General features: G+C 42.8%; 1 protein-coding gene across 1 annotated transcript; it reads left to right on the top strand.

Annotated features, from left to right (window-relative positions):
* Nucleotides 1-24,355: 24,355 nt before the first annotated feature.
* On the top strand, nucleotides 24,356-58,168 carry RAP2A (RAP2A, member of RAS oncogene family). Its single transcript, XM_060233599.1, has 2 exons — nucleotides 24,356-24,882; nucleotides 53,907-58,168. Exons 1-2 carry the CDS (start codon nucleotides 24,569-24,571, stop codon nucleotides 54,142-54,144), a joined length of 552 nt encoding a protein of 183 aa, XP_060089582.1. The 5' UTR covers nucleotides 24,356-24,568; the 3' UTR covers nucleotides 54,145-58,168.
* Nucleotides 58,169-72,089: the final 13,921 nt, after the last annotated feature.

Here is a 72,089-nt window from a genome sequence, read left to right as displayed (position 1 = left end):
CTACCAGTATCCGTGAACCCTGCCAGCTAGAAGCACCAACCTTTTTTAAGGCTGGCTAACATAAAATTCCTTTACATGGAAGTTTTTTTTTTTTAAAGGGCTTCCCATAGCAGCCAGCCCCATGCTGCTAATTATATGTGGGTAAAAAATATTTAAGGATTGCAGCATGAAAGATCAAATTGAACCAACACACTGTTAGCTGTAATAGCATACAAATAAAAAACAATTTTCATTAATGTCAGTAACGACAGAATCTTGTTATATTTTTACACGATATTATTGCCTCTTAACATGGAGCATTAAGGCCCCTCCCCTCGCAGAGCCCGCAGGGTACATAAAGTCCAATAAACAAATTAATTTACAAAGTCCATTATAAATTCACACTTATTAGTTCTCAAATCTCAAGTCCATGAGAAGTCCAATACACAGTCCTAGTCCACACAGGGATTCTAGATAACCCCTCGTTCTGATGACGTCTTCCTCAATGAGCCCCAGATAGTAATGGCATGTACCGAACTATGCCATCATAGTGGTTTTAATGTCCACCCTGTATATTTTGTGGGTCCAATTAATTAATTGCGTGATTAAGACTGACTTACTGCCATCGGACAAGACTTCCATCCTCCAAAGTACTTTGATCCTAATTTTAATGAAATGTGCAGTTTTTTGTAATTCCACGGAAGCCAAATTTAGCTGGAAGTCAGGAAGAAAAAAGTATCAGTTCAGTAAAACGATAATTAACGCATTTATGGGTGCATAGAGAAAATCAAACAATTCAATACAAGGCCAATTGCGTGAAGGCCAATTGCGTGACGTATTTATCTAGATAAATACCTAAAAACCAGCATCTCTTTACCTTCTGTCGCCAAACATTTTCCCCGTTTCCTAATAACATAGCTTCCCTAATAGCAACCATTATTTAGTGAGTGTGATGGCAGCCAAAGTTTGAGTCCAGGCCCATCTTTAAGACCAACAAAATTTAATTCTGGGTAGGGCTTTGTTTTGTAGCAGGAACTTCTTTGCATATTAGGCCACACATCCCTCATGTAGCCAATCCTCCAAGAGCTTACAATTGGCACTGTAATAAGGGGTGTGTGGCCTAATATGCAAAGGAGTTCCTGCTACAAAAAAAGCCTGGGTGTAAGCTTTTGTGTGCACGCACACTTCTTAAGATAATTCTCAATATAAGCACACTTCTTCAGATAATTCTGCATGCACATGAAAGCTTATCCCAGAATTAAACTTCATTGGTCTTAAAGGTCCCACTGGACTCAAACGTTGTTCTGCTTTCTCCTCAGAGGTATGGAAATGAAGCCTTGAAATATGTTCATGGAACACCCAAGTAATATAGCTTGCTGGCATGCAAATTATTTGGGATGAAGCCCAAATAACAGAAGGAAAAGGTAACGTTTGGATCAACCTGAAAGTTTTGGCAAAGGCGCCGACTGTGTGCGGAGGTTAATCATCATCTGAGCTACTTTTCAAATCCAAATTTCTTCTGGAATTATAATTATAGCTCCTTCAAACAAAGGAGCCTGACAGAGCTATTCATCGGCTCCTCCTAAACGCTGCACACCACCCAAGTGTCTTAGAAAATTACGTTCCTTTCTTGTACCAAACGTAAGGCAACTGAAGTTCTAAAATCAATTATTTTATATTCAGCTATAGCCTGTGGGGAAATTTCTGAGAACATCACAATGAAATTTATTTGGCTAGCTTTAAAAAAAAAAAAAAGTTAATCCACATTCAGGTAGACATTGCAAATCTGCTCAGGAGTGAAGCCAGTTCTGATCCTGTGTTTCCATACTCTCGAATGAAGCTGCTTGGGTCTCATTCAGTAGTTGAGGAAGGTGTCTGTACCCATTGTATGGATACAGTAAAAGTAATGGAATGCCAGAATGATGGGTTGCTTTTTCTCTGGCTTTTTTAGCTTCGTGCTTCTCCAGTAACTTCCACTGGCATCATCTCTTTCTCTCTCAGACCCATTTAAGTAAAACTAGCTACACTGATGGCACAATCCTCAGCAGAGTATACACCTTCCTAAGCCTATTGAATTGTAAGCAGTCGAAGCTCTGCTCACGACCTGAGTTCGATCCCGGTAGAAGCTGGGTTCAGGTAGCCGGCTCAAGGTTGACTCAGCCTTCCATCCTTCTAAGGTTGGTAAAATGAGTACCCAGCTTGCTGGGGGTAAAATGTAGATGACTGGGGAAGGCAATGGCACACCACCCTGTAAATAAGTCTGCCAAGGAAACGTCATGATGTGACATCACCCCATAGGTCGGTAACGACTTAGTGCTTGCACAGGGGACTACCTTTAAGTCCATTGAAGTCAATGGAGCTCATTAGCATATGCTGGCCCCCCCACCAGCCAAAAGCAATCCAACACAAGAAAGGAGAGCCTCAGGCAAGCGAGGCCTGCTTGAGCTGGCTAGATGTCCAGCCAGCCCAAGCAGGCCTCGCTTACCTGGGACTCTCCTTGACCGCCCCCCTTGCCCCCAGTCAAAAGGCCAGCAAGCCACCTGCCACCCAAAATCACATAAGAAGTAGATAAAGGGTGGTTAATGAGGGCTGCTGGGGGCGTGGCTGGCTGGCTGCCTGCTTTCCTAATCCAGGGATCGTTATGCACCTGCACCTACCATTCAATAGACAAGGTAGGTAGGAGGGGAGGAGGGGGAACCATCAGAATGGTTCAGGAGCTGTGCTCATGTGAGCTCCTGCTGAATTCAAGGCCTGGTTGTAAGTATGAAAAGTGACAACAAAGAAGCACAACTTGTTAGGTTTGTATATAAAGTGAGTTATGTACTCAGATCATCTCTCCATCCCCACCTCCCCACCCTTATGCAATACTTCTAAAGGGCCTTCTGTTGGGGGGAGACAACCCTAGATTTGTTTTTCACTGCAAATGTTTTAAGCTATGTTGTTGTCAAGGAGCAAAAACCCTCCATGGGAATTCAAAGAAAGAAAATGAAAAATATGATTCACAGCATCCTAAAGAGTGCACTGTACACTCGCAAATTGCTGAAAGGGTGCAATACGTGGGGTGTGTGTGAGAGCGTGTGTTAAATCTGCAGCACTTAACAAGAAAGAACATTGTGCGGTCAATTTTAGCATATTCAGCTGCTGTGATTACCAGGTAAACGCTGATTCTGAACCTGCACAAACCACTTAAACTGAAAATGTCAGTTCCTTGCTGCGGATTCTCTTGCTGACAAAACACATTCTGTTCACCAGCAGGAGAGAAAGAAGGGTGGGATCTAAATATGTATTGTCCATCTGGCTGCTGTGTTGCGCTCCCATTGTCTGCAAAAAAAAAGGGCTGAATTGATGCAAACGAATGATTTTAACAGCCATTTTGCAACGCGGACAGCTCAGTCCCTGGACACCTGCATGTAAGTGGTGGCGGAGTAGTTCACCAGGGTCTAATGCTCCTTCAGTAAAGAAATATGCAAAGAGATGCAATTCGCAGCAGTTGAAGGTACAACAACTGCACTGGAGACCAAAGCAAGAAGATCACTGACACCCACCAATCACAGAGCACGGCATGTCAGCCAGATATGGAAACAGCCAATAAGTGCACACAAATGTCTGTCTCCCTGTTATCATCACCCTGTTCTCACCCACATGAAGTACACAATGAGGGAAGTAATGAAGGCCACACAGCATGCTCCATTGTAGGAATGGCCATGAGGTGCCCAAAAGGAGTCTTCTAACCACGGGTGGAATTCTAGCAGGAGCTCCTTTGCATATTAGGCCATGCCTCCCAGATGTAGCCAATCCTCCAAGAGCTTACAAAAAAGAGCCTTGTAAGCTCTTGAAGGATTGGCTACATCAGGGGGTGTGGCCTAATATACAAAGGAGCTGCTGCTAGAATTCCACCCCTGACTTAACTATCATCCGGACATCTCCGCTGGTCACTCCACAGAGGAAAGCCTCATGGGAAGGACAGGGCCTCTGCCAGGCATGGGCTCAGGTCCTAGGGAAGGGGGGGGGTGTCCCCTGAGGAGCAGCTTTTTGCAAGATGAGAAGGAACAATATTAGGACACGGGAATGTACAACATAACATTACTAGAAGCCCTTCCTGTCACTCGACATGCTTTCCTAGGGAAAAGTACCAATATGAAAAACACATGTTTTGTTGTTTTTGTTCAGTCACACAGCTGAGTCTGACTCTTTGCAACCCCAGGACTGACTGATTTGATCTTCTTGCAATACAAGGGGAAAACACAAGGGAGTGGGGTATTGGGGAATAGGACAAAGTAAATCTAACCTTTTGGCCACAATAAGCCAATTAGTACCAAAAATAAGGAGTGGGCAGGACCAGAATTCATATGATGCAGACTATTCTTCTAATCACATACCCCACAGAGGGGGGGAAACAGTCCCTGTGGGATTTGGAATTCTCCATTGGCTCTACTATCAAAACCAACCTTAAAAACAAGGGTAGGAAAGATTGTGGAGAAAGGCCTGATGCCTAGCATGGCTGAGGTCTAAGGTTGCCAAGTCCCCTGCTTCCCGGAGTGGGGGACTTGCGCGTGTGGCGCGATGATGTGACCCAGAAGTGATATCATCAAAATGGTGGCACCCGTGCATGCTCCTCTAGGCGTTTCTGGGAAAACTCTATGGTTTTCCCGGACACTCTAGCCATTGGGAAGGTAAAAACTTTATGGTACCTATAGATTCCCTGCCCAGACCGGGGGCTTGGCAGCCCTGCTAAGGTCACTGATTTAACACTGTCACCATGCTATGAAAAAACCTCTTGCCATTTATATTTTGGGATATATTTTTGCCCTAATCCAAATTCCAAGGTATCTTGGAATAAATTGTTGGTGGTAGGAATGGCAATGTCAATGAGAACACAGCAGGGAATCATCCCCACATGGAGGCTGCCCTAACCAGCCTTTCTACTTCTCTTACTCAAGGGCGTGGGAGGAAGGCATGCACTTTGGGTGTGGCGTTTGCTTGTGTGGTGCCAGGCTTAATTTAAACTGCATTTCATTGCCAATAAAATTCTAATAAGGGTCTCCACCAGAACAGGTTCAAATTAGTTTGTGCAATGCAAAGTATGTCGAGACACCCCTGGAGAACCAGTTCCTTAATTGTAAACGGGACTGACTGCCACGAGGAGAGTGAAGCTGCCTAGGAGCTTCCCTTTCCGTGTGTCATTTTGCTTAAGGGAGCAGAAAGCTATTTGCGAATTATCCAAAGACAGGATAACTTTCCAAACCAATTAACAAAACTTGTTCCAGCATGTTGCCTGAAACACGCAACATTCCTTGTGAGCACAGCAGTTTCCCATGGTTTTGCATGTACATGTACATTGTACGGAAGTCCTGACTATGACCAATGCTTCAACAACTTAGCTAGTACTGATCCAGACATTTTAGTTAGTTAGACGTTATACAGATCACGAACGCAGCATGACTATGCTACTGTAACTAAAAAGGGCAAGGGAGAAAGGAGGGGATGGGGGAAATGATACACAAATAAAGATAGTTAAGTCGTAGCAGAGGAGACTGAAAAAAGGGGCTTCTTTGGCTACAGGAAGACTGACCCCTAAGAAGGAGGCAGAGACCATCAGATTGTTGTTGTTGTTCAGTCGCACAGTCAAGTCCGACTCTTTGCAACCCCATGGACCAAGTCACACCAGGCCCTCCTGTCGTCCACCATCCTCCAAAGTCTGCTCAAATTCATGTTTGTTACATCAGTAATGCTGTCCAGCCATCTCATCTTTTGCCGTCTCCTTCTTTTGCCTTCTGTCTTTCCCAGCATCAGGGTCTTCTCCAGGGACTGCTCCTGTCTCATTTGGTGGCCAAAGTATTTGAGCTTCAGCTTCAGCATCTGACCTTCCAGGGAACAGCCGCCCTGAGCCTGCCTCGGTGGGGTAGAGCGGGATATAAATCAAATAAAATTAAAAATATATATATTAAAACAGTCAGGGTTGATTTCCCTTAGGACTGACTGATTTGATCCTCTTGCAGCCCAAGGGACTCTCCAGATTCTTCTCCAGCACCACAGCTCGAAAGCATCTGTTCTTCTGTGCTTTGCCTTCCAAATGGTCCAACTCTCACAACCATACATTACCACTGGGAATACCATCGCTTTGACCATACAGACTTTTTTTGGCAGGGTGTCTCTACTTTTTATTATACGGCCTAGGCTTGCCATAGCTGTCCTCCCAAACGTCTTTTAATTTCATGGCTGCAGTCTGTCAGTGTGCGTGGAAGTTCTGCAGGTATGAGTGCCCTGATAAGTGCAGCCACCAGTAAAAGTTCTATGAAGACAAAAACTCCAGCAAGCCAGTTGAAACAGTTGTATTTGGGGTAAGGCAAAAGAGTAGTAATAGGCAGGCAGATAGTCAATACACAGTAAGTTCAGTCCATCCAAGTTAGCAGTACACAGTCACAGTCCAAGAGAGTAGTCTTACACATACCAGGTCATCATCATCATCAGTCAGTCCGACAGAGTAACAGCCTCTGATCACAAATAGCTCTCCACACCTCTGCACGTCCTCCGTATTCATCAACCCACAGAGAATGAGAGTTAGGCTCTCTGTTGATATAGTGCAGCCAGCCAATCATGTTACCCAATTCTTAACTAGCTGCACATGATTCTCACATGCCTTTCATTAGCTGGTATAGTAGGAGTTACATAACAGTGCATCAGCACTTTTCTCCTTAAAGTGCCCAATGCTGACATCCTCCCCCTATGTAACGACATGGGCTATACATTGCATGTAACTTTAACATCCATAGTTAAAATATTTCTACAGCATGACATTACTGCTTTTCACATTTAAGACCTAATGATAGACAGCTTTCTTTATGCTTCACATGTGTTTGAACCTTTGTAAACAAGTCTGCAACATTGTCATTGGTTTCACAGTATTCAAGCACGATTAGTCTATCCTCCAAGCATTGCTTAACGTTATGGAAACGTACATCAGTATGTTTGGACCTGCTCTTGACACCAAGAGTTGTTGCTAACTGTATAGCAGCCTGATTGTCTTCCCTCACAATTATGGGATTGACATGACGTATTCCAAAGTCTAACAACAATTGCTTGAACCATATGAGTTCAGTACATATAGCGCTCAAGGCCGCGTATTCTGCCTCGCACGTAGACAGAGCCACGTGTTTTTGCTTCAGTGACCGCCACCCAACCAGGGCGCCACCCAGAAAAATAGCCATTCCTGTAGTAGATTGCCTAGTATCAGGATTGTTGGCGAAACTAGCATCTGCATAAGCAAGCATGGTAAGTTCTCCAGTAGGAGTTATGAATAGACTTAAATCTATGGTCTGCTTTAAGTATCTTAAGATATGCTTAGCTGCTAGCCAATGTTTTTTCCTTGGCTCTTTCATTGCTCTTGCCAATACATTAGTGGCCATGGCTATGTCCGGTCTGGACCAATTAGCTAGATATGACAAGCTGCCAATCAGGGATTGATATATCCCCTGATCGAACAGTGGACTCTGTTCGCTGTCTGACTCATTACATGGGAACATAGGACTTTGCACCCCTTTGCACTGGTCCATTTTAAACTGTTTTAGCAAATGGGATATTTTTGCCCTTTGTGATACTCTGTATCCACCATCTACTTTTTCTATCTCTAGGCCAACATATTGCTTGATCTCTCCTAGATCTCTCACAGTAAATTTGGACCTTAGAGCATCAATAGTATCATTCATTACTTTGGCAGATTTACATATTATGGCCAAATCATCCACGAAGATTAGGATGGTGCATTGTTGCTCCCCCTTCTGTTTAGTGAACACACAGGGATCTGCAACTCCTTGCTTATAACCTAACATTTTAAGGTTATCTACCAAATGCTGATTCCATTCGAATCCAGCCTGCTTTAACCCATACAAGGATTTCTTAAGCAACCAACAAGCATTATCATTGTCATTGTCACCAGAGGCACCTGGTGGTTTCTTCATATACACACAGTGTCTCAATGGGGCATGCAAGTAGGCTGTTTTAACATCAAGATGCCTAATCATACAGTGCTGTTTTGCTGCGATAGTGAGAGCACAGTAGAGTGAAGTGGCTTTAAGGGTTGGAGCAAAAGTTTCATCGTAATCTTGCCCCCCTTGCAAGAATCCCTGGGCTACAAGTCTGGCCTTGTACTGGGTAGTACCATCTGTGTCAGGCTTGAGTTTATACACCCATTTACACCCTATGAGTCTCTGACCGGGCGGTAGAGTGGTTTCTTCATAGACGTGCAGGTTACGCAGGGACTCTAGCTCAGAGCTCATTGCAGCGTGCCATCCAGCCTGTTCCTCCTGTGATAAATGCTGAATACTCTCAAAGTTAGAGGGCTCTGCAATCACAGTACATGCCTGTCCTGGACTGTAGCGATCCGGTGGCCTCGTCTCACGTGACGACCTCTGAAGCACCGGTTCTGCAGATTCATCAGACACTGTCTGTTGTGCTGCCATCTGCTGCCGTGAAACACCAGCTCCTGGAGATGCAGGGGTTAACGGCTCCTCCTTGACTCCTCCGTTGCTGGGCGACGGGTTCCTCCTCCCCTTCCTAGGAACGGGTGGTGTCTCTTGTTTCTCTGCTGTCGGCAGGATTAGAGTCGAGGATGTTCGCTGCCAGCCAACAGATCTCTCAAGGAAAGTTGCCGACGCGCTGGTCGTTATCTTCTTCTCTCCAGCATGGCAGAACCTGAAAGCTCGATGATTGTTAGAATAACCAACAAACAACAACTTTTTTGCCTTGTCTTTTCCCTTCCTTCTGAGCTCCTTTGGGATGTGGACGTATGCAGGGATCCCAAAGATTTTTACATGCTCTATGGAGGGCTTCTTGCCATACCAGGCTTCTGCAGGAATCTTTCCTATAGCAGATGACCAAGACAAATTTAGTACATGAGAAGCACACATCATGCTCTCCCCCCAGTAGCTCAAGGGTAAATCACTGTCTTTTAACATAGCCATACACATATTGTACAGGGATTGGTTCCTTCTTTCGCAGAAGGCATTGTGCTGGGGTCTATAAGGAGCGGTACATTTTCGTTCAATGCCATATATCCTGCACAAAGAAATCATTCTCTCATTGCAGAATTCAGACCTATTATCACTGAGAATAGACTTAGGAACTTTGCCTGTCTTCCGTTGCACAAAGCGAAGCCAGTTGTAGAATGCCTGGAATGTTTCCGCCTTAGACCTAAGAAGGAAGCAGAAACCATACCGGGAAAAATGGTCTTCTATGCATAAACAGAACCTTGCCCCGCTCAAACTCCTCGTAGGGAATGGGCCAATCAGGTCGAGGAACACTAAGTCAAGTATCTCATTAGTCTGAAACTTGCTAGGAGACATAGTTGCTGCTGCTTTGGACTTGACAGCCTTGCATACTTCACATTCTATGAAACATCCGCATGGTTTGGGGGTAATTCCAGCAGCTTGAAGAGTCTTCTTCACCGCCTGGAAATTGATATGCCCCAGTCTGCGATGCCAGAGATGTATGCAATTATCATGTGGTGGTTTATTTGTACTCACATGCTGCACTGAACGCTCCTTCTCAAGGAAATATAGGTCGCCTTTCCTCTTGGCTTTAGCAGATATACCATCTGCACATATGTTGCAGTCTGTAGCTGTAAAACAAACTTTAAAGTGCTGTTCAGTCAAGGCTGATACTGAAAGCAAATTATAGTTCAGGCTTGGAACATTAAGCATGTGTAACTTTCTCCCAAGGCTAGGGATGTTGATAAGACCACTCCCTGCTACATTGGCAGACAGCCCGCTTGCGAGCTTCACACACTGACCTTGTGTAGGAGTGAATGTCTCAAAAAGCCTTCTATCCTTCCGTCGCACCACTGTCAATCATAAATTGCTGGCTACTGCAGGAGGAATCATTAATGATAACATTACACCCACCTCCTTTAGTAACAGCAGGAGAATGTTTCCTTTTGTTCAAGCCGCACTGGCGTTGTAGGTGCTTGTGACTTCCACACAAGTAGCACTTACGTACAGCATATGCCTTTGCTGCAGCTGCTTTGCATTCCGCCCCTTTAAGAACCTCCCGGGCAGGAACATTTGTTGAATGGGCTGGAGCCGCATGGAATTGAGCTGCGTCTCTCCTCCTCATCGCCTCATTCAGCAGTTGGTGGGAAATGCTGGACACGGTGAGCTCAGCTTGTGGAACAACATCAAGGTTAGCCACAAATTGATCATAGCTCTGGTCCAGGGAACAGAGGATTATGTACACCTGCTGCAGGGAAGAAAAAGTTACCTCCTTTTCCTGCAGTTGGCGTAAAGTGCGCTTCATGTATTCCAGGTGAGTCATCATGTCTCCACCTGTCTCCAAACGTGCACTCAAGAGCTTCTTCATTAGGAAAATGTGGGACCCGACGCTCTCTCTCACATATAGAGCCTTCAGTGCATCCCAACACGACTTGGCAGTAGTAGACCCTTTAACATGGATGAGCTGTGAATCTTCCAAGGTTAAGCCAATTAACGAGCATGCCTTATCATCATTACTCCGATGCTTGGCTATTACATCCGCATCATCAGCAGCATGTAACACTGTTAAGTCTGGTGGAGTTGCCACATACTCCCACAACCCTTGATACTTCAACAGCATGGTGACTTTCTCTGACCATGTGACGTAGTTGTCTCCATTAAGCCTCGTAATGAGGAAGCCAGAGACATGTACGCTGGACTCCATGGTTTGCCTTATACACATACAAAGTGCCACGCCCAAAAGCTGTTCGTCTTACTCACAAGTAGAACGCTGGAAAATGCTGCAGCAGACAGAGCTTACTCCCCCGTAGACCACGCTGGGCCCATAACCGATGTCAGTGTGCGTGGAAGTTCTGCAGGTATGAGTGCCCTGATAAGTGCAGCCACCAGTAAAAGTTCTATGAAGACAAAAACTCCAGCAAGCCAGTTGAAACAGTTGTATTTGGGGTAAGGCAAAAGAGTAGTAATAGGCAGGCAGATAGTCAATACACAGTAAGTTCAATCCATCCAAGTTAGCAGTACACAGTCACAGTCCAAGAGAGTAGTCTTACACATACCAGGTCATCATCATCATCAGTCAGTCCGACAGAGTAACAGCCTCTGATCACAAATAGCTCTCCACACCTCTGCACGTCCTCCGTATTCATCAACCCACAGAGAATGAGAGTTAGGCTCTCTGTTGATATAGTGCAGCCAGCCAATCATGTTACCCAATTCTTAACTAGCTGCACATGATTCTCACATGCCTTTCATTAGCTGGTATAGTAGGAGTTACATAACAGTGCATCAGCACTTTTCTCCTTAAAGTGCCCAATGCTGACACAGTCACCATCTGCACTGATCTTGGATCCCAGGAATGTGATCCAGATTATGACTATGCAAATTTTATCTTAGAGTTTCTACCATACACATACCAGCTTGGTTCCCATATTTTTAGTTTGTACATGTATAAATAAAGTGTCTTACGAAAAGGATCCAAAGTCTCCAGTATGCTCTCTTCACAGGGAAACTGACCTTGATAAATACTGTCCCAGAACTTCCTATTGATCGGAGACCCCATGCCAGTGGTAGTGGTTCTGCATCAAGCTGGGTTCTTTGGGCATAAAGCCCAGCTGCCTGATTTGTAAGTCACCAGGAAGCGGGCCACTTAAAACAAAATTAAAAACCCTTTAAATGGAGTTGTGCAGGGCCCAATTCTGATCAGCACAGCCCTGGGGAATAGGGTTTAACGGTCCCCCCTAAGCCATTCCACAATCGGAACCTTCCCACCCTGGGTGCTTGTTTGCCCTGCAGAAGAAAAATATTTAGGTAGGGCATCTAATTTTTCTCCCTCTGGAGGAGAACTAACATTCCCAAAGATGCCTATTCAGATTAAGAAAAGACGTTGCAAATGTTCCTTCCTCCACAAAGTAGCTCCATTCTGAAGCTTAAAGGGTAAATAGTGGTGGAGGAACGCAGGGATTTCCCCGTTGTGCACAGTTTGGCCTTTAGAAAGAGAGGGAAGTGCAGGTGTGAGTTCTTTACCATCCCCACCGCACGTGACCTTGGGGGAATTGGAGCACTCAAACCAGCAGGGCATCTAGTGGCAGGAACAGGCATCCAGGCCCACTTGGGCTTCTAGAGCTGCTGACTCTGGCTTGGCTCCTCAGTCTGAATGTCGTTGTTCTGACTAGATTTCCCCAAGCCCTTGCCTAAACTTTACTGAAACACTGGCTTGCCATGCTACCTGCCTCTAGACTGCCAGACCTGACAAGTGGGATAATGCGGCACTTACTCCCAGGGGTGGAACTCTAGCAGGAGCTTCTTTGCATATTTGGTCACACCCATCTGATGTAGCCAATCCTCCAAGAGCTTACAAAAAAAGAGCCTGGTAAGCTCTTGAAGGATTGGCTATATTAAGGGTGTGTGGCCTAATATGCAAAGGAGCTCCTGCTAGAATTCCACCCCTGCTTATTACTGTGTACAGCCTGTATATGTGCATATACAGATGTACCAGTGCCACCTCTGTCCAGTCCATGCATCTGATGAAGTGGGCTCTGATCACAATAAACACAGGTGCCCTTTACATTCCTTAGCTCACACTGGTCTTTGTGTCATGCTGTGAGGTATGGGTTCTTACTTTTTCCATTCAGTTGTCAGTGCAGAGGACGACAATATGTAAATAGCTGAAACAGAGGTCAACTTTGAAATAATGGACTTTTCTGCATTCTCATTTACCTTGCTTGTAAGTTTGGGGAGTGGGTCTGTTCCACGTGTATCTTCCTTTTCCTAGTGGTCAATTTGATACCACACCGGCTTTTGTCTGGCATAACTCCCTGCAGATTTTAACTATAGGTTTTTATGCCGTACAGAAACCAGTGCAACATCAAATTGACCAATAGAGGGAGCAAAACACTTGCAGAATGGGGCAGGGAACTCCGAAAAAACAGGAACTTAAAAGTGAGGAAAGTGAGAATATGAAAAAGCCAAAAGATAGGTCGCTGGACACATTCAGCAGTCCTGTCTGTTCCCATTCTCCAGACCCAGCCTCAGTCCTCTCTGACACTACCAACATCCAGCCTGTTAAACTTTAAAAGGAAAAGCAAATAAAGATTGCATTGAACAATCAGGCATGCCAACTGTTTGGAGAAAACATCCTGTCCCTTTAGAAAAGGTTTACATGGAACATGTTATGTTCCAGATGATGCTATTTATCTCCAGGGCCTTTTTGGTAGAAAAAGGTCCAGCAGGAACTCATTTGCATATTAGGTCACATCCCCTGACACCAAGCCAACCGGAACTGCGTTTCTGTGCATTCCTGCTAAAAACAAAAAAAGGCCCTGGTCTAAGTCCTTTAGGCTTGAACGGGTGCAATGTTTACTTCCATGTCATGAAGAGCTTTAGCCGCCCATTTTCATAGGCTAGCTTCCGTTACAGGAATAGGATTTTTCTCCATGCTTGCTGGCAACAATATTTATTTGATTTGATTTATAGCCCACCCTTCCCATAGAACAGGCTCAAGGTGGGTTACATCATAAAAGAAGACAATCAACAATTAAAACCAAATTAAAATATATAAAATCTAAAATTACAGACTAAACATTGGAAGCTAAAATGACAAATTCAGCCTCACAGGCACGGCCTATTGTCCAGGTCCAGCAGGTTCTACAACACTGAGGCGGAATGGAAGGGAGGAGGCTGATAACTAGTGACATCCGCTGCCTCAGTTGAAAGCCTGGTGAAAGAGCTCTGTTTTACAAGTCCTGAGGAACTGAAGTAGAAGCAGGGCCCGGATCTCCAGGGGGAGTTCATCGCACCAAGCAGGGGCCAGAGATGAAAAGGCTCTGACCCTCATCAAGGCCAGTTGGAGGTCTTTGGGGCCGGATACCACCAAAAGGTGTTGGGTTGCTGACTGTAAAAACCTATGGGACTCATACAGGGAGAGGCAATCCCACATTTTTATTCCCTATACTTCTCCATTTCCAATATTTTTTTAAAAAAAGTGTAATGGAAGCAGCTTGTAAACTATTATTTGCAGGCAATGCCCTCTGTTGCTTTTGGATCTGCCCATGTCTGTCCACTTTGTTAAGAAACACCAAAGTGACAGCTATTCTGTCAGGTTGCTAAACTAAGACAATTTAACAAATACACCTACAATGTGAAAAGTGCCCAGATTATGGAGGAAAACATCAAGAGACTTCCTGAAAGCTGAGAATGCAAGCTTGATTGCTACCTTTTAGTATTCTTGGAACTGATATTGCCCGCAACTCAGTCTCTTACACAGTGGGAAGAAATGGTTTTCAAATATTTGGAAAGCCTATATCAGTTGAGACAATAACGTTTTTATTTCAGTCTTTTGGGGGGAAAGCACGCCTTCAGCAGTTGTGCCCCTTCAACAGCAACAAAAAGAACCACACACATGCATATAAATATGTATGGTAAATGAGGACTCTCAAATTAGACATGCAATTAATTTATACACGGGCAGTGGTATAATGGAGTATGCAACTGATTTAGTCCTCACTGACCTAGCACACAAGTTCTGTTCCCCTATTAAAAAATACAGAATCTGGAGACTCATCTTTTTCAGCTAATCTATGACTAAGTTGCCTTGGTTTTAACTACATCATTCTACACTTCCAGATTGTAATTATTATTAGAATAAAGCTTTTTGGGGCAGAGTCTGATCTTTTCTGAATAGCATCTTGTATTCAGTACTCAATAAAGAACATTGTTAACTTATACTCAACACTCAGACAAAGCTGTTCAGCCAAGTGATTATTTGTATCTCAAAATGCCAGCCTTCTGCTCTTGTGTCCCCATTCTAACTCATAAGAAGTCTTTCTTCAAATAACCCTCACAAGAACCTTATGAAGTCTATTATGCTGAGGGAGGGACTCTACAACCCTGTGGGTTTCATGGTAAATTGGGAATCTGAATCCACTTCACAGCATTCATGAGTGTTCCTCTTGATAGTTGGGGTAATATAGATTTAAATTTACAAATCACGAAACTGGGGACGTGTAAGATGCTCAACAAAGGCGTTATGGAGAACATCCTGTAGAACAGACTAGGATTCAAATCTTCATTCTGCTACCTTGCTCTCTAGGTGATTGTGGGCCAGTAACAATCTCTTATCATAAGAACATAAGAGAAGCCATGTTGGATCAGGCCAATGGCCCATCCAGTCACACAGTGGCCATACACACACACACACACTGTGGCTAATAGCCACTGATGGACCTCTGCTCCATATTTTTATCCAATCCTCTCTTGAAGCCGTCTGTGCTTATAGCCGCCACCACCTCCTGTGGTAGTGAATTCCACATGTTAATCACCCTTTGGGTGAAGAAGTACTTCCTTTTATCCATTCTAACCCTACTGCTCAGCAATTTCATTAAATACCGAGAAGTTCTTGTATTGTGAGAAAGGGCGAAAAGTACTTCTTTCTCTACTTTCTCCATCCCATGCATAATCTTGTAAACCTGTATCATCCTATTATCCTAACCTACCTCATTTGGTTGTGAAGCAAAAAAGGAGAAAACTCCTTGGAGGATGGATGAGATGAAAGTGCAATAGATAAAACACCTTTTTCTTGATTATTTTTCTATTTATGTATGTCCTACATTTCATGCCCCCTTGACCCTGCTGTTCGTTTTTCTCAAACCTTCTATGTTAAATTGACCCAGTGATGATCAATTAATTACATCTGTTGGGGTCTAGCCCATGATAATTCATGCTGTACAAATTGCACTCATCTTTTCATAGCCCTGCATAATTCACTGCCTAGGGAAGATGCCATTTGTTGCATCTGAAGAAGTGTGCTCAGTCTAGTCCATGAAAGCCTATGCAGGAATAAAACCTTGTTACTCTTCAAGGTGCTACAAGATTCCTGCAGGTAGACAGATTTGCACAGGGGTTGGAGTTGCATGTCCAACTACTTTGGTGAAAGCTGTGGTACTCCCTCCTCTTTGCCATATAATTTTTAATTAAGTTCCATTTTCTCCTGTTCTCCTCCAAGGAACTTTGTATGGCATATGTTTTTCACCCCTTTCCCATTACAGTCTTACAACAATTCAAGGTAGATGAGGCTGAGCCAGTGTGACTGGCCCAAGATCACCTAGTGTGCATATCTGAACCTGAATCTCTCAAGTTTCCTGCAGGCTTGTTCATTGTCTGGAGAGAAAAAGAAGAAAAGCTGGATTTATACCATGCCCTTCACTTGAAGTCTTAGAGTGGCTTACAATCTCCTTCCCTTCATCTCCCCACAAGACACCCTGTGAGGCAGGTGGGGTTGAGAGCTCTTTCAAGAACTGCTCCTGAGAGAACTGCTCTGAGAGAAGTGTGACTGAGCCAAGGTCACCCTGCTGGCTGCATGTGGAAGAGTGGGGAATCAAACCCAGTTCTCCAGATTAGCATCCGCGGCTCTTAACCACTACACCAAATTGGACCTCAGTTATCTTCCTTTAACAGGCTTTTAATGGAATGACATTTACCAAGGGATATTGACCCCCTCTGCTGTGAGCACATGGTCTCTGTATTAAGCACCCCCAAGTTGCTTCCAACTATGGCTATCCTATGAAATAATGACCTCCAGAACATCCTCTCATTAACAGCCTCTCTCAGGTCTTTCCAACTTGGAAATGGCTTCCTAGATTGAGTCAATCCATCTCATGTTGAGTCTTTCACTTTACCTAGCATTATTGGCTTTTCCAGAGACTTTTGTCTTCTCATAATGTGATTAAGTATAACAGTGACTGTGAAATATCTGATTCCCAAACAAGAGGTTCTTCATTCAAGTAATACTGAGCCAGCGAAAAATTTCTAAGACAACTTTATTGTGTGTTGGCTGAAGAATTCTTCCTAACTGCCAAAGTAATAAAACATTCTTCTAACTCCTGCATAAAAGTTTACGTTTATATTCCAGTTTATATCATCTTTGCAACTTTAATTCTACCAATTACATAGTATGACGACTCAACATAGCCAGTCATCTCCAGAACATTGCTGGCCTAGTTAGCAGTACACTGCTTATGTATAAGAATATTTTCCCACATTCTTGGGGTCTTTATCTACTGATGATAAGCTGTGCTCGGCCTGCTGAAACTGCTTCTGAAGCTTCCAGCTGACGTGCCAGCTCCTAGGGTACAAAGAGTTCACTCCCAGGCAAGCAGAGCAAGCAGCATAACAAAATGGCATTCGTCTTCATTAGCTTCAGTTTTGTCATTTTTTTTTGTTCATTGGCTTGTTTTGTCATTCTAGCTTCTAGGGAGAGTTCAGGCTAGGCAGCACCCACATCTTTCTTGCAGTCCACAGGGCCAGCTCTGCCACTAAGCAAGCTAGGCAATTGTCTAGGGTGCCAGTCTTCTGGGGGCACTGAATTGGGCGCCCCCCATGTGACTCGGTTATGTTATCAGTGGGGGGGGGGGCACCAGAAGTTAGCCTTGCCTAGGGTGCCAGACAGTCTAGGGCTGGCCCTGGGTCCACAGGATCCATAAAAGTCTCCCCCAACTCCACATTTATGAGCCCCTTACTCACCGATAGGCCCCGTGGCACAGAGTGGTAAAGCAGCAGTACTGCAGTACTGAGGTCTTAACTCTCTGCTCATGACCTGAGTTCGATTCTGGCGGAAGCTGGGTTCAGGTAGCCGGCTCCAGGTTGACTCAGCCTTCCATCCTTCCGAGGTTGGCCAAATGAGTACCCAGCTTGGGACTTCTGGGGTTGGAAAATGCCGAGCTGAACTGCTTCTCAGAAGGGGAGCAGGCTGGAACTTCTGTTCGGGGTAGTGGAAGGCAATCTAATGCCTACTTTTCTCGGTGAGAGATCAGTCCAAAATACGCACAGGAAACTTTGAGGAGATTTACCTTGGCTAAAAGGGAGTCCCTGGGCGGGGGGCTCCTTTGAGGCTTTGCGGGATCTCCGAAAACGAGTTGCATTTTCATCATCTGCAGAAGTTTCCAGAATCATTTATTTTACATAAGCTCAACAGGATCCTAATCTTCTTTGATACTGCTAAACATCTAAAGCTATATAAGACCAGTGTTGATCTGGATAACTACAGAAAAGGTACAGATTGCTATCTTTCTTTCCGGGACTAATTAAAGTTAAACAAAATAAAATCAGAAGGTGGGAAACTGAAATCTAGAAAGCTTGGAAGAAGAAGGGGAGAAGGGGCGAAATTTGGACTTTGTAAATTTAAAGGACAGTGCTAAAAAGTGGAAAGGAATTTATTGTTTTGTCTACTTGCGGTTTTGGAGAAAAAGCCCCATCATCATAGACTTGCAGCTCCCACAGCCAACACAGGAAATACATCAAGCATCATGAGATCTCTCTACCAGCGAAAACGGGATTTGGTGGCAAGCAAAGCAGGAAGTATCAGATGGAAAAGGGAAATCATTGAAGCAGCCAGCCTACTCTAGGACTATAATATCATAGAAAAACATCGGCGGCCATTGCTAGGAGGCTAAAAATTAAATAATTTTTTTTTAATGTTCGGGACATTAAAAATTGGTGGAGCCGACAGAGGTGACGATTATAAGATAAATACTATTGGACATTACTGTTAATAACTATTTTAGAAGCCTCTAGAGGAAAAAGGAAAAAAAATTAAAGTGAGGCAGAAAGTCGCGACCGCCATTTTGGAAAAAATAAAAACTTTAAAAATTAATATCTGAGCCCAGGAGGCTCTGAGGACAGCGAAATTAGGCTTATTGAAAAGAGCAATCCTCACTCTTTTAAATCTGATAGTTGAAATTTAATTTGGTGAGGTCAAAATTTTCGGTGTTTTTATATGTCAGACCATAAGCAAACCTGTGCAAGGACTGCTTAATTGGAGAAAATGCAGGACCAATTAGATGCAATGGAAGCCAGGATAATGAAAGGGATGAAGGAGATGATAACTGCTTCCAAAAAAGAAATCAGAAAAGATATTGAAGAGCTAAAAAAAGATATAGAGGATCTCAGAAATGAGACTGTGGTGACATCAAAAAAAGTGCAAGAGGTGGAAGAAAGAGTGAAAGTACATGATTCCACCTTATTAAAAATACAAGAAAAAGTGGCAATTCATGACTGCAAATTGATGGAGACCCAGATACGTCTGAGAGGAGTACCTGAGGATAAAGAAACTGATTTGAAAGAATATATAATAAAAATAATTGCAGAATTTTTGGAGGAAGATCCTGAAGGGACTAGAAACATGTATGACTATATGTATAGAGTGACTCACTATATGCAAAAAAAAAAAAATCTACCAAGAGATGTGGTTATAAGATATTTGACAAAAGAAATGGTGAGAAAAATCATGAATAAAAACTTTGAAAAGACATTGATAGTGGGAGGCAGCAGAGTAAGAATTATGAAAGAGTTGCCAAGACAAGTGATAAATGACAGAAGAGTATATAAAAATTGACAGAAAAAGTACAGGACAATGAAATGTATAGATGGATAATACCTGAAGGTTGGAGCTTTGAGCTACAAGGAAAAAGGATTACAATTACAAGCACACAGGAACTGCGTGGATTTTATGAAGAACATAAAGAATTTGCACCATGATGGATTACAAATTATTATCTTGGAATGTAAATGGACTAAATTCACCACAAAAAAGAAAGGCAACGTTTCATTGGATTAAAAAGCAAAATTGTAATATAGTTTGTTTACAAGAAGTACATATCGAACAAAAGGATTACAAATTTTTATAGAATAAACAATTGGGACTAGAATTTCATTCACTGGCTGAACAGAAGAAAAGGGAAGTGATTTTTTATATTAAGCAAGAATTGGACCCAAAACTAGTGTTTAAAGATAAAGATGGAAGATTTGTAGCGGTAGAAATAATATTAAATGCAAAAAAAACATTGTTACTGGGACTGTATGCACCAAATGGAGCAAAGGATGCTTTTATAAAAGACATTCTACAACAATTTGATGAAGTGACATATGATCAAGTTTTGATAATGGGGGACTTTAATGGAACAATTAAGAACACACTGGATAGGTCTGGGGGGAAAAAATAATAAGGAAGGAAAATTGCCAGTCTTTTTTTGAATTGGTCAAACAAGAAAACTTGGAGGATATATGGAGGAAATTTAATCCTGAAGTGCGGGACTACACCTTTTTTTCAGCAAGACATAAAACTTTTTCCAGAATTGACATGTTGTGGGGTACTAAAGATTTAGGCCTTATAACAAAGAAAATAGAGATTTTACCTAAAATAGGGGCTGATCATAACCCAATAATGTGGATTACAAAATTGTCTAAAAAGTCGAGAAGATGGAGATTGAATGAAGATTTACTACAGAATAAAGAAATAGTGACATCTCTAGAAAATGAAACTAAAGCTTTCTTCCAAATAAACGATAAAGAAGATATAGAATTTCAGACGGTGTGGGATGCTTATAAAGCAGTAATGAGAGGAATACTGAATACATTGAATAATAAAGACAAGAGGGCAAAAGAAAAACAGATGCTGGACATACAAAATGAAATAAAGAAAAAAGAAGGGGAACTGAGAAAAAGGCCAGGGAAAAAGAAAATTATGAGGGAGATTATAATATTACAAGCACAAATGAGACATTTGTTAAATAAAGAACTGGGATGGAATCTGAAAAGGTTGCAGCAGAAATCTTTAGAGGGAGTAAATAAACCTGGAAAATATTTGGCCTGGCAATTGAACAAAAAGGTAAAATTATTAATACACAGTCCCGCCAATTCCCCATATTCTTGTATTTTAGCTAACAACAAATATTTTTTAGCTAACAACAAATTTTGGCAATTGAACAAAAAGGTAAAATTATTAATAAAATTGTGGTGGAGGGAAGAGAGGTGGTAGATCAAAAAGGAATAAAAAGAGAATTCTTTAAGTATTATGTCAAATTATTTAAGGGTGTTAAAATAAAGAAAGAAAAGATGGAAGAGTATTTACAAAAGATTAAAATAGCACCCTTAACAGAAAATATGGGAAAAGTCTTGAATGATCCAATTGAAAAAATAGAAATTAAAGCAGCAATTAATGCAATGAAAAATGGAAAAGCACCTGGGCCAGATGGATATACAGCTAATTTTTTTAAAACCTTCAAAGAGGAGTTAATTCCAAAACTTCAGAAATTGATGAACATGATAAGAATAAAAGGGAAAATACCAAATACGTGGAAGGAAGCTGTTATTTCGTTGATTCCAAAGGAAGATAGAGATGTCACGAATGTAAAAAATTATAGACCAATTTCATTATTAAATAATGACTATAAAATATATACAAGAAACTTGGCAGAACAGCTTAAACAATATTTGATAAATTTTATAAAGGAAGATCAAGTGGCATTTCTCCCCAAAAGGCAAATAAGAGACAATATTAGAACTGTTGTAAATATTGTAGAATATTATGAAAGACATCCAGAAAAGGAAGTAGCCTTATTCTTTGCGGATGAAGAGAAAGCATTTGATAATTTAAATTGGGACTTTATGTTTGCAGTAATGGAGAAAATGGAGTTGGGGGGAAACTTTATAAGGATGATGAAAGCAATATATACTGAACAACGTGCAAGGTTATGTATAAATGCAGATCTTACAGAAGACGTGATAATTAGCAAAGGTACAAGACAAGGCTGTCCGCTTTCTCCACTGTTGTTTATGATGACTCTTGAAATCTTACCGATGCAAATCCAAGAAGATAAAGAAATAGAAGGATTAAAAGTAAAAGGATTTACTTACAAATATAGAGCATTTGCAGATGATATGTTTATAAATGAAAATCCCATACAAGTCACAGCTTTGTTGTTAGCTAAAATACAAGAATATGGGGAATTGGCGGGACTGTGTATTAATAAAGAAAAATCAAAACTTCTATGTAAAAATATGCAAGTAAGCAAACAAAAGGAACTGCAGAAGATAACGGGATGTGAAGTTACTTCTAAGGTAAAATATTTGGGTGTGGAGATAACAATGAAGAATATTGACTTGTTTAAAAACAATTATGAGAAGTTATGGCGTAAAATGGATGAAGATATGTTAAAATAGAATAAACTTAATTTGTCATTGCTTGGCAGAATAGCTGCAATTAAGATGAATATTTTGCCAAGAATAACGTATTTGTTTCAAACTATTCCAATTGTGAAAGACAGTAAACAATTTAATAAATGGCAAAGGAAAATTTCAGAGTTTGTGTGGGCTGGGAAGAAACCAGGGATCAAAATGAAAATCTTAATTGATGCAAAAGAGAGAGGAGGATTCCAGTTACCAGATTTAAAATTATATCATGAAGCAGTTTGTCTACTGTGGATAAAAGAATGGGTGATGCTGTTAAAAAAACTTTTAGCATTGGAAGGTCATGGAAATAAATTTGGCTGGCACACTTATATGTACTATGGGAAAAAAATGGATGGTTTTTTCTCTCACTGTTATATAAGAAATAATTTGCTAAATACTTGGATGAAATATAAGAAGTATGGGGATGAGAGAAAACCGTTATGGATAGTGCCAGCAGAAGTAATAAAAATAACAGCTGAGACAGCTGAAGAAAAGTGGTTGTCATACAATCAACTATTAAAAATACAAAGTGGCAAAATAGAATTGAAAACTGCTGAAGAGTTGAATAATAAATACGATTGGTTCCAAATGCAACAAATAAAGAGCTTGGTAGAAAATGATATTAAAACTGAAGGAATAAGAAGAGAGCAAACAGAAATGGGAAAAGTTCTGCTTGGAGACAATGAAAAATTAATTTCAAAATTATATAAATTACTTTTCAAATGGTCTACGGAAGATGAAGTAGTGAAATCTCAAATGATTAAGTGGGCAATTAATGTAAATAAAGAAATACAGATGGAAACTTGGGAATATTTGTGGAAGAATTCTATAAAGCTTTCGACGTGTCATAGTATTAAAGAGAACTGTTTTAAAATGATGTACAGATGGTATATGACTCCTAAAAAATTGGCAAAGATGAACAATAAGATTCCAGATAGATGTTGGAAATATAAAAAACATGAAGGTTCTTTCTACCATATGTGGTGGACTTGTGAAAGAGCAACAGAGTTTTGGCAGATGATTCAACAAGAAATTTGTAAGATCTTGGGATACGAATTCAAGAAAGTTGCAGAGACTTTTCTGTTGGGATTACAAATGGAAAAATTTCCAAAAGAAGATAGTACTATAATCTGGTACTTGCTTTCAGCTGCTAGGACACTGTATGCGCAGTTGTGGAAGCAAGAAAAAATACCAGAAAAATGGGATTGGATTGTAAAAGTTATGACATGGAGTGAAATGGACAAATTAACAAGAATTTTAAGAGACTATCACTTAGAAGTTTTTAAGATGGAGTGGAAAAAGTTCAGAAGGTATGTAGAAACAGAGTGGAAAATAAAAGGACATTGGACAATTTTTGATAATGATTAAGTCTTAGAAAGAAGAATATTAATCTTTGTTTTTATTAGTTAAGGGTACCTTTAAAAATTAGTATTTTAAGTAAATTAACACCGGCGGGGGTCAAGTAAGGGGGGGGGAGAGGGGTGGTTAGAAAGTAATATATGGGATAGATAAAAAGAAGTTATTAGCAATGCAAGAAATAGATATTGTTACCATATGTTACTAAATAAAATTGTTTTAAACTAAATGAGTCCCCAGCTTGCTGGGGGGAAAGTGTAGGTGACTGGGGAAGGCAATGGCAAACGTTATGATGCAAAGTCACCCCAGAGTCGGAAACGACTGGTGCTCACACAGGGGAACTTCACTCCGCGCCTGTTGGCAAGTCTAGTCTTACATCAACACAATTTGACTCACAACAAGGCTTGGGCCGACAGTCGAGCTGTGCTAAGGAAGCCTCCACACTGCCTTGGTGCACGCCCATCACAGGCACGCCCAGAGAAGAGCCCTTCCCTCACAACCTTCCCTCCGCCGCCACCAAGGCTTTCCCGCCCCACCGTTGAACGCCACCTCCCTCACCCTGACTGAGCAGGGACGCTCAGGGCTTAGAACCCCAACCCCGCCCCTCCCTCCCTCAGCGGCGGCAACAGCACCCCTCCGCCTGCCGATTGGGCCGCCGAGGGACGCGCGTGACCGAGAACCAACCCTATTGGTCCATCCCGGCCACGCGCCCCTCCTCAAGGTTCGGCGAAGGGAAGGGAGGGGAAGGCAAAGCAAGGCGGGGCCTGCGGTGTTTCCTAGGCTACCGTGAGAAAGTAACGAAGAGATATCACGTGGTGGAGGAGGAGGCGGGGGAAGAAGTGGGAAGGAGAGGGGAAAAAAAGCTAGCGTGCGTGTCATTCAAGCCCCTCCGGCTACGGCGATTGGCGAACAGGGCTCCGTCCGCACCACGTGATGGAAAGCCGAGGCGCCGCCTGGTTGGAGGTTGCCTTAGTTACGAGGAATGAGGGGGCGGGGCGGCCTGGCGGCCTCGCCTCAGCAGCAGCAACCCCGCCGCCGCATCCGTAGCGGCCCGTGAAGGCGGCCCGGCGACCGGCAGCACCGCCCAGGGGCGCTGCGGCCCATCCCTTCTCCCTCCCTCCCTCCCTGCCAGAGCCATGGCGGCGGAGGCGGTTGGCGCGGCGACGGCCGGGGGGTGAGGCTGAGGCGGCTGAGGAGGCGGCGGCTGAGGAGGCGGCTGCGGGGCAGGAGGGCGGAGGGGGAAGAGGATGCGGGAGTACAAGGTGGTGGTGCTGGGCTCGGGCGGGGTGGGCAAGTCGGCGCTCACCGTGCAGTTCGTCACCGGCACCTTCATCGAGAAGTACGACCCCACCATCGAGGACTTCTACCGCAAGGAGATCGAGGTGGACGCCTCGCCCTCCGTCCTCGAGATCCTCGACACCGCCGGCACCGAGCAGTTCGCCTCCATGCGGGACCTCTACATCAAGAACGGGCAGGGCTTCATCCTCGTCTACAGCCTCGTCAACCAGCAGAGCTTCCAGGACATCCGCCCCATGCGCGACCAGATCATCCGCGTCAAGAGGTGGGGGCCGAGGACCGCACTCCCCCCAATCACGCCCACCTGCCCCCAAATAGGGTTGCCAATCCCCAGGGGATTCCCCCGGTTTGGAGACCTTTGGAGAGGGAAATGTTTGCTGGGCGCTCCATTATTCCCTATGGAAACTTGTTCCCATAGGAAATAATAGAGAATTGATCCGCGGATATGGGGGGGGGGCTGTTTTTTGAGGTAGAAGCACCAAACTTTCAGGATAGCATCCAGTGCCTCTCTTCAAAATACCCGCCAAGTTTCAAAAAGGTTGGACCAGGGGGTCCGATTCTATGAGCCCCCAAAGAAGGTGCCCCTGTCCTTCCTTATTTCCTGTGGAAGGAAGGCATTTAAAAAGGTGTGTGGTCCCTTTAAAGGTGATGGCCAGAACTCCCTTTGGAGTTCAATCATGCTTGTCACACCCTTGCTCCTGGCTCCACCCCCAAAGTCTCCTGGCTCCACCTCCAAAGTCCCCAGATATTTCTTGAATTGGACTTGGCAATCCTACCCCCAAATCCATGCCCTCCCTACACTAGAGCCACCTCCATTTCCTCATCTCTTCCCAGGAAAGCCAGCTTGGCTGCGCCTCATCTGAGTGCAAGTTGGTATGGTGGGAGAGAAAGGGGTGGGTGCCCACAAGGGTTGTCATGGAGCAGTCAGGTTTGTGGGGAGCAGAGGAGATGGTGCAAGCCAATGGGGCTTGGCAGAGGGATGGTGCATGTGCAACCGGTTTTTGGTCTACAGCAGGGGTGGCCAGACTGTGACTCGGGAGCCGCATGTGGCTCTTTCACACATATTGTGTGGCTCTCAAGGCCCCCACTGCCCTTTTGGCCAGCTTGGAGAAGGCATTTGTCTTTTTAAATTTCTTCTCCGAGACTGCTGGCAGCTTGGAGAATGCATTTCAAGTTGAAGTTGCTTTATTTCCACCTCTCCTCCCCCCATCTATTTGCATCCCTCCCTTCCTTCCTTGTGTCTCTCAAACATCTGATGTTCACGTCTTGCAGCTCTCAGACATCTGGCGTTTATTCTATGTGGCTCTTATCTGAAGCAAGTGTGGCCACCCCTGGTCTACAGCAAAAGAGGGAAGCTTGCAGGGCTGGGGAAAGGGGGGGGGGATGCCCACAAAGGTTGTCATGGGGCAGCCAAGTTTGTGGGGAGGGATGTAGGGCACCAGAGAGGTGTAGAAATGCATTCTGGGAGCTGTTACTGGGTTTGACAGAGAGAGTGTATCCACCCTCATCTCTGTCCAGTATTGTCAACCCAGCAAGCTTTCCTCTTTTGCTATAGACCAAAAAACCGGTTGCACATGAACCATCTCTCTGCCAAGCCTCATTGGCTTGCACCATCCAGTTGCCAAGCTCCTTGATTTGCTCCTTTTCCAGATCATCCACTCCTTTTCCTGCAGATTGCCCTCTCTGACTGTTGCAGAGAGACTTGTCTGCCTTCTTGCATGCAGAGTTGCATTTTCTGGGTCTTTTACGCCTAACCATGTGGTCCTGCCTACTCCCCGAACAAGTTCCCTGCTGATTACTGCCCTGATCCTGGCTGTCCCAGGGAACTTGGTGACCCTGTGACAAATCTTGTGGCTATCCCGAAGCACAAACATGCAGTGCCTTACTCTCAGACCTGGTTGTTCTTGATGCCTTTACATTATGCTTTTTGCACCCTCAGCTTTTAGCTGTTTGTGATGCTCAGCGGGGTGTCTCCATTGGCCTGTGCAACTTTTCTGAATTTTGACCCCTTGCAGTTCATTTCCATCTTCATGCACTTTTGCTGTTCAACATACCTTGCACTTCTCTCAATTCATATGCGTACATTTTTAATATCACAACCTTATAATTTCATTTAATCTCCAAAGTATTATGCTTTCTTCATGCAGTTCTCTCAATTCTCAGTTCAAATGTACCCATTTTTTACTATCAGAACCTTGTAATTTCATTTAATCTCTGAATACAAAGTAGTATGCTTTCTTCAAAGGGCAATTTTCCTCTCCTTTTAGAGTCCAGCATTCTGCATGCCTTTATTGACATTGTTGTATGCCTCATTCACATTTCCTAAGTCTGTGTGGGACAGGCTGTTTTGGATTCATCCTTTTGTCCATATATGGGCAGCTTACCTGAGAACGAGTTGCATTCCTATAATGTTGTCTTCACTCCAGTGTGGGAAGAAGCAGTTTGGGGAGGACATTGTTTTCTCGCCCATTGAGATATACTCTTGATTCTTTTCCCTTCTGGTTGCAGATTTCAGATTCTCAAGGTCTTGCCCATCCCATTAAGTATGAGTAGGGACTTGTCTTGCAAGGTTGAATACAGACAAGTGTTACAAAATCTTTGTTCTCTCATTTATATTTGAGTGATTCAGGCAAATGTGTCATCCCACTGAGTGATTATGAAAAAAAAATGTTTCAGGAAGCTGCATTTTTAACAATCTTAAATATTTTGGGAGTTAAGGGTGCAAACCTGTGCACACGTACCTGGGAGTAAGTACCACTGAACATAGTGGGACTTACTTCTGAGTAGATACGTATAGGAAAGATGCAAAAAACTGGTGTTCTTGGCAGTATGTTTTTCGATGATTGTCTAAATAGGCAGATAGTTTTATAGGGCTCTAGTCCTGAGAAGCCTTTAGATTATGGTGGAATCACTCTCTTTCTAAAATCTCACAGATATAGTCATCTTAGTTTGTGCCATTCCTACATCAGTTTTCCATATAACCTATTCCCACTGGTTTTACATAGACTATTAGTAAAATGTGAAAGCTTATAATAATAATAAAGCGCAGCCGATTTATAGCAGTGCCTATTGGGTTTTCAAGACACAGACTGGTAGAGGGGGTAGGCCATTGCCTTCCTATGCATAGCAGCCCTCCTTTTCCTTGGTGGTCTCCTATCCAAGTACTAACTTTGTCTGTCCATGTTTGGTTTCTGAGATATGTCGAGCTTGGGTTAATCAGGTTGCAATAAAACCATATAATTGCAAAATAAAAAAACCAGTAGCTGATGAAAGTATCATCAGAAAATGAGAAAAGCTAATTAGAAGAATAAAAGGGTTCAAGCCCTCACAATTCACCAATGGTCTGGCTGTAAAGAAAGCATTTGGAGGCACGTAAGAAGAAGACTGCAGATTTATACCCCGCCCTTCTCTCTGAATCAGAGACTCAGAGAGGCTTACAATCTCCTATATCTTCTCCTCCCCCCCCTCCACAACAGACACCTTGTGAGGAGGGTGGGGCTGAGAGGGCTCTCACAGCAGCTGCCCTTTCAAGGACAACTCTTGCAAGAGCTATGGCTGACCCAAGGCCATTCCAGCAGCTGCAAGTGGAGGAGTGGGGAATCAAACTCGGTTCTCCCAGATAAGAGTCCGCAAACTTAATCACTACACCAACTGGCTTTCCACCAAGATCAATGCTTGGTGGTCTTTTCTGAGGAGGTAGTTTCTGTAGTTGTAGTACAGCCCCAGAGAAAGCCCTGTTTCATACACCCACAGCTCTGATCTTATGTGGACGTGGGATGCAAAGAAGGCCCTTGAGGAGAGCATAGCGAGCACAGAGAGGTTATGATCCAGTTTGTAGTGGTGCATGACTCAAGTCGAAGCGCCTGTTAGCTAAGGAGTACCCTGAGTAAACCAGCTTGGCTCATTCTGTTATTGAGGGGAGGAGCTGCCGTCTCCATCAAAATCTGAATTCCATCTGCTTCAGGAGAATATTATTCCCTAACATTAAACATAGTGGAGAATTAGACTTTCAGTTTGCCGAACTTCTCCCTATCTAAGCTTCCTTGAAATATTCTTAGCTCCATAGTTGGCATGAAAACGTTAGATTTTAAAATACAGAAAACCCAAGGTCTCCCCCCCCCCCCCCAAAGTGGAACATGTAATTTCAGCTACAAAGGAAAAATTGCTTTAATCACTGGTCAGTTATTGCCTTGCTTAGAATATCCTTTGGTGAGTAAGACTCATCCAGGACAATCCTAAGAACACTTTCTTATGAGTAGATCCCAGTGAATAGAGCACAGTAGAATTTTGTTTATGCCTGCTTAGAATTGATCTCTTAGTGCAGAAGAGAAAAACCTCAATTACTTTTTTAAAGTTTTCTTCAATATATGTTTCTTGGTTGGAGTCAGCCATTATGCCAGCCCACTCTGAAAAGTAACAGGCTTCTCAGCTCCTGCAGTTCCTATAGTGTTGCTGTTCTGGAATTGACTAGTCTTGCCCCAGAATGCTTTGCAGTTTCTGGTCCTCTGAGATTTGCTTACTGTCCTGTTTCCCTTATCTGTCCTTTTTTAAAAAATCAACACTGGTGTTCCGTTGATGGAAATGCTGATGGTGTTTGGCATAGCTTTAACAGTCACACACAAGATTCTAATAGCTTGGAATATTTAAGGTTGCTAAGATAATGTTGCAGTCTTGTACCTCAGAGGACCTCAGGGGGCTGCAAGTGAATTGTAAATATTGTCACAAATCTTTCCAAGTCTTTGTTAAAGCTTGTGGGAGTTTATTAACAAATATATTATGAACAAATCTTTATCCCGCCAAAGACCAAACGTGTAGATTTCCCTTAAGGTGTTTTGTTCTCGGTATTCACTAATGGGCTATGCAGTCTGATTGGAAGCATCCCATTATCAGGGACAGAAGATGTTTCAGATCTACAGGTGTTAGCAAGAGGAATAAAAATTCAGAGTGAGAGAACATATGCTCTTCCTCATTATGGAACTTTGTAGATAATTGGTAGCCAGACGTTACCGGTGTAGTGCCTAATTTTCTTGGTTGCACGCTATATACGGCAGGCCTCAATAAAGCACAACTGTCACTGTGCCTAGAAATTGCATTATGGCACCTTGTATTTTCAACAAGTCATTTATTGTAAGTGCCGCTTTGTGATTCTCAGTAGAAGTGCAAAGCTTATTTAGGTGAGCGATAGAGGTTAGCTTTCTTGTCTTGATGGCATCCAGGGTTACCCCTTGTTTATTTATACACTGTATCACACTTGTTACAGCTTTTAAAAAATCGACAAGAAACTGTGAAGAGCTTTTGTGATAGCAATAATAAGAAGGTATGGTGATTAAATATAAAACTTTGAAGCCTGAAAAATAAGTCTGGCTCCTAAATTTGGGGTGGCTCATAAAGCTGGAAAAGAAACCTTATCAGTGCTGGATATGGAACAAAAATAGTGTCTAATATACTTTGAGTCCTGTGTGGCTGAATCATTAGCTGAATTTGTATGCACCAGCATCAACTTCTAGGGGCCTAGGGCTCACCCCCTAATCTAGGGCCCAGACTACTTAAGAATTCAAAAGCCAGACAATATTACCACTGTTGAATCTTACCACAGTAGCTTAGATCCTGTGACATTGTTCCCCTCAAACATCTCTCAAGCAGTCGTCTTCCACTGTGGCATTTATTTCCACTGCCATAGCACTTCTGCTTTCTCGAAGGCTCCTTAAAAAACATTGGTCTTGTGCAAGTGGACGTAGTAGCGGCAGAGGAAGCAAGGCAGAAGCAAGAGTGAAGCAGGAAGTGAGCTACATCATAGGATCCAAGCCAGTATTCTGTGTTTATATGTAAACCATCGATTCTGATTTGTGGGTGCAGTATCGATTTTGTTTTCTACAAAATGGTACTTATGGGGTGAGTTGTGGATTCCATCTGTCTCTCCCTGTTACAACTGCATAAGAGGGTTGGAACTTGTTCATAGGACCTGAGCCCATATTTATAATCTGCCTTTCTCACTGAGACTACACTTTCTCCTGCAAACGACACTGTTGGTGTCCCAAGAATTTATATGTTTCCTTTATGGGCACAAAAGCAGAGTAAGAATGTTTTAGGTAATTGTTTGATACATATAGAAAAGTTCTTATTGCCAAAACTAGAAAAGCGTTTCTGATTTCCATGTAGCAACAAGAAGGAAATAGATATAAGGCAAAGTGAAGAATTTTTTTAAATTCCTGAATGCTTGGAGAAATCAAAGTTATGTGTTTATCCAATGATAGTGTCTTTGACCTTGATCGGCCCCCGTATCACTGTGGGGAGGCGCCACGGCTCAGCAGTACAGCATCTGCTTGGCATGCAGAAGGTCCCAGATTCAATTCCCAGTGTCTCCAGTGAAAAGGAACTGGCAGGAGGTGCCGAGAAAGCCCTCTATCTGAGACTAAGGGCAGCTGCTGCCAGGCTGAGTAGACAATACAGAACCTGATGGACCAGTGGTCTGACAGCTTCATGTTCGGTTAAGCCGACTATTTGTATTGTAGTACTGACACCTCTCCCTACTTATATAGATCTGCCCAGTTGCTTCCCTTCTCTTGGAGGTGGGCTTGCCTCTCACTCAGGTTGGAATGGAGACCTGCTGTGGAATAATAAAGATAAATAAATAGTGCATGGAAGGCACAGTATGCCTTCTACATGTCTTTCAGCAGCAACTGTGCCACTGCGGTAGCACACGAATCTGCGGTGTCTCATTGGTGTGTGTGGCAGGGGTGGGGGAGGCAGGGCAGTCAGGAAAGTGGTTGAGGGGACTCACTGCCCTTACACCTATCCCCACTCATCTAGTTAGCAGCCTCTCACAGCTGCTATACAAAGCAAAATGAAAATGTCAGGGAATTCCACCATGGCTTTCTAGCATAAAGCATAGATCAGCTGTATCGAGCTGTTCCTAAAAACTCTCCATCCCCTAATTCCACATGTTGAAAATAAGACCTGATATTGTGCTCAATTTTTTTCATTATGTGAAAAACATTTTGTTACATTCTTCTGTTTTTCTGAAATGTGTTGCTTACAGATTTTTCTTTGTGTGTGTGGGGGGGGGGGTACAATTTGAATTTTTCTTATCAAATATATTTTCAAATGCTGATCTTTATATCAGATTTTCTTCAGTAATGTCACAGGTTTGAACTATGGAGTTGAGGAATTGAAAATGCCATGAAAATGTGGATTGGCATTTCTTTTTCCACCAGAACTTGCCCATAAGAGGATTAAAAGCAGGCCTCAGATTCAGCAGGAGCTCACAGGAACGCAGCTCCTGAACCTTTCTGAGGGTTCCGCCTCTTCCTCCCCACCTACCTTGTCCATTGAATAGTAGGTGCAGCTGCATAACAATTCCTGGATTAGGAGAGTGGGCAGCCAGCCAGCCACTAAGGGCTTTGCCACACCCCCAGCAGCCCTCATTAACCCCTGGAGAAGCCCACACCACCCTTTCTCCACTTCTTATGTGATTTTGGGTGGTGGGTGGCTTGCTGGCCTTTTGACTTGGGGGGGTGGCGGCCCAGGAGAGCCTCAGGAGAGCAAGGCCTGCTTGGGTTGGCTAGATCTCTAGCCAGCCCAAGCAGGCCTCACTCGCCCAGGGCTCTCCTTTCTTGCATTGGGTTGCTTTTGGTTGAGGGGGGGTATATGCTAATGAGCTTTGCCACCTATTTTTCTATAAAACGACCCCTGATTAAAAGGATGACTCTAAAGAAGGGTTCTGCCTCTTAAAAACTGGGTTCAAGTGCTGATAACCCACTAATGCTGAGACTGTGGGTATGGCAGGGTCAGAAACAGCCTGTTTCCAGTTTAACAGAGAATGATACTTCCACGTACTGTCAAGTATTAAGAGTAGGCTGTGTGGTTGCAAAGGCACAGATTGAAAGAAGCCTTTTCTTGCGTTTTGAGGCATTTGATATAGTTTATCATTAAAGTGAGGTTTGACGCATTACCTGCGTGCTGGGAAGTGTTTTGCAGTGAAACTCAGTTTTAAAATTCTGTTTGTACTGTTGGGAGAAAATCTCTCACATCTCCCACTTATCCAGAAGTTATGTCGGTGATGGCTCACCAATCAATGGCTCTAAATCAGTGTGCGGCTACTTGACAAGTGCAGATTAAAATCCTACATATGATGAAGTGGGCCGAGAACTTTCTTCTTCTTTTTTTGCTTATTAAAGTTTCAAAGGTTTTCCTAGGGAGTAAGTGAAGATGATGCATTTTCTGGCAAGGAATTTCCTTAGACCCCACTTGGAATTAATAAATGCTTTGCAGTGGAGAGTTTCTGCATCTTTCTCTCATGCCTGATGGGTGACGGATGTTTGATGGTTTCTTAGTGTGCTGCTGCCTTCTGGATATGCAAATAGTTCTTATTACTTCTGAGGTTTGGTGTACTTGGAAATGTTAGAAGTTGTTGGCCATTACAGTATTCTAAAGCTTTATGCCTTGTTTGGTTTGCTAGCTATATGATGTTTTCTGTGGTTGTACCAGTAAGCATACAAGCACCTGATCTAGTCAGAGTAGACAATGCAGCCTTGTCCCCACTGAAGTATAGGACACAACAGATATTAGAGAACAAAAATCATTATAGCACTAACTTCTGAAACAGAATTCTTTTGGTGTAGTCTTTTGGAGCCAGTTTGGTGTACTGGTTAAGTGTGTGGACTCTTATCTGGGAGAACCGGGTTTGATTCCCCACTCCTCCACTTGCAGCTGCTGGAATGGCCTTGGGTCAGCCATCGCTCTGGCAGGAGTTGTCCTTGAAAGGGCAGCTGCTGTGAGAGCCCTCTCAGCCCCACCCACCTCACAGGGTGTCTGTTGTGAGGGAGGAAGGGAAAGGAGATTGTGAGCCACTCTGAGATTCAGGGTGGAGGGCGGAATATAAATCCAATGTCGTCTTCTTCACAGACATAGGTTTTATGGCAAGAATATGAATTTAGGACTGCTAAAAGGCTAGTGGTAAAACTTTAGGATTACCATCTTGAGACACGGAGGCCAAGTTTGACCTTCAAGATGATCCTTCAACCCTTCGTTACTACTATACCAGCTTACATAAAGGACATCAAAGGCATATAATCAAAATTGAGAACTGCATGAAGAAGCTAGGCCATGCATCCAGACAAGATCAGTTACCTCTCACCCATTTTTTAGTACAGCTTTAGTTTTTATTCTGGAAAAGAATTACTTTAGTTTCAACCAGGATTTCTATTTGCAAGTGAAGGGGGTTGCCGCGGGCACTACCTTTGCCTAGAGTTTGGCAAATCAGTTCATGGCACAGTTACAGCAAGATTTTGTTTGCGATGTCAGGAGGTCAGGTTTTTTCCTGATTAAATGATTGACAATATTGATACTTACTGATGGTGCTGCGTTAATCAGGATATTGGATTGATTTAGTACCGTTCACCTTTCAATAAAATTTACTTGTCAGCATGACACTAATACTGTCACGTATTTAGGTACCATAGTGTTTCGAACATCAAGTGACACTTTAGCTGTCAATCCTTTTGTTAAGAGAACTGACAAAAGCTCCTCCTTGCATTTTAGTTCTTATTTTCCAAGACATCTCTGGCTAAACTTGCCCTTTGGCCAATTTCTTCGAATTAAAAGAAATTTTACCTTTGCAACAGATTTTAGATCACAAGCTTCAAAATTGGCAGTGCCGTTCAGTAATTGGGGCTACCCACAGGATGTGATAGAAAAAGCATGGGACCATGCCCAGCAATCAGATTGTCGTGAACTGCTTAAGGATAATCTCTGTATCTTTAAAAATAAGGTGAAGTGTGTCTTTGATTTTTCCACTTTTGCATATCCAATAAAGAGAATCCTCTTCAAATATTGGCATATAGTTAAAGATCTCCCAGGTTGTGAAGAACTTCCTTTCATTGGTTTTAGGAAGGCTAGCAGTTTTAGAAATGTTCTGATAAAATCAGATATTTTACCCCCAGTGAGGAACGTATTCCCAACTAGAGAGCACTATAAGTGTGGTTCTTGTTCCATATGTCCTACTGTATGGGAAACTTAAAAAGTAGTACTTCTAATTTTTTAGAAGAGCCAGTTTGGTGTAGTGGTTAAGTGTCTGGACTCTTATCTGGGAGAACCGGGTTTGATTCCCCACTCCTCCACTTCCACCTGCTGGCTTGGCCTTGGGTCAGCCATAGCTCTGGCAGAGGTTGTCCTTGAAAGGGCAGCTGCTGTGAGAGCCCTCTCCAGCCCCACCCACCTCACAGGGTGTCTGTTGTGGGGGAGGAAGGTAAAGGAGATTGTGAGCCGCTCTGAGACTCTTAGAAGTGGAGGGCGGGATATAAATCCAATATCTTCTTCTTCTTCTTTAAAAAATGGAGCCATTTATGAACTGTGCAGCAGAATGGGTTATTTCTCTAATCCAGTGTACATGCCAATTAATAATGAGGCTCCTCAGTATGTGTGGTGCAAACTCGTATCAAGCATAAATCACACATCAAGAATCAGGTTATAGAGGCATCCCTTGTCCAACATTTTATTGATAGGGGTCATGCTCTGATGACTTTAAATTTTTGGTTTTGGAAAAATTTAAACCTTAACCTTATGTGAGGTCAGATGCGAGCAAATTGCTTTTACATAAGGAGTCACAGTGGATATTTAGATTAAAATTTTATGCCTTTTATGGATTTAACTCTAGATTTCACAGCTTTTTAATAAACTTTTCAGAAAAACTGTTGCAGTTACTCAATTTTTTCATTTACTAGGAGTCATAATGGATACATAGATCCAACTCTTATGTCCCTTAGGAGTTCAATTGATCTCTTGCATTTATGGCTTTTTAAGCCTTAATCTGAGAATTTATTGGCATACCATTCCCAGTTGTATTTCGTTTAAATTTTCCATCCTGAAAGACAATTCTCTCTCATCCGAGCCTGCTTCGGCGGGGAGGGCGGGATATAAATCAAATAGATAATAAAAATAAATAAATCAGCAGACTTAATATAAATCTTTAGGACGCCATATGAGGATTAGGCGAGGCTTTACCAACAAGAAAATTATTGGAACAGTTGTCACTATAGATTGGTTCTTATATTATTTCAAGTTGAGATTTCAATGAACAATTGAGTTAGTTAATAATGCCTGTAGCTTACAGGCTGTAGGAGTAATTTGTCATATGTAGTTGTTGCGAAACTAGTATATACATTTAATTTAATACATTTACTTCAGATTATAAGTATAAATAGTCTTTTCCAATGGAGAAATTTAATGAAGATCACGAAACAATGGCCTAATCTGGAAGATCTTCTAAGATACATGAGGAAGATCTTCTAAGACAGGGGTGGCCAACAGTAGCTCTCCAGATGGCCAATGGCTGGGGCTGATGGGAGTTGTTGGCCACCCCTGTTCTAAGATATATGAACTTTGTTTGTCTTCATTGCCGTACAGAAGTTTTTTTTGACTCAAAGGAATTTGAGTCACACATTTTGTACTGTTCTTTGTGATATGGTTTTTGCCTTACGAGCTTAGAAGTGTTACATGAACAAGTTACTGTTTGCTGCACCAAGTTGTTACATTTTATATTCCGTGTATTGTATATGATGTATACATGTAAAGCAATTAGTGTATTACTAGCTTTGATGAGTTGTTGTGGAATGCAGTCTTCATTATATATAACAGATTACTTCGTAGTAAAATTGTTTTTAGTATACATTTTTTTTCAGCAAGACATAATACTTTTTCCAGAATTGACATGTTATGGGGTACAAAGGACTTAGGCCTTATAACTAAGAAAATAGAGATCTTACCAAAGATAGGTGCAGATCATAACCCAATATTATGGATTACAAAATTGTCTAAAAAAGTGAGAAGATGGAGATTAAATGATTTACTACAAAATAAAGAATTGGTGACATCTCTAGAAAATGAAATTAAAGCTTTCTTCCAAATAAATGATAAAGATGATATAGAATTTCAGATGGTGTGGATGCTTATAAAGCCGTAATAAGAGGAATATTGATTACATTAAACAATAAGGACAAAAGGGCAAAAGAAAAACAGATGTTTGACATTCAAAATGAAATAAAGGATAAAGAAGGGGAACTGAGGAAAAGGCCAGGGAAAAAGAAAATTATAAGAGAGATTACAATACTAGCACAAATGAGATTTTTTAAATAAAGAATTGGAATGGAATTTGAAAAAATTACAACAGAAGTCCTTTGAGGGAGTGAATAAACCTGGAAAGTATTTGGCCTGGCAACTGAAGAAAAAGAGAGGAAGTAAAATTATTAATAAAATTGTGGCTGATGGAAGAGAGATGGTAGATAAAGAAGAAATAGAGGATTTTTCAAGTACTATGCTAAATTATTTAAAGGTGTTAAAGTAAAGAAGGAAAGGATGGAAGCGTATTTGCAAAGATTAAAATAGCACCCTTAACTGAATATATGAAAAAAAAATTGAATGATCCAATTGAAAAAATAGAAATTGAAGCAGCGATTAATGCAATGAAAATTGGAAAGGCACCTGGGCCAAATGGATATACGGCAAAAAAATTTAAAATTTTTAAAGAAGAATTAGTACCGAAACCTCAAAAATTGATGAATATGATAAGAATAAAAGGGAAAATACCAAATACATGGAAGGAAGCTGTAATTTCTTTGATTCTTAAGGAAGATAGAGATGTCACGAATGTAAAGAAATATAGACCAATTTCATTACTAAATAATGACTATATATACAAGAATTTTGGCAGAACGACTTAAACAATATTTGATAAATTTCATAAAGGAAGACCAAGCGGGATTTCTCCCTAAAAGGCAAATAAGAGACAATATTAGAACTGTTGTAAATATTGTAGAATATTATGAAAGACATCCAGAGAAGAAAGCTGCATTATTCTTTGCGGATGCAGAGAAAGCTTTTGACAATTTGAACTGGGACTTTATGTTTGCAGTGATGGAGAAAATAGAGTTGGGGGAAAACTTTATAAGAATGAATAAAGGAAATATATACTGAATAACGTGCAAGGTTATGTATAAATGCAGATGAAATGATAATCAGCAAAGGTACAAGACAAGGTTGTCCGCTTTCACCTTTGTTGTTTATAATGACTCTTGAAATTTGATTGATGCAAATACAAAATGATAAAGAAATAGAAGGGTTGAGAGTTAAAGGATTTATTTACAAATATAGAGCATTTGCAGATGATATAATGTTTATAAATGAAAATCCTAACACCTTTGTTGTTAGCTAGTAACACCTTTGTTGTTAGCTAAAATACAAGAATATGGAGAACTGGCGGGATTTTATGTTAATAAAGAAAAATCAAAATTTTTATGTAAAAGTATGCAAGTAAGTAAACAAAAGGAGTTGCAGAGACTAACAGGATGTGAAGTTACCTCTAAAGTAAAATATTTGGGTGTGGAAATAGCAATGAAGAATATTGACCTGTTCAAAAATAACTATGCAAAGCTATGGCGTAAAATGGATGAAGATATGATAAAATGGAATAAGCTTAACTTGTCGTTGCTTGGAAGAATAGCTGCATTTAAGATGAATATTTTGCCGAGAATAATGTATTTGTTTCAAACTATTCTGATTGTGAAAGATAGTAAACAATTTAACAAATGGCAAAGGAAGATTTCGGAATTTGTATGGGCTGGGAAGAAACCAAGGATTAAAATGAAAGTTTTAATAGATGCTAAAGAAAGAGAAGAATTCCAATTACCAGATTTAAGATTATATCATGAAGCAGTTTGTTTAGTGTGGATAAAAGATTAGGTGACGCTGTTGAATAAAAAACTTTTAGTGTTGGAAGGTCATGGAAATAAATTCGGCTGGCATGCTTATATGTATTATGGGAAGAAAAAGATGGATGGTTTTTTCTCTCACCATTATATAAGAAATAATTTGTTGAATACCTGGATGAAATATAAGAAATATGGTGATGAAAGAAAACCATTATTAATAGTGCCAGCAGAAGTGATAAAAATAACAGCTGAGCCAGGTTAGGAAAAATGGCTGTCATACAATCAACTATTAAAAATACAAAGTGGCAAAATAGAATTGAAAACTGCTGTGGAGTTGAATAACAAATACAATTGGTTTTAAATGCAACAATTAAAGAGTTTGGTGGAAAATGATATTAAAACTGAAGGAATAAGACGAGAGATAATGAAAAATTAATTTCAAAAACTTATAAGTTACTTTTAAAATGGTCTACAGAAGATGAAGTAATGAAATCTCAAATGATTAAATGGGCAATAAATATAAATAAAGAAATACAGATGGATACATGGGAATATATGAAACTTTCAACACGTCAGAGTATTAAAGAGAACTGTTTTAAAATTATGTATAGATGGTATATGACTCCTAAAAAATTGGCAAAGATGAATAACAAGATGCCAGACAGATGTTGGAAATGCAAAAAACATGAAGGTTCTTTCTACCATATGTGGTGGACTTGTGAAAGAGCAAAAAAAGTATTGGCAGATGATCCAACAAGAAATTTCTAGAATCTTGGGATATGAATGCAAGAAAGCTGCAGAGACTTTTCTGTTGGGATTACAAATGGAAAAATTTCCAAAAGAAGATAGAACTATAATTTGGTACTTGCTTTCAGCTGCTAGGACACTATATACGCAGTTATGGAAGCAAGAAAAAATACCAGAAAAATGGGATTGGATTGTAAAAGTTATGACATGGAGTGAGATGGACAAATTAACAAGAACTTTAAGAGACTATGATTTAGAAGATTTTAAAAGGGAGTGGAAAACATTTAGAAGTTATGTAGAAGACGAGTGAAAAGTAAAAGGACTTTGGACAATTTTTGATAATGATTAAACTTTAGAAGAAAGAAGAATATTAATTTTAGTTCTTAGTAATTAAGGGTACCTTTTAATGTTAGTATTTTGAGTAAATAACACTGGCGGGGGTCAAGTAACAGGGGGAGGGGTGATTAGAAAGAAGCATATGGGATAGATGAAAAGAAGTTATTAATGGAAATTGTTATCAATAAAATTGTTTAAAACAAAAAACCACAGTTGGTTCTGTTTCAGATTAATATATTGGCTCTGCTGCCGAATGCATTTATAAAGTTCACTGGGTATTCTTTCACTTATCTGAGTGAAGCACTGAGACGTTTCCTTAGGGAACTCCAGTTCACAAATCCCTCCTACTAGTGCTGTGGCTGCATAATACAGAGCGGATGTACCTTGTAGTTTTCCAGGTCCCGTGATATTGAACTAATCTGGCATCAGTGTCATTGGCTCTAAAACATCATTAAACTTCTTGACATGGTTTCATGAATGTTTATCTGGAAGTTGCTGAACCATACAGTGTCTCCCATTAGTGTTTCAGATGGTGCATCTTAGATAACCCACTGAGTCCCAGCTCTGCCTTTTTTGCATGCTCCTAGGATGATTTCAGAACATCATCGGGGCAGTGGTGCAAAGGGGGCAACTGTGCTTTCTGTTGAAAAACAACAACTGGAGCAGGGGTGTCAAATTCATTTGTTATGAGAGCCAAATCTGATATAAATGAGACCTTGTTAGGCAGAGTCATGTATGTACCTATTTATGATTAGGTAGCAGAGATATAAACTTTATAAAGGACACAGACAAACACAAAGATTTTTTTAAAACCTTAAAACATTAGCACTCAGTCTTAAAGCTACGTTGTTTTTATTTCTCCCATGGAATCCCGGGAATGGGCAAAGGACACTCTGGCTCTTTCCTTCCTTCCCTAGGGGACCAGTAGGGGGAGCAGCCTCAGCCAACAGAAGGAAGAAAGACTTGGCTCAGTAGTTCTGTTGTGCGATTGAGAGAGTCTGATGAAGCAAACTGTTATGCAGAAGGAAGCAAGAGAGAGGGAGAAGGAAGCTGATGGCAGCCAGTTGCTTGGGGGCTCAATAGGAACCTTCTGGGGGCCTGATTCAGCCCCCAGGTCGCATGTTTGATGCCCCTGAACCAGAGCTCAAAGCATTACTTTTGTGCAGATTTTCATTCAATCTTTCTCCGTGTGAGGTCAACATGATTTCAAAGGTTTATGTATTCAGGATCAGTAATTTTTTTTAAAAAAATGGAAACTTGAAATAGGTGGGGGTCAATTCCATTTCTATACAGATGCTGCTAGGCAGTGAATATATGGGTATTAAATGCTTGCCAGATACAGTGCAGTAATTAACAGCAAACAGGAATGGGGAAAACAAGAATTGTTCATTTTTCTTGCAACACACACATTGAAATAACAGTTAATGGGGTGCAAATTCAGACATTGCTTTGGGGGGGAAACTGGATTTATGCAAACAGTCTTCGAATTATAGGTAGAGAATAAATTAGTGCCAGTTGCTTCAACTAAAGGAAAAGACACTTCCACTTAGTGTACGCACATTAGACAGTGCTTTTAAGGAATATCTGATTGGTTTATGTACACCTAAATAAATGGTAATCTGAAATTTGAGGTCTAGGTTGCCTGGATTAGGATAGGTCTTAGATTTGATTGTTCTGTTTCTGTGACATATTATTAATTGTTTCTTGGGGGAGCAGAGGGAAAAAATCAGGCAGTCAGTATTGGACAAAACTATAATGTGAAAAGTGTAGCAGATCTTTATCTGATTAGTCTGCCCACTATCCAAGCATAAATCCTTGCTGGAAAAATTGTGTATACCTACATCTTGGTGCTGGTACCTTGAAGCATTACTGATATAACTAACATAAATTTGAGCAGACTTCGAAGGATGGTGGAAGACAGGAGAGCCTGGCATGACTTGGTCCATGGGGTCGCAAAGAGTCCGATTCAACTGTGCGACTGAACAACAACACCTTGAAGCTGTATCTGCATCAGTATCTGGTGGAACAATACACCATTAACTGAATAAAATCTTAAAAAGAAAACCAATAGATTTTTCTTACATTAAATATTTGTAAATCCATGAATTATAAGCAAATTGGGCGTATGTAGCATGCCAGGGGAAAATAAATGTGTGCACACAAATTATAGTTCTTCTCATTGAGTCTCTTGGTTTAGGTGACAGAACATGTGTGGGTGGGTGTGTGCAAAAAAGTGGGATTAGCTCTGAAAGCCAAAGGCGTATCTGAGGCAGAGGTATGATGTGTATTTGAAATATATTCCTGTAATGCCTGCTTCTTTGGCCCCCGCTCTCTGTTTCTCCACTCAGAGAATGGAGATAGATTTCATGCAGAAATGGCTTTCTCTCTTTGTGGAGAGAGCCAGTTTGGTATAGTGGTTAAGTGCGTGGACTCTTATCTGGGAAAACCGGGCTTGATTCCCCACTCCTCCACTTGCGCCTGTTGGAATGGCCTTGGGTCAGCCATAGCTCTGGCAGAGGTTGTCCTTAAAAAGGCAGCTTCTGGGAGAGCCCTTTCAGCCCTACCCATTTCACAGGGTGTCTGTTGTGAGGGAAGAAGATAAAGGAGATTGTAACCATTCTCTCTGATTCAGAGAGAAGGATGGGTTATAAATCTGCAATTCTTCTTCCCCAGAAGTGTGCTTGGCAATTTGCAACTGCTAATGAAGATAGTTCTACCCAGGCTTTGAATTAAGTAGGATTTGGATTCAAGAGAGGATTTCTGCAGATCGGTGGGAGGAGAGCTTTTTTCTGCAGATCTGACTCGCCCCCTCATACTGTTCCTGGGGGCTTCATTTTGGAATTGTAGCAGAAGTGTGGGGGAGTGAATTTTGCTCTCTGTGAATAGAAGTCTCTTTTACTTGCAGAAGTTACCAGTGAATCCAAGCCAAGATGAGGTCAGGAAAAATCTGCCTTTTCAGGTTTTTTAAACTAACTTGTTATTCACCTGTCTTGCTGTTTCATCTGTATTCATAACTGGACTGGCCTTGCCTTGTTAGGCTGTTTGCTGGGTTTTTTAGTTCCACTATTGCTGCTTCTATTCTGCAGAGATTTAAAATTTTTGCCAATAGTTTAAACTTGGTTTATTGTTGTCTTCATGAACAATTTATTTTATGTTAGTTTATATATATATTGCTGCTTTTCTGTGTTTTATTTTAAAATGCTGTTGGTTTTAATTTTTTAAAGTTTGTTAGGCAGCTTTTTTGGAACAGCAGTAAGGAAATAGAATTAAATAAATTCAACCTTAGTTGAGATGTTATTGTACAGCCTCTAAATAAGAAGAGGATTCAGAAAGATCTAAGATGGAGAAAAACCATGGTGTGGGGTATGTGTCAGTTTGAGAGCCAGTTTGGTGTAGTGGTTAAGTGTGTGGACTCTTATTTGGGAGAACTGGGTTTGATTCCCCACTCCTCCATCTGCAACTGCTGGAATGGCCTTAGGTCAGCCATAGCTCTTTCAGGAGTTGTCCTTGAAAGGGTAGCTTCTGGGAAAGCTCGCTCAGCCCCATCGACCTCACAGGGTGTTTGTTGTGGGGGTGGAAGATAAAGGAGATTGTGAGTCGCTCTGAGACTCTGATTCAGGGTGGAGGGCGGAATATAAATCCAATGTCATCGTCGTCATTGTCTGTAGGAGCTTGGAGAAATTGATTTCAATCCTATTTCCTGATTGGTTTACAGTTAACCATTGACTTTGAATATTTTTGCAAAGAAACCTAAATTAATAGATGAGGATTGTATTTGAGATTATGAACAATGCTGTTGCAAACAGATTCATTCATCTGACTCCTGGCACCAACTGCGAACGCTCAACTGTTGAAGCTCTTGGATATCCAGAACTTTCAGTGACCTCCAGTATGTAAAGATGTACTTTTAACAGTTTGGCGGAGGTTCTAGAACTTCAGCTCAGAAAAGCCTGTGCTCTGCGGGATTCCGTGGATGCCCAGACCCCAGTCCCTAAGACCGCTTGCTGTGTCACTCACAAAGGCGTATTTTCCCACTTCCGCTTGTTGCAAGACGGTAGATGCTACACTTCAGCAGCTGTGACAGACTGCAGTTGGAAAACAGACCTGAGAAGGCCAGAGTGGAAGCAGAGGACCTGCACACCACGAAGCAAGGCTAGTAGTTTCAGGGCTAAGCACCAGAACTTTACAGAACCAATGACCGTTACTAGAGTTAACATAATATGGAGAATAACCATCCATGTTTGGTGGGGGTAGTCAAGTCCCGTCAAATTGCAGCGGACTTATAGTGACTCCGTAGGATTTTCAAGACAAGAGACTGGCAGAGGTGGTTTGCTATTGTCTGCCTCTGCGTAACAGCACAACACTGCACTTCCTTGGAAGTCTCCCATCCAAAAACTAACCAGGGCTTGACCCTGCTTAGCTTCCAAGGTCTGATGAGATCAGGCTAGCCTGGGCCAGCAAGTCAGGGCAACCATCCATGTTTTCTCAGTGGAATTACAGACATTGATAATTGAGTCATTGAGTGAGTTTTGGCATTTGGGCAATGGCTACGAAATGGGAGTGAAAGATCACCCAACTGGTCCTGGCAAAGAGGGGAGGAGTTCCTAGAAGGCAGGAGCTGGATCATAGCGCCCGCAGTCACTTGCCAGTTCCTGACTTCATGTTAATTGGCTCCGATGTACACCATTTTTTCAGTGTTTTACCTCAAAGCAGTTTTTTCCTCCCCTGGATTTTTATATCAGAGCATCTTGAAGTTGCTGGTTTTGATTTTGAGTCACAGATTGTGTTAGTTTATGCTTGTTTATGACATTTGTATAGTCTCCCCCCCCCCCCAAAAAAAAAGGTGTTCAACACAGTGAGCATAAGAGATTGCGTCTATTTAGGTTTTATTTTAATGAAGTTATTGAAAGAGCAGCTTACTGTAATTGTGATAAATATTAAAGAATGAATTTACGCTTTCAACATTAACTGAGGTTAATGCCTTCTTTATCAGTCAATTTCTTAATCCACGTTTATCGAGGCAGGTCACACACAAGGAAAGTCGAATCCTTGGCCCAGTGTTTTGCAGACAGGTTGTCTGGGGGCCAACTCATCGGCACTGTGCTCTTCACTACTTAATTGATTCATAGTGGCTCCTTTAAAAATATATATTTGGAAGGGTAGGAGGAAAGGGGGTCCGGGGATGTCATAATTCTTTTGGACCTGAATACAGTCTTCAGCAGAAATCACTGTTCTGGATGCACTGATTCTAAGTGCAAAGTTCCTCTAGCGTTTAGACTACGTTCTTAAGAGCCCTCACTTTAGGTTTGGTCTGAAGTGCTGAACACAGCTCCATTTGTCTAAGCCCCCCCTTTCTTCAAAGCACGCCTGGTCCCTCCAAAAACTGCTCTGCAGAGTTGTTCATTGTGTTCTTGTCCTGGAGTCATAGGCGGGGCGCAGGCTAAAGAAAGGCAGCCACATAGCAGTGGAAGGCTTGAGGTGGTCTGGCGCTTACCCCATTGCCACCCTGTATGGAAGAGCTGCCACCCACCCCCTGTGGCTACTCAAGTGAAGAAGGTTGCAGCCCCTGAAGGTCAAGCAGTCCTTTGCAGGTACCATGAAGGTCTGAATCAGGGCTTTTTTGGTAGAAAAAGCCCAGCAGGAATCATTTGCATATTAGGTCACATCCCTTGACATCACCATTGTTTCACACAGGACTTTTTTGGTAGGAAAAGCCCAGCTGGGACTCATTTGCATATGATGATATTGATATTGCATTTATATCCCGCCCTATACTCTGAATCTCATGAAGTAGGTGGGGCTGAGAGGGCTCTTACAGCAGCTGCCCTTTGAAGGGCAACTCCCACGAGAGCTATGGCTGACCCAAGGCCGTTCCATGTTAGACCACATCCCCTGACGTCACCATTGTTTCACACAGGGCTTTTTTGTAGAAAAAAAGCCCAGCAGGGACTCATTTGCATATAAGGTCACACCCCTGACACCAAGCCAGCAGGAACTGTGTTCCTGCTCAAAAAAAGCCCTGGTCTGAATACTTCTTTAGGCTTGAGGAGCTGCACTTCAGCTGTTGGCAATCAGTCCCCCAGCATGAGAGCTTGTCTTCTGTACTTGTGGGCGGTCCCGGCTTCACATACTCCCCGGGTGGCACAGGATCCTGTGCGTTGCGTGAATTTACTCTCCTAGCTGTGCGATTTATTTATTTCCATCTCTATCCTGCTTAGGACAGGTCCTCAAGGCAGGTTAGAACCTTCAAGACTTCTACCCCCCCCCCCCCCCCCAAATCCAGTGATGTTATAAAAGCAGTTTTTACTAGTGGGTGGTAGCTTTTGTGTATTACCAATATCTGATGCTCTCCAGGGCAGTCCCACCCACACAGCTCCTGGCTACCTTGTGGCAATTTATATCAGTATTAATATTTGTACAGATGTAAGTTGAGATATTAAAGGGAGGCGTCTGTCATCAAGGAGCACTTAGTATGTACCTTGTTCCTCCTCCTCTTGCCTGAGAGGTTTTGACATGGGCCTTTGCAATGAACGTATCTGAAAGTACAATGTTTTTAAAGAAAAGTTTAATCAGTCAGCGCTTGTGCTGTTGGGAGAATCTCAATGTTAGCATTTGATCAACAGAAGATTGCTCGTTCTTTTCAGGCTGCTGTCTGGCTGGTGGTCCGTAAGTGCTGTCTGTCGTCTGAGGCTTAACTATAATTCATAAATTGGATTTGCGTGTACAGACAGCTAATATTTAGCTCTTCACAGCTTTAATATTTTGTGCTGCGTGTCACGCGAACAGAAATGGCCCAAAGTGTAAGCCTGACTTGCAAATCCACGCATGGGGTTGGATCCAACCAACTTTGCCACTAGTGAAAAGGAGAGCCCGAGGGGGGGGGGGGGGGGCTTCAACCACTAAAAAGGTTCTGCTCGGGGTATCACGGGCCTGCATGGACAAAAGGCATATGGGACCAGGGGTGTACTAAAAAGGCGAATTATGTGAAAGTGAAAAACCTTTCTGGATCTAACCCATAGAAATCCCATTTGGTTTGGTTACCTACTGATAGAAGGCAGACATGAAGCTCATAGGATGGAGGAGTGCCACTTCTATTTTTGAGATGTTTATAAATCATTTGTAAAATGTATTTTGAGGAAGGAAGACAAATACTGCTGTTTCTTACCATTCTTCCAGTGTGAGTGCTTTGTACTGGAATTAGCGCTTTTAAGGACTGCTGTGTCCTTCTTTCCAAATTTCTGGTAAAAAAGGGAGTGATAGAAAATATCTGGATCGCTGTCCTTCCTAACTGATTTGGAGATTCAAAGAAAGCGGGTGGGGTTGAATCAGTGGATGCTTTTTAATGGATTTCAGAGTATCATATAGTGGACTTTTAAAATAAGTTTCGCAAGATCATGTTAATTTTGTGGGACATTTGTCTTTCCACTCCACTTATTGCTGTTCTTAGACATTATTTTTATAAATAGATTGTGTTCCTTATATTCTTTTACAACTAAGTGTAGGGGATGGAATCGTGATATCTAATAGAGTTTCACTGTCTTCAGTTTGATCTGAGGAGGATGCCTAGTTTATGAAAAAAGGAGAAGGATCATGCCTAAATTGCCATCGTGACTGCTAGATGTGAAAAATAAATCAGTTATTTTAAGCCAAAGTCTAACGCATGGGTGGCCAAACTTGCTTAACGTAAGAGCGACATAAAATATTCTTATCAGATGTTTGAAAGCTGCAAGGCAGGAAGGAAAGAAGGCAGATAGAGGTGGGGAGGGAGGGAGAGGGGGGGAAAGAAAGCAACTTTAAATGCATTCTCCAAACTGCTGGCTGGCTTGGCTTGTAGAAGTGATTTTAAAGAGAATAATGCCTTCTCTAAGCTGGCTGACACGGTATTGGGGGCTTCAAGAAGCACACGATATGTGTGAAAGAGTCACATGTGGCTCCTGAGCCACAGCTTGGCCACCCCGCTCTAATGTGTAAATGAAGATGAGGCCAAGGAAGCTGTACACTCCAGATTAGCAGGCCGGTCTTCTGCCACCTTCAGATCCCAAACATGTGTGCGAAGCGTGTCTGTAATTTTTGGAAAGACTAAAATACTACTTGTGTGAAACATATTGCATCATGGAGCACTCTCAAACTCTGTAGTGAAACGTGTCAGCACTGTATAAAATAGCTTCGCTGTAAGGGAACATATGGCCTGGTTTCTTTTGGATCCCCCCCCCCTCACATTTCAGCATTATACTAAAATAAAAATATTTCTCTAGTATGAATCATAGATTGACTGCAGATGTAAAATGTCTCTGACAGTCCTGCTTTTTGAAATGCAATAAGAACAGGGAAGGCAATGGCAAACCACCCCGTAAAAAGTCTGCCGTGAAAACGTTGTGAAAGCAACGTCACCCCAGAGTTGAAAACGACCGGTGCTTGCACAGGGGACTACCTTTACCTTTTTAAGAACACCACAGACTTGGTAAATTTCTGGGCCATGTGTCCTTGTTTCTGAAGCAAGGAATGGGAAGGTGGTATGAGCTTCTTTCAGGTCCCCTCTGTCATAAATGCTGAAACAGTTGCATTGTCAAATTTTGTGGCTCTGGAGGCTCTGGATGTGAAAGCAAAGATGATTTCGTCTTCAGGATGCAACAGTCCTCTTTCCAGACACTTCTGATTTCTTAGCTGTGGTCAATTCTGCCTTCAGCTATTTGCATGCATTTATTAAAACAGCGCCTGTTGCTGGAACCACTGATAGGAAACAAATGAAACAGACATAGATGAGTTGGCTTCAGTTCTTTTCGCATACCCTGCACCATATGTCAGTTATTTAATTTTGCTGTTTGTAGATTGCTCAGTACTAATGTGGCATGCATTATAGAGAATATTTCTATCCTGCCTGTCTTCAGAAATATTGCCCAGAGCAGCTAACAAAAGTAAAACAGTAAAAATAGTTTGGCAGTTCCAGAAATCAGTAATATAAAACATAGACTGGAAGCAGCCAATAGAGACTGGGTTAAATACCAAAAGTGGATTTAAAAAAAATGTTAAAAGTTAGGTAAAGAGTGATATTTTCTTCTGCCACCTGAAAGCTAATATGGTAGGCACCAGGTGAGCTAGAAGGAGGCTTATTCTCAGCTAGGGAGCCACTGATCATAAGACTCTGTCCCTAGTCTCCACGTCTCACTTTCTGTGTCTGAGGGCACTCTTTGTGGAGCTTCTAGTGAGGGTTTTAGAGAGCCAGCTTGGTGTAGTGGTTAAGCACGTGGACTCTTATATGGGAGAACCACTCCACTTGCAGCTGCTGGAATGGCTTTGGGTTAGCCATAGCTCTTGTAGGAGTTGTCCTTGAAAGGGCAGCTTCTGTCAGAGCTCTCATCCCCACCTACCTCACAGGGTGTCTGTTGTGGGGGAAGGAGATAAAGGAGATTGTAAGCCGCTCTGAGACTCTGATTCAGAGAGAAGGGTAGGGTATAAATCTGTGGTTGTTTTCTTCCTTATGGGCAGGCCAGTATGAGCGAAGGTGATCTTTCAGCTACCTTATTCCCAAGCCATTTGAAGGCCTTGAATAGCACTCAGTAACAGAGTGAATCTTTCAATTCAAGCATGATCTGTATCCAGCCCCAGTAGCAGTCTTGACTGATGCATTATGGGCTAATGGACGTTTCCAGTCTGCCTTCACAGGCAGTTGAAACAACAAATAGCACATTACAGTAATCGCACCTGGATGTGAACAGGGCACAGGCCATTTTAGCCAAATCTTGCTCTTCTTCGAATGGCCACAGCTGCCTGCCAGAGTAAAGACCTGAGCCTCCAGCTGCAGGCCAGAATCCAGCAGCACCTCCAAACAACAGATGTGTTCTTTCAGGGGTCCTGTGTCCTACTCCAGGACAAGCAGAATCCTTAAGTGGCTTTAACATTGACCAACAGCTCTCTGTCTTATCTGGACTGAGCTTCAGTTTATTGGCCTTAATCATACCATTGCGTTCTTTGAGCCTTTGTTCAGACTTCCCGTTGGCCCACCAGATTCTGCTACTGGAGTCAAGTGTCCACCATGTATTGGTGGCGTCTCACTCCAGATCTCCAAGCAATATCTTCCAGTGGTTTCTTGGAAGACAAAATGGGACCCTGTGGGATGCCACCGAACAAATGTTAGTATGTTTAGCAGCGTCATTCCCCAAAGAACCCGGCCAGGTAGGCAAGGAACCAAAATTACCTGGTGTCCCTAAGCCCTGAACCTACCAGCCTTTCAGGCTACTGAGAATCCAGGCAAAGAGAAATTTTTCTCACTCTCTCAAAATACTAGAACTCAAGAGCATCCAATGAAATTGATGGGTGGTAGGTTCAAGACTAAAGGAAATACTACTTTACACAGAGATTGATTAAAATGTGGAGTTTGCTGCCAGAGGACATAGTGATGCCCACAAGAATAAACAGCTTTAAGAGGAGAATACATAGATTCAATGCCTGCTAGCCATGGTGACTGAGGGGAACCTCCACATTCAGAGGATTCAGCTTCTAAATCCCAGAGCCAGGAGGCAACATCAGGGGTAGGCCTCGGCCTCTATACCCTGTTGTTGACTGTCCAGAGGAACTAGTTGGCCACTGTGTGAGACAGGATCCTGGACTAGATGGACCATTGGTCTGATCCAGCGGGGCTCTTACGGACGAACAAAAATGTACCTTCTCCAATGAACATTTGTTAGTCAGGGTGACAAAGGCCATTTCTGTACCAAGCCCAAGTAGGAAAGGATCTAGAATTCTAGATAATCTGCCCCCTCAAATACCTCTCAGAGCTGAACAACCATCATGCATTCAAGCCCCTCCCCCAGAAATGGAATGCCAGGTTATTTGGGTCCAGGGATGCCTTTTCCAGGAGTAACTTTATTATCTGTTTCTGCAAAACAAAAAGAATACAAACCCTGATCTTGTGAATGATTTCTAGCACTGTGTTTCTGGAGGCTTTTTTCAGAGTGTCTGTGGTATTGAAATGTAATAATGATGCATATCAGTCTACCATTTTTTATTGGGATCATTTAAGACATAATTATACTTCACTTGTTACAGAACGATATATAGCAGAAGTAGTGTCACCAGCAAAATTGCAAGCTTGATACGATAGGACATACATTATGCCTTCAGAGGTATTGCAAGCTTAGGGCAAAACCCTGCCATGGGCTTTGACAAAAATAAAATCAGTGCAGCCATTTCAAAGAAATTATTTTTTCTGCCTTTTCTTCTCTCAGCTCAAATTCTTTTGTGTGTGAGTGTGGTGAGGGGGGTTTTTTTGTTTGATTTTTGGCTGATGATAACGTGTGTACCTTTGAGCACAGAGTTTGTCCTACAACATTTATTTAAGTGCATCATTAGTAAGGAGGTGTTGGCAGCAGCCACTTTATTTAGCTCGCTTTGTGAAATGTTGAAGCTGCGCGTTGTGGCCAAACGAATTTGAAAGGTTTTGAAAGCGAAGTGAGTTTCCTGCCTTTGACTTCGATTAGTCTGTCCGTGATGATCGGACAATGGGTTGGAGCCAGAACAGAGGACCATTGTCACGGGTTTCCCCACACACATTCTGCAGACATCACAGCCCTAGTTGCCTGTGGTTCTGAGGACCAAACTAGACGTTACAGTGATATGGCACTGATGCCATATTAGAGCTGAAGAGAGCCATTAAAAATGACCTGAGAGCCTGATCTGAATTGGGCCAGCAGTGTAGTAGGACCAGGCGTACCTCCCACCACTTCCCCATGCCTTTTCAAGAGAGAGCCAGTTTGGTGTAGTGGTTAAGTGTGCGGACTCTTATCTGGGAGAACCGGGTTTGATTCCCCTCTGCTTGCAGCTGCTGGAATGCCCTTGGCTCAGCCATAGCTCTCGCAGGAGTTGTCCTTGAAAGGGCAGCTGCTGTGGGAGCCCTCTCAGCCCCACCCGCCTCACAGGGTGTCTGTTGTGGGGGGAGAAGATATAGGCGATTATAAGCTGTCTGAGGTCTCTGATTCAGAGAGAAGGGTGGGGTATAAATCTGCAGTCTTCTTCAAGAGCTGAACAGCCTGTTTGGGCACTTGAAAATGAGCTGGGTGGCGGACAAGATCACCTGGACCCATCACACTGCAGGCCCAAACAGGATCAGGCCCTCTGTATCTTGTTGCCTTGAGCAGAGAGAGGCTCACAAGTCCTTTGGATCCAGCTCATTCTCAGCAGTGAAATTCTGATAACTAGAACCAGATGCCTGATATAAAATGTAGAAATACGTTCTGTCTTAATTTGTTCAGAACCAAAACAGACTGTAATTCTAGATGGACAGATTTTTTTCCCCTTTACTCAGGGAGTCTTTGTAGGGGTGAGCTAATCACGGCTTTGTTTTTAATAACATTTTTTTAAAAATGAGTTTTAGAGGTTATATTAGCAAAACTCTCAAATTTCCTTTTTTTTGGACGATACCAAAGCTGCCTGAGATAATGGGCTACTTGACTCCTGAGGAGTAAAAGGGTGAGGGGGGGGGCTAATTGCACTTGGTGTTGTCGGTGTTCCACAAGTTATGGCTTGGATACTACAGAAAATCCCAGCCAGCAAAAGGGGTATCTGCCAGCAGAATGGAACTTCCCTGCCTTCGGGGCTTTTTCGGTAGCAGGAACTCCTTTGCATATTAGGCCACACACCCCTGATGTAGCCAATCCTTTTGGAGCTTACAGGAGGCCCTGTACTAAGAGCCCTGTAAACTCTTGGAGGATTGGTTACATCAGGGATCTGTGGCCTAATATGCAAAAGAGTTTCTGCTACAAAAAAAGCCTGCTTGCCACTATCTTCCTAAGGTAGCCCAAAATTATGTCCAAAACACTGCTTCTGAGGTACAGTGGGACCCCCAAGAACAGCCTGAGAGGGAATTGAAGGTCTCTGGTGGGAGCAGAGAATGAGCAAATATCTCCCCCTTCCATTCATGGAAATCTGTTGCATTCAGGCATGCATTGCTTCCATATGTAGACATAAGTCTGAGGGGCACATCAGAAATAAATTTTCTCTTCTTTATGGCTGTTAAGACAACCGTAGATGGGTGAGCGTGACAGAGTGAAGGATTAACAGCAATTCATCTTAAACTGTGTGTCTGGGAATTTTGCATTGGATCCAGTCTTCCCCCTTTTTGGGTCCTGCACCTTCCGCAAAGTTTTCCTCCACTAGAGAAAGATCTTTGAAAACAAAGACTTTTCTCTATCTGAAAAAGCCAAGGAGGAGGACTTGGCAGAAGAGAGCTGTTTTCTGCATTTTCATATGCATCTTTGTATGTTTTGTAAGGTAAACAGAGTGGACTCTGGGATTTAGAGCCCATGCCCAGAAGAGGTGAGCTTGTCCTACATGGCAAAGATGGCAGATAGGAGCCATGGGAACATATTTGACACTTTTGCGCTGGACCAGTGGGTTCCTGCTCCCTTTTGGTGGTAAATCTTTGCATTATTTCTTAAATATTTGTGTTTGAAACAATGAAACATCAGATGATTCAAAGTGGTGCAGATCTCTCCTGTCTTTCTCAATCTGTTCAGCTTGGGTAGAATGACGCTGAGAAACTGGTGAAGTGGCATAGTTGAAACAAGTGGTGTGGTTTAGGCTGCACTCAAATATCATGCGTTCAAATTTCTAGTTAGAGCAGTTAGATTCGAGTCCAGTAGCACCTCAGAGACAAACAAGAGTTTCATGGCATGTGCTTTCAAAGAGCCAAAGCTCCCTTCGTCAGACACAAAGAGGAATGGAGAGCGGATATTGGGCATTGACATCTTGGTTTGTTGCAAGCCTTGGTCCCAGAGTCCATATTCATGTTTGGAAGGGTATTGCAGTAGGTGTGTCCACTCTGACAGCCCAGTAGCCAGACCTAATGACACCAGCCATACCATTTTAATTTTCCAGGTTATCCCAGTGCCGACTTAAGAGGGGCAGCCCTCAAACCAAAAAACCTCAAAGGGAAATTAAAATGTGAGATTGTTGAGCTTGACTTCATTCACAAGACCTAGTTGGCTGTCTTCTAAAACTAGTTAGATAGAGGCTTGTTTGCACAGATTTGTTGGCGTTCTGGCATACATGCCTGCCTTCTCCAATTAGAAGCTGTTTACTTACAATGCATGAATACAGCTGTGGATAGAAACTAAATCCAATGAATTTGTATGCCTGCATTCATATTTCTTGAGTAATAAGTGTTAACTTCGGATTGGAATTCTCTGTGCCAGAAGAGAAGGGGAATGAGGGAGGAGCAAAGCACCTGCACAAGCTCCATGATAAGCTGAGCTGCTCAGCGTTCTGGCTTGATGCAGGTTCAAAATTGCCTCCTTGGAACTCATTTCAAAGCATGGAATGACCTTTCTGGCCTCCATTTTGAAGCTTGTGAATTGCAGGATAGTAATTCTTAAGCTAAACTGCCCCCCCCAACCTCCACCCCCAAATGACTGAACAAAATTCCCTAAGTACTATTTTGAGATCTACTGTTTGGGTGACTTCTTTATCAGCAAAGGTTTTCAAACTATATTTTTGGTTTTCATTGCAGGTATGAGAAGGTCCCTGTGATCTTGGTTGGGAATAAAGTGGACCTGGAGAGCGAGAGGGAAGTATCGTCCAGCGAAGGCAGAGCTCTGGCTGAAGAATGGGGCTGTCCATTTATGGAGACTTCCGCAAAAAGTAAAACAATGGTGGATGAGCTGTTTGCAGAAATCGTCAGACAGATGAACTATGCGTCGCAGCCGGATAAAGATGACCCGTGTTGTTCTGCATGTAATATACAATAGCGTTACGAATGACGGAGTCGGACCTTCATTTGCTGTATTTTTGGTAAAGTAACAGAACTGACTGCTTCACTTTGTGATTTAAGTTGGGTCCCTCGGGATAAATCCAAAGCGGAGCAGCAGCATTAACTCCAAGCAGAACGCTGACGTTGATGGGGGTGAGCTTCTGCAGGTCACTTACCTGAAGCACACTTTCTACACCTGCAACTCTGTAGCACGGCCAGCAGCTTTACAGAGTCAGCACGAGCGATGCTTGTTGGCCTGGGCAAGCGACAGCAGTCAACAACTTTCAGCCAAGAGTTCTTGATGGCGGTGAAAAGGAGAGCGCCAGCAAAGACACCTTTGCCCTCTGCGTATCCTCTGGTGACAAAATAAAATCGAACGGAACTTTTAAGTGTCTGCATATTGAATTTCAGGACTTGTCACTTGTGGCCAAGTTTACTCAGTCAAATATGCTAAGTTCATCTTTCCCCTTGACCACAAGTGTTAGTAGCGTTCTTGGAAAATAGGTGTAATTCTGTTTCTTCTTCCTCCCCACCCTCCCACCCCCTTAATTTGATTCTGTTCTATTATCCCATCATGCGAAAAGGAAAATATTCCATCAGTACTTGAAAGTAAAGAGAGGAGCTCTGGAAAAAAAAAATCAACGGCTTGCGAAGAGAACAGTGAGACGTCGGAATGTGTTAGATATTCTGCTTTGCTGCTCGGAAACGGCATGGGTCACTTCGATGCCGTTCGGTCAAGAAACCAAACAAACCCTCCATTTACGAAACAGGAAATGTGTTCATCTCTTTCCTGAACCAGGAGGGAAGGAACTATGTTGGGGGGGAGGGGGAATATCGCTTAGCCTTACTGACGAGGAAAATGTTAGCACATTAACAAATACCATCTTGTAAGGAAAATGAAGCCATGTTGTATCCAGATGTTCCTTTTTTGCAAAAACCTCACAGGGACAGTCTGAGCATCTTGTTTTGTTTTTGTTTTTTTTGTTTTTAAGTTTGAAGGGTAACGGTTTGTTTCTTGCCTTTAAGGGCTACATCTTTGGTGTGATACCCCAATTAACCTTTGAAAGTCCAATTTGCCATTTTATAGCTTTAACGTTGGCAACCTGGTTAATTGAATTAACTGTGTTGAAGTTACTTTGGCTCAGAAGCTGAATACACAGTGTTGTAGTTCCACAGGTGAGGGAGGGAGAAGATTGGTGTCTTCCCTCACCCTTTCCAGTTGCCTAACATGCTAGTGAGATGCTGCCATACAGTGGTCCTGTTGCCCTGGTTATTGCCGTGAGTGAAAACATTGTTTTGAAATGGTGCTCAGCCTCTGATCTTAACTTTCATAGCAGTGAAATACTTACCATTTGCATGACTTTTAACAGCACCGGTTATATCTATTCTGATGTCTTACAATCAAGGAAGTTTCCAATCAGAATGTCTAGGGTTGAAATGCTGGAGTCGATCGTATAGAGACGGACCTTTACGGAAACATTTGGCCTTTAAATGCAATACCTTTGAGCCTGCGGTCCCAATGGCGCCCTGGAGTTTGGCTTCTCAGTCTTGTGAAAATAGTTATGTAATTCCTTTGTGTCGATGAGTGGAGAGGTGTGTGTGTATCTCATGTGCCTGTTGGTGGGACTGGATGTGCGTGTGACTTTCTACAAATGCTGTAATGAAGTTGAGTTCTGAGGCGTTTGCCTCCGTCGGCAGAAATACTCCTTGCAATCTAAAGCGCATCTAAAGAAACCGCATTTGAAAAAAAAATGCGTGTTTGAACTTTGACAACACTTGGCCACTTTATTTCTTGTGCAACAGAACATGTTTTAAGTTCACGGTTTAAAGATGGCGGATGAGTAGAGGCCACTGTTGCCTTAGTCCTTGCATGTTTTCCCATAATCAAGGAAACGAGTGTAACGTGAAATACGATGTCCTACTCTGGAAATGTAGCTCCTCCTTGACCAGCTTGCACAGCCTTTGAAGTTGTGGCACCTGCTGTCAACAACTTGCATGTATCGAGGGGGGGAAAAGAATTGTCACAAGTTCAACAATACCTAAAATGTTTTAGGAAGGAATGTCACTGCAGAAGTAGCTGTGTCTCTTAGGAAAATAACTGGCTGCAGAATTGAAATAACTTGCTCTCTCCTGCCCCACAGCACGCCATTATTTTTGAATATCGATCTGAATGATTCCAAAAAAAGTAGTCCCCGTCTCTTGCATGGCAGATGGTTTACACACCCGTAACCATGACACGGATAACATGATTGAAGGGAAATAAATAGCATTAATGATGAAAATAGGACCGGAAGTCATTGCAATGCCATATTCTGAACAAGAAAGCAAAATACTTCCTAGATCATGCTTACTATGATTTTGGAGACAAAGCACTGTGTGTTCTTGCAAAAGTGTAATGGTTTTATGTGACATGTCATTCTAAGGAGGTAGTCTGTGTGCAGTTTGGATTCTGCAAACATTACTAGTGGGACGGTGAAAAGTGTGTTGGCTGAATTTTTTTTAATCAGCAAAAGGGACAGTCCAGCTGCAGTCTAATCACATTTCTCCCTACCCCCGAAAAAGAAATTGCATTTACCTCCGTGTAATGTGTTTAGGCCAGCAAAGGGATCAGTGGGGAAAAACAGGCGTTGACCAGTTGTCTAGTGCCAATTTCAGAGGTGCCACAGCTCCTGTGGTTGATTCCTCCCCCCCCTTCACGCTAGCGGTGGCAGCGGCTTATCTTGCGGCAGTGGCTCTGTTGCGTTAGAAGTTTTCTGTTGACCGGAGGTAGCTTTCAAGAAACGAAGCAGGCAGTGGCCTGCTCTTAAGCCAGCCTCTTGGCAACCCTAGCTCTGTGCCACTAGGAACGTGGGGGTGCACCCTGTCGTGTTCATAATAAGCCACGGCAATGCTTTCACACTGTGTGCAAGAGGAGCCCGCTGGCATCCCCTGACACCATCACATGTCCCCGGAGTTACTTATCAAGGATCAGTGCATTATTTTATATCCTGATCAGATTCCAATGATAGTATTTTCGTTTTGGTATGACACGCCTTAAAATATTATCATTTGATCCAAAGACCCACTTAATTCTTTAGCTGCTCTCATCGAGCTCTGTATTTTTCTGCAGATGGCTTTTTTTTTTTTTTTTACGTTTATGTTGTAAAATGTCGCAGCTCCCTCTGGAAATGTGTTAATTTCCCTTTTTCCTTTTCACGGGAGTTAATCAAGCCATCATCAACTGTAGAAGCTTTCAAGGTAAGGATTTTTTGTTAAAAAAAATTCTTCCTGTACCAAGAGCAGCTTTTTAGAGACTTCCTCTTCATGGCAGGATCAAGAATACCTTCACTCCTCTTCATACACTCCATTTCTAAAGATGCCATTAACTTCCTGTGGGCAAACTTCCTGGTATTTGCATCTTTTTTTTTTTTAAAGATACAAGCATCCTCTGTTCAAGTTGCATAGATGCAGGGGTGGAATTCTAGCAGGAGCTCCTTTGCATATTAGGCCACACACCCCTGATGTAGCCAATCTTCAAAGAGCTTACAAAAAAATAGCCTTGTAAACTCTTGGAGGATTGGCTACATCAGAGGGTGTGTGGCCTAATGTGCAAAGGAGCTCCTGCTAGAATTCCACCTCCTGATGTATGGTCTTTCCTCAGCACGTGCTCAAAGCACCAGCCAGATGGCAATGGCAAAACTCTTGACGATGTAGTACATTTGGCAGTTTTCATGTGCACATTCCCCTCTTGTCAGTCCTCGATCAGGGTTTCAAATGATTGCAGTGTGGTTTTTGAGACTAGACTTAACCCGTTAATTTGAGATTTCCTAAGAGTGGAATAAAAGATATTTAACAGTTGATTGTTGAGCTCGATTGCAACTGATAACGGGGAAAAAAAAACTGCAGCAAGTTTTATAAGGGGTCAGTTGTTTAAAATCATGATGTTTCGAAAAGAAAATCAAATTGTACATAGAACTCAATGCAAACTCAGCAGTTGTATTTGGAGTTAAATTATTTTAACAAATAAATTTATTTAATGAAAAGCCTGTCGGGTTTCCTTTTTTCCATCCCGTCCTTATTTGTCTCGCTAGAAAACAGAACTCATTCTTAATCGCTCAGTGAAAATTTCGTTGACCCCATTGAACTGGTTCAATAAAGGAACACGTTTGTCATGTATTCTTGGTGAGAAACTTTTAAATCCCCATTCATGCATATTCAGCTAATAGGTAGTATTTTTGCAAAGCAATACAACAGGTTGAATTAAACCTCTGTGAAGTAGACTATAACTGCACTTTAGATATATAATAAAGCTAAATTTAGCCATTAATAGCAATCCAACATTGATCTAAGATGTGTCGGGCCCTAATAAAACATTACCCATCAGATCCACTACTCAGACGCCTTTGGACTTCTGTTGCTCTATCCATTAGCTTGAAATCTGACAGCACTATTTCAGTCGCTGTGCTGCTTGCGTTAACACGATTGTTCCAGCCAACCGACAGTGATTAGCAGTCGCATTGTAGTCCTGCCAGTGTGGATAAAATACACCATTGTTGATGACAGAAATGGGTATTGGGTGGCTTTTTGTTTCTATGCCATGCGGGTCCTCAGGTGCCAAAGGCTGGAGACTGGCACTCTGTGAGAACTATGTCTTCCATGGCTAGCGCCGTGAAGATTGACAAATGCTGCTGATTGTATGTGGCCGTCAGCTGGTCTTGCAACTGATAACTGGCCCATTCATTCTATAGGCAAATTTGCACTGTAGTTTTGGCCCAGATCCTTCTAGAGACCCCTGGTAGCAATTCCACTCATTTAGTAGAATTGCTGGGTGGATGTGCTGCTTTTGCAAAGGAAGGGCGAGCGTGTAGAGTAGTGTGGACTGTGAATTCTTTTGTCTCTCTTCCTCCCCTCCCTTCCCCCAATTTACATTTCTATAAACTTTCCGATAATGCTGGCTTTTCAGAATACTTGCTTGGGTTGCAGTACTAAAGACAACATTCAGTATATGCCATTTGAAAGGATTTATAGTAGTGAAGGGGGATCCCTGTTTCCCCTCCCCCTTTGCCAGCAGCTACATTTCCCCATCATTACAGGCTTTCATTGCTACTGTACTGAGTCCCCTCTCATTACCTCCTCTCTGCTTTCACCAGTGTTTTAATGCCAATTTAGACTGCTGTGGCTACCAAAATTCTTCCAAACGTTGGCTTTTAGTTTGTGGGTTTGCAAAGCCTGCACGTGCACAGATACTGCTAACAACATCTTTGGATGGTTTTTTATCCCAAAACAATGGGGTTTTTATCCCAAAACAAAGGAGTGTGTGTTAAGACATATTTCTGCTAAGCTGAGGGTTTCCTTGGGTTGGCAAAATCCCAAACGATAGCTCTGGATGGCCTTTTAATCGGGATTTGGATGGGGACACGCCCTTAGCTAATAAATATACAGATAACAAAATTCAATTATTGTCTTTACTGAGGAATGTAGGAAAAGGCGGTGGCAGAAGGTGCTGTCAAGTCACAGCAGACTTACGATGATCCTGCAGGGAGGGTTTTCAAGGCAAGGGACATTCAGAGGTGGTTTGCCATTGCCTGTCTCTACATCACAACCCTGGACTTCCCAAATACTAGCCAAGGCCAATCCTGCTTAGCTTCTGAGATCTGATGAGAATGGGCTAACCTGGGCTATCTTCTTGCAAGTTGGTGTTATTCTCCCGTCAACAATACTTACAGGGGTGTCAAACTCATTTGTTATGAGGGCCAGATCTGACATAAAATGAGACCTTGTTGGGCTGGGCCATGTCGGGCCTGGCCATGTGTATACCTATTTAAGATTAGGTGGTAGCAGAGATATCAACTTTATAAAGGACACAGACAAACACAATTTTTTTTAAAAAACTTAAAACACGCTTAAAACGTTAGCACTTGTTGGTCTTAAAGGTGCTTTCTTGGTATTTCTACCATGGATCCAGGGAACAGGGCAAAGGAAGCTGTGACTCTTTCCTTCCTTCCCCAGGGGACTGGGGGAGGAGCCTAAGCCAATAGAAGGAAGACAGACTTGGCTCAGTAGCTCTGCTGTGCGATTGAGAGAGCCTGGAAGAACAAGCTCTGCCTTTTCCCCTTTACCAAGGGAGGAGCCTCAGCCAACTGAGTAAAATAGAGGTTTTGCTCTGTAGCTCCTGTGTGATTGAGCAAGCCTTGCAAAGCAAGCTGTTATGCAGAAGGAAGCAGATGACAGCCAGTTGCTTAGGGGCCTGATTCGGCTCCCGGGCCACATTTTTGACACCCCTGCTTTAGAACATTTGTTTGAGAAGAGGTTAGAAGCAATTCTGGGTTCTGAAATGCTGGCAAAAATTTATCCTTCCTAAATATTTTATGTCCCGCACTCTTCTCTGTCAGTCTGAAGACTTGCTCTGATGCTTTCTCAAGATCTTCATTTAAGCTCCCTAACTGGCCAGTCCGGCAAACAATCTGATCCTTCCTCCTTTGTCAGCATGCATGTAGATATATATACCCATCTGTGGGATATAGAGGGGCTGCTGGCTTAACAACTGTTCTTAACCCAATTGGTGGTATTTTAAATAGTATCTCAGTAGAAAGATGCATTTTTTTGCATGGGGTATGTTGGCCAATAGGTATAGAGCCTACCTGCAGCTATTGGATTCCTGCTTTGGGATTGGACTTCGGTCTAATTGCAGCAGTGGCACTGGATGTACCATTGGGTGAATGTAACATCCTAGGAGATTGGCAGGGCTTCTCAAGGCAGCAGTGAAATGAAAGGAGAAGCAAAATGGCGGGGTTACTGCGTCAGAGCTTCCTCACAAGCACTCCACTTCTGGTTGCTGCTTGTTTGTTCATATTAAGACTTTCAAGCCCACCTTCCTAATACGGTGGGTGTGTAAAGTGCCATCAAGTTGCAGCTGACTTATGGTAACCCCCTAAGTAGGAATGGGCATGAATCAGCTTATGGTTCGTCACAAATTTTGGGCCGTTTGTGACGCAATGTTTGTGAACTGAGGAGTGGCCACAAACTTCCCCAAATTTTGAAGCAGTTTGTCACGATTCTTAAAGAGCAGAAAGCAGGGGGTTAAAAGTCTCAGAGCCATTTCGCCCCTTGCTTTCTGCTCGCCACCAAACTGGTGTATCACAAGCTGGCATATTGGTTTGTGGTTCGATTCGTGGTTCAGCCATGAACCAAACTGCACAAATGCAGTTCATGTCCATCCCTACCCATAAGGTTTTCAAAGTAATAGACTGACAGAGGTGGCTTGCCAGAGCCTACCTCTGCGTTGTGACCCTGGACTTCCTTGGTGGTCTCCCATCCAAATACTAACCAGAGCCAACCCTGCTTAGCTTCCAAGATCTGATGAGATTGGACTAGCCCAGGGGTGGCCAAACTGTGGCTCAAAGCCACATGTGGCTCTTTTACACATATTGTGTGGCTTTTGAAGCACCCACTGCCCTGTTGGTGGGCTCGGACAAGGCATTTATTTCTTTAAATCACTTTTCCAAGCCAAGCCAGCTGGTGGTTTGGAGAATGTTCCTTTCTTTCCACCTTTCTCCCTCCCTCCTCTTCCTTCCTTCCTTCCTTCCTTCCTTCCTTCCTTCCTTCCTTCCTTCCTTCCTTCCTTCCTTCCTTCCTTCCTTCCTTCCTTCCTTCCTTCCTTCCTTCCTTCCTTCCTTCCCTCCCTCCCTCCCTCCCTCCCTCCCTTCCTTCCGTCTTGCAGCTCTCAAACATCTGACATTCCTTTCATGTGGCTCTTACGTTAAGCAAGTTTGGTCATCCCTGGACTAGCCTGTGTTAAAGAAGCTCACAGCGGTATAAAATTAAATAAGGGTTGCCGTTGATCTAATTATTTTTGTTAAATAAGAAGATGATCCCGTGCGTGTCGTCAGTTTGTACAACCTGTGAGCACTGAACTTCCCTGCTCTGCATCATGTCCTGTGTAAATACCCGAAAGGCATCAGTGCTCGGAATCAAGGTATTTATGCGGAAGACTCCGCTTCCACACTTGGCTTTGAATTAAATCTTCAGTTCCCTTAAGCCTTAGAACTTTCTGTGAATCCTTAAAACATGCGTAATTACACGGGCGTTTTAAGAGAGAATTCTGGCCTGGCCTGTTACTCCACCCAAACCTTTCAGAATGCAAGGCCTCTGTGATGACTTACACAAGAAGGTCTTTGACGTGCTCGAAGAATGGTCATTACTTGTGTCAAAGAGAAATCACATGAGTCTACCCAGGCAATATTTTTTCCCCACATGAAAGCGATAACCCATGTAGGAAATCTGTCATGTGATGTGAAGCAGCCTATTAAAAAATAGCACCTTGTCAGACTTGAGAATTGATGCAGTATGCAGAAGCCAGAAATTGTCATGAATTGACTTCAAATGGCGCTGCACATCCATTGCTGATTGCGATGGAATAATGAACTCTAACATCTTATAATCTTGCATGTCAGGCAGGCTAATTCTTTTCTGCTATGCTGGTCTTAACGGACTCTTGCAGTTGACAAATGGCACAGGTTTGACAAACTCCTGAGATTCTTTAAGCATCTCTTTCTCCCTAAGAGAAATGAAGAAAATGATGATATTGGATTTATATCCCCCCCTAGCCTCTGAATCTCAGTCTCAGAGCGGTCACAATCTCCTTTACCTTCCCCCCACAACAGACACCCTGTGAGGTCGGTGGGGCTGAGAGAGCTCTCCCAGAAGCTGCCCTTTCAAGGACAACTACAAAAGCTATTGCTGACCCAAGGCCATTCCAGCACGGAGGGGTGGGGAATCAAACCCAGTTCTCCCAGGTAAGGGAATCAAACCCAGTTCTCCACGCACTTAACCACTACACCAAACTGGCTCTCCTAAATGGATTTTAGCACCTCATTTAAGACAGTGGCTCAACCCTCACCTACCACAAGCAAGGACCTTGGAGACTAACGTCTTTGCTCAGGGAAGAAATCCACTGGAAAATAATGCCAACCTGTGCTTGGAATGGATTGCATAGCCAAGGAGATAGAAATGGCAAAAGTTATTTATTTATTTAGATTTTTAAGTCGGTCTCCCCTGAAACACCGGGCTCAGGGTGGTTTACAACACAATACATAAGAACATCATTTAAATACACCAGTGAAACTAAATAAAATCAGCAACACTGTGAATAACTCTGTTATCCCTTTGCACTTGCAGTGGAATTGCTTGCCACACGCTGCATACCTGAACAACCTTGGAATACACTTGCATCTGAAAATATTTGGTAAGCAGATGGATTTTAAGAAAAACAAAACCCAAAACACAATTTATTCCAGTGTTTTTTACCCTTTTGCAGACATGACCTATTTTGTTACTAACTTTTTCCTTGTGGCACCTCTGATAGAATTCACAACAGGCAGTTGAAAGTGGAAATGCTGTAGAGAATATTTATACCCTTGAGATTATAAAACATTAAACTGTTAGATTCCAGTAAATGGATGTCCACTGTCAACATTTGTCAGAGTGCATTTTTCCCAGGCTTGATACGTCTTCCAAACTCTGTGTACTCTGTGTGACAATTTTTTAAAAGTGAGAGAACATTTGTGAAAAACAGACTTTTTTTCAAAGGCACAGAAGGTGAAACTTATTTTCTCTCAGAAGCAGCGCGTGTGTGTTTTACCCTGTGGGACGTCACCTTACTTTCCCTCATGCGTTACATTTCTTTGGCTGTTGACCTGACACAAGCACACTGAAATTTTTTCTTTTGAGCTCATCAGTCCTGCTTAAAATGTCATATTAGTACTTATTTCGATATTTATACCCCACTTTCATCCCTAACAGGCACCCGAAGCAGCTTACATCATTCTGCTGGAGAATATTCAGAGAGGTGGCTGAATAAAGCCTGCCCTTGTCCTCCCAGCACTGGTGTTCCTTGGAGATTTTTCATCCAAATACTTGCCAGAGTTGACCCTGCTTAGCTTTCAAGATATGACGAGATCAGGCTTGCAGGGAAAATCAAAAAGGGAGGGACGGTGGCTCAGTGGTAGAGCATCTGCTTGGGAAGCAGAAGGTCCCAGGTTCAATCCCCGGCATCTCCAAAAAAAGGGTCCAGGCAAATAGGTGTGAAAAACCTCAGCTTGGGACCCTGGAGAGCCGCTGCCAGTCTGAGAAGACAATACTGACTTTGATGGACCAAGGGTCTGATTCAGTATAAGGCAACTTCATATGTTCACCATTTCCCTTCAATACTGAGTGATTTGGTAGATAAAAATGTTGGGCTGGGATTGGGGAAACAAAATAGGGTGTGAACTGGCAGAGACTGACCAAGAGAGAGATCTTGGGGTCGTGGTAGATAACTCACTGAAAATGTCAAGACAGTGTGCGATTGCAATAAAAAAGGCCAACGCCGTGCTGGGAATTATTAGGAAGGGAACTGAAAACAAATCAGCCAGTATCGTAATGCTCCTGTATAAATCGATGGTGCAGTCTCATTTGGAATACTGTGTGCAATTCTGGTCACCACACCTCAAAAAGGACATTATAGCATTGGAAAAAGTCCAGAAAAGGGCAACTAGAATGATTGGAACACCTTCCCTAGGAAGAAAGGTTAAAACGCTTGGGGCTCTTTAGCTTGGAGAAACGTCGACTGCGGGGTGACATGATAGAGGTTTACAAGATAATGCATGGGATGGAGAAAGTAGAGAAAGAAGTACTTTTCTCCCTTTCTCACAGTACAAGAACTTGTGGGCATTCGATGAAATTGCTGAGCAGTTGGGTTAAAATTGATAAAAGGAAGTACTTCTTCACCCAAAGGGTGATTAACGTGGAATTCACTGCCACAGGAGGTAGTGGCGGCTACAAGCATAGACAGCTTCAAGAGGGGGTTAGATAAAAATATGGAGCAGAGGTCCATCAGTGGCTATTAGCCAAAGTGTGTGTATGTGTGTGTGTGTGTGTGTATATATAATTTTTTTTGCCACTGTGTGACACAGAGTGTTGGACTGGATGGGCCATTGGCCTGATCCAACATGGCTTCTCTTATGTTCTTATGTGACACAGAGTGTTGGACTGGATGGGCCATTGGCCTGATCCAACATGGCTTCTCTTATGTTCTTATGTGACACAGAGTGTTGGACTGGATGGGCCATTGGCCTAATCCAACATGGCTCCTCTTATGTTCTTATGTGACACAGAGTGTTGGACTGGATGGGCCATTGGCCTGATCCAACATGGCTTCTCTTATGTTCTTATGAGGCAGGAGAATGATGTAAGACATGCTGGGGAGAAAGGTGGGGTAAAATAATTGTGGCTATGTCTGTAAAGTCTAAATAAGAGGCCAAACTGCAGTTAAACAGCAGTGATACATCATGTTTATTAAATACTTCAGATTGTATAAAGAACATCACATATGTTTGAGTAATCCTTACACCAAAAATCTGATTATATCAATATATCATGGGAAGGCAGAAATGGAAGAGGAGGAGAACTATAGCTTCGCTAAAACCAGGCTTCATTTTGGGGAGGAGCTCACAGGAGTAGAGCTCCAGAACCTCTAAATATTATTGTGCTCTTTCTTTCTTAGCCTCCCCCCCTCCCCCAAATACTTGCTTCTGGGCTCTACTGTTCAATCCCCCTGTGAGAATTTTGCTGAACTCAAAGATTTGACAAACTGTCTAATATTTTCCCCCATAACCAAAACATATAACGCAGACAGATGGAAATCTTCCTCATGCCACTGTGGCCACACAGGAGAAAGTAATTTTAAAAGTATGATGGGAGTAAGGTTTTATTATGACCATTGTAATTCCAGAAGCATTTTAAGGTCGATGCTGAGCTGATATAATTTAGTCCACCTTCCAGTGATGTCTGTGGTGTGTGGCATATGCAAATGAGTTGAGCTAATGAGCTCTGGTACCTCTTTTTCTACAAAATGACCCCTGACTAAGACCACCTACTGAGTCCATAGCAGAGGCAAGATTTTAACAGGAGGCTTTCTCATTCACCCACAATCTCTTGGTCTAATGACATTATCCTAACTCAGACTAAAAGGTAAAGGTAGCCCCCTGCACAAGCACCAGTCATTTCTGACTCTGGGGTGACGTCGCATCACGATGTTTTCATGGTAGACTTTTTACGGGGTGGTTTGCCATTGCCTTCCCCAGTCATCTACACTTCCCCCCCCCCCCCAAAAAAAAACAAGCTGAGTACTCATTTTACCGACTTTGGAAGGATGGAAGGCTGAGTCAACTTTAAGCTGGCTACCTGAACGCAGCTTCCACTGGGATCGAACTCAGGTCATGAGCAGAGAACTCGGACTGCAGTACTGCAGCTTTACCACTCTGTGCCACGGATATCTCTGTTTTCTGATACTAGGCAGATATTATGTTCTCTGCCTCTCCAACCTCAGGGCAGAATTTGGGGGTTTAAGTCATTTCCTTTACAAGATTCTCTCAAAACTTTAACTGGATCCGTTTAACCATAGAGCCGCATTCCAGGGGCAGAAGTGAAAAAGCTGTTGTTGAGCTCCAGAATTCATTGCAAGAAAATCTTTCTTTTTTTAACAAGTGCGATGTCACAGAAGAAGAAAATAACTGAGAGAAGCAGCTCAGGTTGTTTTTATTGTAACTAGCTGAAGGCCACTGGCACAGAACATTCTGGAAGTTAAAATTAGCATTAAGAAACGAGCACGAAGGACATCGTTATCCTGATACTGAAAAGCAAAAAGATTTCACCCTAATCCTGTGACCATCTAAGCAAGCAAGGAAAGAAGATGATATTGGATTTATATCCCACCCTGCACTCATCGAATCTCAGAGTCTCAGAGCGGCTCACAATCTCCTTTATCTTCCTCCCCGACAACATTCACCCTGTGAAATGCGTGGGGCTGAGAGAACTCTCCCAGAAGCTGCCCTTTCAAGGACAGCTCTGCAAGATATTATTCAATATCTACATGCGCCCTCTTGCCCAGATTGCCAGGAGATACGGACTTGGGTGCCATCAATATGCAGATGACACCCAACTCTATCTGCTAATGGACGGCCGGCCTGACTGCGTCCCTGAGAATCTAGACCGGGCCCTGCAGGATATGGCAATGTGGTTGAGGAGGAGCGGGCTGAAATTGAACCCAGCGAAGACAGAAGTCCTTTGTCTGGGTCGGGGCGCCCGGGAAGGGGAAACACCTCTTCCGGTCTTCGACGGGGCGCCGCTGAAAGCGGCGCACCGGGTTAGGAGTCTGGGAGTTTTACTGGAGCCTTCATTATCAATGGAGGCCCAGATTGCAGCCACTGCCAAGTCAGCCTTCTTCCACCTGAGGCGGGCAAGGCAGTTGGCTCCCTTCCTAGAGCGCCAAGATCTGGCAACGGTACTTCACGCAACGGTCACCTCGAGACTGGATTACTGTAATGCCCTCTACATGGGGCTGCCTCTGTACCGAACCCGGAGGCTGCAGCTGGTGCAGAACGCAGCGGCCAGGCTACTGTTGGGGCTCCCTAAATGGGAGCACATACAGCCTGGGCTGCGCGAGCTGCACTGGCTGCCAGTTATATACCGGGTTCGTTACAAAGTGCTGGTCATTACCTTTAAAGCCCTATATGGTCGAGGACCTGTCTACCTCAGGGACCGTCTCTCCCTATATGAACCCCAGAGAGCACTGAGGTCAGCTGGAAAAAACTTGCTGACTATCCCCGGACCAAGAGAGGTGAAGTTGCAATGCACCCGCAATCGGGCCTTCTCCTCTGTGGCCCCGAGCTTATGGAACCAACTTCCAGAGGAAATGCGGGCCCTGCGGGATCTTGAACAATTCCGCAGGGCCTGCAAGACTTTCCTCTTCCGACTGGCTTTCGATGATGTAGAAAATTAAGTACTAATGATACCGCCATCATAATAAAGAACAAATAGCAATAGCATTAGCACTTTTATAACTGTAATTAATTTTAAATCTATTAGAATTTTAATGTTGAATGTAACCTTGTTTTTATACAATGGAATGTTACTGTTACTGTTAGCCGCCCTGAGCCTGCCCCGGCGGGGAGGGCGGGATATAAATAAAATTATCTAATCTAATCTAATCTAATCTAATCTAATCAAATCCGGTTCTCCCAGATAAGAGTCCATGCAAGAATCCATAAAAGAAAGCACTATGCTGTTGCTTAGACAATTCAACTGTATTCCAATGCTCTATAACCAGTAAAGAGGTAAAAGGTAAAGGTAGTCCCCTGTGTAAGCATCAATCATTTCTGACTCTGGGGTGATGTAGTATCATGATGTTTTTATAGCAGACTTTTTACAGGGTGGTTTGCCATTGCCTTCCCCAGTAAGTACCCCTCAGTAAGCTGGGTACTCATTTTACCGACCTCGGAAGGATGGAAGGCTGAGTCAACCTTGAGCCAGCTAGCTGAATCCAGCTTCCGCTGGGATCGAGCTCAGGTCATAAGCAGAGAGTATGGACTGCAGTACTGCAGCTTTAACAATCTGTGCCATGGGGCTCTTGTCTATAACCAGTACATAGCTTAATTTGGTTTATTTGTGAAACTCAAAAGTGCTGATCATAGACTGGGCAAACATTCGATTTGCATTCTTTGGCAGCCTAGAACAGGGTTCCCCAAAGTGGTACTCGTGGGCACAAAAGCACCTGCCATCACCTTTCTTGGTGCTGCCAAGAGTTTTTAGAAAGTGGGTGGGGCCAGATGGAGCGTTTGCCGAGCAAGACTTCTGATTGGCTATTGGAGATTTGATTGGCTGTACAGATTTTTTTTAATGTTGCTTTGGCAGCAGCTGTCAGCATAGCACAAAAATCTTCTCTGCATGACTAAAGTTAAGCTGCAGCAGCCATTTTGTGGCTGGCTCCACCTCCTGTGGCAGCCATTTTGTGTCTGCTCCCATCACACTCTGTCAGAATTCCCAAACTGCCCAAAGGATCAAAAAAGTTGGGGACTCCTAGTCTAGAATGCTTGAAACTTGTGTACGTTTTTTGGGTTGTCTGATATAACGTATTCTAAACAATTTATGTAAGGGTGCTTCAAAATTGAGCTCTTAAGACCCACAATGCACTGGGGGCTGTGCCAATCCTTGCACTAAATGGCAGCTAGTTTGAATCAGACTACCGAGATCAGCCTTGGATGATAAATATACTTTTGTACAAAACCAACAACTGTATGCCAGTTGGTACCTCTTCAAAGTACCAGCACTATCATCTGTGGGGTTATAGCAGAAAGTCTAGCACTATCATCTGTGGGGATATAGCAGGGGTCCCCAACCCCCAGGTCATGGACTGGTACCATGAGCTGTATAATTATTTTATTATATATTACAATGTAATAATAAGACGACATTGGATTTATATCCTGCCCTCCACTCGGAATCTCAGAGTGGCTCACAATCTCTTTTATCTTCCTCCCCCACAACAGACACCCTGTGAGGTGGGTGGAGCTGAGAGATCTCTTACAGCAGCTGCCCTTTCAAGGACAGCTCTGCGAGAGCTATGGCTGACCCAAGGCAATTCCAGTGGCTGCAAGCGGAGGAATGGGTGAATCAAACCCAGTTTTCCCAGATAAGATCTGCGCACGTAACCACCACACCAAAATAAAGTGAATGATTGTATCAACCCAAAACCATTGCCTCCCTCCCCCCCCCCCATCAGTCCTTGGAAAAATTGTCTTCCACAAAACCGGTCCCTGGTGCCAAAAAGGTTGGGGACCACTGGGTTATAGCACTGGGAACAGCCCTCAGATAGCCCCTAGAAACAATTTAACTGACCTAAATGGAACACATTTCCCCAGTAAGACCAGGACACTAATGCATATTTATCTGGGAGTAAGGCACCTGAACATAATTATATTCCTTCTGAGTCAATGTGCACAGCTAAAGTGGAGGTGATAAAATGTGTTCCATAAGTCTGAAATACTGGACTATCATGGTCTGCAAGGATAAATGGCCGATGGAATGTATATGAATCCTATATGTGAATCCTAAGAATAACAAATACGCATGAAAGGATATTATCAAGCAACACACAAATTGGCCAAAATAAAGTTTTTTTTTCCAAAAAGAGATTAACAAAGAATGGTTGTATTGCTATTCACAATGAAATAGCATAGCTCCAAATAACAGTTATAAAGTTTTGTTGTTACTGCATGCATTGAGGAGCCCACTCTTCAGAGATAACTTTCTGCAACCATTCCATGAAAGAGAAAGATGGCATCACACCAATGTGTAATTGAGGTCTGGTATTATTGAATATGCCCCAAAATAAGAGCCAGAAGTAATCCTAAAAAGAACCATTTTGGTGTAGTGGTTAAGAGAACCACTATATCAAAATAATCTGGAAGAACTGGGTTTGATTCCCCACTCCTCCACATGCAGCTGCTGGGTGATCTTGGGTCAGCCACGAGTTCTCTCACAGCTGTTATCTCAAGACCAGTTCTCTCAGAGCTCTCTCAGTCCCACCTACCTCACAGAGTGTCTGTTGTGGGGAGAGGAAGGGAAGGAGATTGTAAGTCACTCTGAGACTCTGAGTGAACGGCAGGGTATAAATCCAATCTCTTCTTTAAATAGATGTATCCAAATTTTCACATACAGACCTGTTCTTGGCTGTTACTCTATTCATATAGTGTGTCCCGGTGTCAACCAAAAGTGAAGGAAATCTGAGGGGGTTGGTCCTAGGAGGCCTAATATAGATGTTGGAGGAAAGATGGTGCAGTTTCACTGATGAATGTGAAAACCATCTGAACATTATAGAAAAGATGGATAGGGGAGGGGGGGGGTACCTGAATGCAAAACCAGGCCTCGGATTCAGCAGGAGCTCACAGGAGCACAGCTCCTGAACCTTTCTGAGAGTTCCACCTCCTCCTTCTCACCTTGTCAATTGAATGGTAGGTGCAGCTGCATAACAATCCTGAATGGGCTCCATTTAAGCCACATGGTGCTAAAGTTACTGAAGTGAAAATACAGAAAGTCTCTCTTCTCCTCAGCTTTTTGTATTAGGGTTGCCAAGTCCGACTCAATAAATATCTGGGGACTTTGGAGGTGGAGCCAGGAGCAAGGGTGTGACAAGCACAGTTGAACTCCAAAGGGAGTTCTAGCCATCACATTTAAAGGGACCGCACACCTTTTAAATGCCTTCCCTCCATTTGGAACAATGAAGGCTAGGGGCACCTCCTTCTGGAACTCATAGAATTCTTTTTTGAAACTTGGGGTTTTTTTTTGAGGAGGGGCCCCAGATCCTATGCTGAAAATTTGGTGTATCCACCTCAAAAAAACAACCATACTGAGCCCCAGATAATTTCCCATTATGCCTTGTGGGAATCAGTCTCCATAGAGAATAATGGAATGCCCAGCAGACATTCCCCCCTCCCCACTTCCTGATGACTCTGAAGCAGGGGGAGGGCCTCCAAACCGGGGGATCCCCTGCCCCCACCTGGGGATTGGCAGCTCTATTTTGTATCCTTAACTGGAAGAGGGGAATCGGAGGTCGCTTCGTTCAGCCTCCCAAGATAGGCTGACTGTCCCCGGCCCAAGAGATGCCTGTGTTGCCTCTACCAGGGCCAGGTCCTTCTCGGTCCTGGCCCCAACCTGGTAGAATCAGCTCCCTATGGAGAGCCAGGGCCTACCTGGCTCGCTAGCCTTTCGTAGGGCTTGTAAAGCAGAGTTGTTCTGCCAGGTCTTTGGGTGAGGTGGCGGGCATCTATCCGTTAGATCAGTCGGCCTCCCCTACTGTACTATCCTACGGCGCTGATTTGCTGCACTGTCCTGCTACGCCATCTTATCATCTTGCTCTGTTGGACTATTCTGATGTACTGAATATTGTAATTGTTTTTTTATTATTATTATCATGCTGTTGTGATTTTATTATGATTTCATGTTGTACCTGAGCCCCTATGGGGGAATGGGCAGAATATAAATAAACAAATAATATAAACAAATAATAATAATGCAAGCCCTACAGGCAAAGCCGAGGTTAACAGCCTTCAGAACAAAGCACATGACCCTGTATACATTGCTGACCAT

The sequence above is a fragment of the Heteronotia binoei genome, chromosome 3, assembly GCF_032191835.1.
Source record: "Heteronotia binoei isolate CCM8104 ecotype False Entrance Well chromosome 3, APGP_CSIRO_Hbin_v1, whole genome shotgun sequence".
Classification (NCBI taxonomy): domain Eukaryota; kingdom Metazoa; phylum Chordata; class Lepidosauria; order Squamata; family Gekkonidae; genus Heteronotia; species Heteronotia binoei.
This window is presented reverse-complemented; position numbering and strand designations above follow the sequence as displayed.

Bases quoted from the DNA above. Each gene is read 5' to 3' on its own strand.
- RAP2A (XM_060233599.1), top strand. From the start codon at position 24,569: ATGCGGGAGTACAAGGTGGTGGTGCTGGGCTCGGGCGGGGTGGGCAAG. The intron at 24,883-53,906 runs GTGGGGGCCGAG...TTTTCATTGCAG, and splicing joins CAGATCATCCGCGTCAAGAG to GTATGAGAAGGTCCCTGTGA.